The following is a 71,663-nucleotide window of genomic DNA, read 5'->3' on the forward strand; positions in this document are numbered from 1 at the left end:
TGGTTTCTTCTTTGTCCACACACTTCAGGTAAGGCATGGAAAAGCCTCTCTTATATAGTGTGTCATTTAGAATCGTGAATCTGACTGCTCTGCTCCTGACCTTCTTGGCCTCCTCGATATCTTGAGGGAGGTGCCCATCCTGTAGAAAGGATATGATTGGTGTCATCCAGCTACCTGCGCTCTAGATTGCGAAAATGGAGATCTCCTCGATTCTGGGGCGTTTCTAGACTTCCGTCATCAAGCCCATGCTAGCCGCTCCTTCTTCCGACGATGCTAGTTTCGCGACTTCGTCTGCTACCCTGTTCTGGCTTTTGGGGATTTGCATAAATTCTACATTATCGAAGTCCTGAGTCAGATGCTTCGTCAGCCTAAGGTATCTTTGCATTCGTTCCTCCCTTGCTTCATATTCTTCCTTAATTTGCCATATCACGAGCTTTGAATCACTCTGGACTAGCAGGTTCTTAGCTCTGAGTGCCTTACCAAGCCTTAATCTCGTCAGTATTCCTTCGTACTCAACCTTATTATTGGTGGCTGGGAATTTCAGTTGAACTCCATATTTGAGCACTTCTCCGTTAGGGGTGGTTATGACGACCCCTACTCCCCCCCTCCTTTGGGCTGACGAACCATCAATCTGTACTATCCACTGCTCTGTTTCGTTGGTGAGGTTGTCCTCTTCTAGGAGGGTGAACTTGACGATGAAGTCCGCTAAGGCTTGCCCCTTAATGGCTGTCCTGGGGTGATACTTAATATCGAACTGGTTGAGTTCAATCACCCACTGGACCATTCTCCCTACTGCTTTAAGCTTGTTCATGGACTTCCTGATGGGTTGATCCGTCATCACCAGGATGGGGTTTGCCTGAAAGTATGGTCGTAGTTTGTGCGAGAATACTATTAACGCGAATGTAATTTTTTTCAATCCTAGGGTACTTAGCTTCAGCACCTTGGAAAGCTTGACTAACGTAGTAAACTGGGAGCTGTTTCCTTTCCTCTTCTCGAATAAGGGCTGCGCTTATGGCCATGGCTAAGATTGCCAAATACAAATATAAATTTTCCCCCTCCTTGGATGGACTCAAGAGGGGTGGATTACTTAGGTATCGTTTGAGTTCCTGAAAGACTGCTTCACATTCGTCAGTCCAGGCAAAGGCTTGGTTCAATGTCTTGAAGAAGGGTAGACATTTATCCGTTGCTCTAGAAACGAACTTGTTGAAAGCTGCAATTCTTCTTGTGAGCTTTTGGACCTTTTTAACTGTCTTGGGCGATGTCATGTTGAGTATGGCCTGCACCTTCTCCGAGTTTGCTTCTATCCCCCTTTGGGACACCATGAATCCCAAGAATTTCCTCGAAGATACACCAAAGGCGCATTTGCTAGGATTCAACTTCATCTGGTATTGTCTGAGGGTGGCAAACGTCTCCTTCAGGTCATGCAGATAGGCAAGTTCTTCTCTACTCTTGACGAGCATGTCATCCATATACACCTCTATATTCCTGCCAATCTGCTTGCTGAACATCTTGTTCACTAACCTCTGGTAGGTTACTCCTACATTCTTCAGCCTGAAGGGCATCACCTTATAGCAATAGAGCTCCTGACTCGAGATGAAAGCAGTTTTCTCCTGATCTTCTTCGGCCATTTTTATCTAGTTGTACCCTGAGAAAGTATTCATGAACGTCAGTAACTTATACCCGGCTGTAGAATCCACTAGCTGGTCTATTCTCAGCAGAGGGAAACTATTTTTCGGGCAGACTTTGTTTAGGTCTGTGAAGTCCATGCACATTCTCCATTTCCCATTTTTTTTTCTTCACTAGGATGACGTTTGCGAGCCAATCAGGATAGTAGACCTCCCAGATAAAGCCTGTTGATAATAGTTTGTTAACCTCGTCTATAATTGCTTGGTTTTGTTTTGGGGCGAAGACTCGTCGTCTTTACTGGACGGGCTTTCTCTCCGGGTCCACATTCAGCTTATGCTGAATAACTTTTGGAGATATGCATGGCATGTCTTCGTGAGTCCAAGCGAAGACGTCCAGGTTTTCTTTAAGGAATTGGACGAGCCTTGTTTTCATCTCGGGACTTAGTGTCATCCCTATTCTTGTTGTCTTTGTTGCCTCTCCTTCGGCCAGTTCCACTGTCTCCAGGGCTTCCACTTTATCTCCTTTTTTCTCCTCGATCATCCATGTATGGTTCTCCTTTGCAACCAACACAGCCTGGTAGCATTCCCTGGCTAGGACCTAATCTCTTTTTTCCTCGCCGACACCATTCTCAGTTGGGAACTTTACCTTTAAGCAATAAATGGACGTGGCTGACTTCTACCGGTTGAACATGGGTCTCCCAATGATCACATTGTAGGATGAGGGGCAATCTACCACTAAAAAGTCTAATTGACGTGTCAACTGCTTCGGGTAGGTCCCTATTGTTACTGTCAAAGTCACTATACCCTTGGGATATACTCTGTCCCCATTGAAACTGACGAGGGGGGAGTCAAATGGGCGTAGTCTTCCTGGATCTAGTTTCAGCTGCTGGAAAGAGAGAAGGTAGATGATGTCTGCGAAACTACCATTGTCCACAAAGATTCTCTTGGTGTTGAATCCTTTTATCATAAGCATTATGACCAAGGGGTCGTTGTGAGGCTACTTTACTCCCCTAGCATCTTCTTCACCGAAAGACATGTCCTGGTTCATCCGTCTTTGTTTAAATGGGGGTGTCGTGTGAACGCTGTTCACCTGCCTCTGACATGCTTTCTTGAGAGATCTGAATGACCCACCTGTGAATGGCCCACCCATGATTGTCCTTATCTCCCCGATCACGGTTTGTGGTTGTTGAGACGTGTGATCCTTGTCTTTGGGCGAAAACCCGCGCTGGTTTTTATCATCGTCTTTGAACCTACTGGATTCTCCTTTCTTCACATACTTCTGTAGTTTTCCTTTCTGTATCAATTCCTCTATCTGCTCCTTCAAGTCCCAGCAATCTTTTGTGTAGTGGCCGTGATCCTTGTGGAACTGGCAGTACTTCTTCTTGTCTCAGACGTTGGGGGATAAATGTAATGGTCTTGGCCATTTGAGGTAATGCTCATCCTTAATCTGCGCCAAAATTTTGTTAACTGGCATAACTAAAGGAGTGAATTTTACCGTTCGAGGAGTTTTTTCGTCTCTCCGTTTACCCCTGTCGCTGGTCTGGCGATCTGGACACTCCCTTTTTTGTCCTCTACGATTGTCCTCCTTCTTTCCCTTGTTTGTTGGCTTCTCTACGTCTCTTATGGCGGCTAATGCATCTTCAACATTTATGTACTTCTGTGCCTTCAGGAGCATCTCTGCCATCATCTTAGGAGGATTCTTTGCGAGTGACATCACGAACTCTCTGGACTTCAGCCCTGCCTTAAAGGTCGTCAACTGCACTTTGTTGTCTGCTTCGTCTACCTCCAGGGTCTCCCTCGTGAATTGTTTCACGTACGACCTCAGGGTTTTTTTCTCCCCTTGTCTAATAGTAAGCAAGTGGTCCGCTAGCCTTTTGGGGCATTGTCCCCTGACAAAGTGGCGCAAAAAGGCGTTGCTCAACTGCTTAAAGCTATCGATGGACGAAGTTGGCAACTTTGTGAACCATTCCCTTGCAGCTCCTTTGAGAGTGGTAGGAAAGGAACGACACAATATTTCATCAAGAGGCTGTTGAAGGCCTAGTGTCGTCTTGAAGGTGTTGAGGTGGTCCTGGGGGTCCTTAAGTCCGTCAAACGATTCAAGCTAGGGCAATCAAAATTTTAACGGCACTAGGCACTCCAGGACGGCCGTAGTGAAGGGAGAGTTTGTTGCCTTAACCATTCTATCCAGGCTCCGGTTTGTTTTCTCCTTAATGGCATTCCTCAGCTTGTCCATCTCCTTCCTTATCTCTCGAAGAAGATCTGAGTTCTGCTCATCTAGAGTAGTAGGCCCTCAACGGTCACTTCTTCTATGGTTATCTCCCTCATCCTCCTGATTAGCTCTGGATCAATTCTCCTCCTGTTAAAGTCGTATCTTCATTTCCTGATTCTGCCTAGTGAGCTCTTCAACGGTGGTCACTAGAGCCTGGACTTGCTGAGCTAAGGCTGTTGAGTCCTGGTTAGACTCCATCTGAATATATAGAAGTTGATAGGAACTACGTTTTCGAATCTGAGTACGAAAATATCGTCCTCACAGACAGCGCCAAACTGATGAAGTATAAATTCGTCAGTCATAATGAACTCGTCCAGATGGAGTCAGATATTCGTCTGCGTCTCCATAGAAGTAGCAATCCCTTACGATGGTCACCGTTGTGATGCCTGCCACAACGTCTCCGATGCCAAAGTCAATACAAGAAGGTTCTCAAATTATAAAACAATATAATGGGATAACAATAAGTATTTCTGATTGTGTTTTTGTACCTTGAGCTGGTGCTTGTAGGGGCCTTATATATGCTTCTATAGCCTCTAGCCGTTGTGGCAGTTATTGTGGCCTTAATGCCTCTCTTGGTAACGCCTTGTGTTCAATAATGCGGATTTCAATAGTCTTCCAATGGTCCATATAGCTGTCTTTGTAACTGCCCGAGATATTATTGCTTGTGTTGAATGGCTTTGCTATCTTCGTCAATGATGTGGACATTTGATATGTTCGTCTTGAGGGATGGCCTCGTTGGTAATGATGATATCGTCCATGTAAGTTTAGTTCGTCAGTCCTATCAGACATGACATAATTTAATTGGATCAACAAAATACATATGACAAGCTTAAGTATCACGACAGTCACACTAGCACAGTCATGAATGGAAGGGCTCCCAATTAAAAAAATAAGTAACATTAGGGGATCAAGTCAAAAGTTTAGGAGGCTAAATCAAAATCACCAAAATTTTAAGGGTGTAAATTACAATTTAGTAAAAAAAAAAAAAAAAACAATGGCAACATTTTTCTTAGATAATAATAAGTTTTAATGGCCTAATGGGTATTTGGCTAGACCATGAAAAATATAAATGTCACTTATATTCTACAAATTATAGTTTTTTTTTTTTTTTTTTTTTGTGGTTTACAATTAACTCAATTAGTAACTATATATTTTAATAGACTAGTTAGCTCAAATGTCCTATACAATTCACTTTGCATATATGAATATATATCTAAATATATATATATATATATATATTTATATATTTGGATTTGAAATATGTATAGTTTTTTTTTTTTTTTTTGGATAGGTTGACATATGGATAGTTGTATATTTTGATAGACAGCTTAATAATGTAATGGACCAGTCTCTCTCTCCCTCATTAAAGATTTGGAAATGGACTTGTTTCTCTGATAAATCTGCTTACTATTTATTTTTTGCAGAATAAAAAAAGGGAGCATTGAATATATTGAGAAAGGAGAAATTTCTAACTTAGAAATGGCAGACACATGACATGAGGCTGGCATTTGTCAACCAAGACACACACTATTAAGGACTTGTTAACTCGAGCTTTCAAAGTAATTAATTATCTATTAAAATTTGAAAGTGACTGTGCCTAAATGAACCGTGGCTCAGTGATACCCACTGAAATTATTGGTTGAGATATGACCACCAAAAAACCAGTGGGGGGTCAGGATTAGGAAATTTTAGGGCCATTGAAAAAATAAATAGACAACCTTAATGATTGTCCCTTGTAGAGAAGGAGGAAGTCTTCAAGTCCACCAAAAAAAAAAAAATTAAAAAAAAAAAAAAAAAGGAAGAAGAGGAAATATCATGCAAAAGATCAAATGAGAAACTCGTTAATTTTTTATCAACAAATATATATATATATAATTCTCATAATAAAAAAAAAAAAACATATATATATATATATATATATAAAATTATTGTAGGGATGAAAGGCCCAGATAAGGATATTGGGCCATGGGCCGCACTCAAGGACGTCAAAGAGCCCAAAAACAGATAAGTTTTAGTGAAGGTAAGTAAGTTATTGGTCTGAGGAAGAGGTCTGATCATAATAAACAGGTGACATTGTCCAGGGAGCCACCCTTCCTCGACCAACAAAGTGGCAGCCTGAAATCCGACCACCCATTAAGTACTGAGCAATGGGTAACCGTGCTTGGGAGAATAAGTTTCAGTGGGAAGTGAGTCAACAAAGAATTGATAAATATCTGAGAATAAAGCTACTACCACCACATTTAATGCTCTGCACCTAACCAACTGGCCACATTAATGTGGAGGTGATACTTGAACAGTGATTTTTAGCCTCACAGCTACCCATAAAGACTTCAGGAAGTGTTGATGGGACAAGTATCTAGGAGATTAGCAATCTGATCTATATGTGGACGGCTAAGATGAAAGAAGGAAATGGGGTATAAAAGGAGGAGGATTCCATTACAAGAGGGGGCATTAGAAAACCAGAAAAGAAATTACTGTGTAACTAAGAACTTGAATATTTGTATAAGTCTAAGAGAAATATAGAAGAATATACTATCCTCAGACTTGACCGAGGAGTATTTTTCTTTTTAAACTGTTTGTCTTATTCATTCTTACACCAACTAGCCTACTATGATCTATACTTTAACTCATTGAACATTCATTAACAAGCCTACTCTCTACAAATTTATTGTTTTGGGTTTATTGGGCCACCGTCCAAATCTCTTGGATTGTGGATCAAAACGCGTCCTTACAATTATAATTAACAATTTTAGGGAATTTATTTTTAGGAAGAGAAGACAGATTTATTTGTTTCATCTTCTTCTTCTTCTTCTTTTATTTTATTTTATTTTTTTAATAATGTCTGTTTTTGTTTTTAAGTTGATGGAGATGACTTGAACTCTCTTTCTCACAAATTCTTTGTTATTTTGAAGCCGTACCTAAATCGATTATTATATTTGAAAAAAATTAAGGAAGTGATGCTCCAACATGTGATTGGTCCTAATTAATATGTTGAGGGTCTATAGCTAACCCCAAAATTTTGGATTTAAGGATCGTTGTTGTTGTTGGAAGGAAGTAATGCTCTAATCTTTGATCATATTATTCCACTTCTTATCCACGAGACACTTCGAAAATCTCATGAACTGATACTATGGTAAATTGAACTTAGGATCTCCAGGTATACTTCACACATTATATTAATGAGTTCAACACCCAAGTACCCCTATCAAGGGTCCCAAATCGAACTCTCAAGTTCTCGTTTTAGTTGTTTAATTAGAAAATATTAAGATATATAATCTTAACTTAAAAAATTATAAATTGTATTTTACCCATTGTTTATGAATTAAATCCCACACTTACATATGTTTCTAATTAAATTATATACTCCTAAAAATGTTTAAATGTAAATTTAACTGCATTATATCAATGGTAGTTCTAGAAATTTTTTCTAGAATAGTTATTAAGAAACTTAAATTATACCGAATCTATTAAGAGAACTTAAATATATTGACATCATGAGAAAAAAAAACAAAAAAACAAAAATACACGAAAAATTTTACAATTTTCTTCCACTAACAAAATGAAAAAAAGAAAGAAAGGACAAATTAGAGATAAAACGAGAAATGAGAATGAAATGAGATGAGAGTAATAAAGTGAGAGAGAAAGAGTATGAAATGATGATAGAGAAGAGAAACATGGACAGAAAGAGGCTAAGAGCAACGAGTGATGCCTACTGCGACTAATAGTTGAGCTACTGATGATAACAAAGCTCGTGCGATTGCAAAGCCGAGAACAATAGAGCCATTGGCATCACCAAAGAGAACTCAAAATTGCAATATCTTTCTTAAAAGATTTACGAAAAAACTAAGTTAAAGTGAAAAAAAAAAAAGGATTGGTGAGGGGGGGGGGTGCGAACTAGATATGTGTAATCTAATTAATATAAGACAACTCTTGTGAATGTTCCGAAGAAGGGGATGTCGTCTCTGCTTACTAAGCACTGGTTCTATCCTAGCCAAGCAACCAAATTTGGGGCTTAGGTGAAAATAGTGAAAGAAAGAGAGGGGAAAAAGTGGGGTAGAAGAATTGGTTGATTCATTAGGCTCATGACCTAATGACTGCAAGTTTGAATCCTGTCCACACCTAATCACTTGAGATGCTAAGGAAGTAAGTAACTATGCCATAACTCACTTCTTTGAGTAATTTAGAAAAAAATTAAATTAGAAATGATTTGTACGGTGTGAATCAAATGAGTTATAAATTTGAATGATTAGGAAAAAAAAAAAAAATATATATATATATATATATAGATATTTTAAAATTAGTCAATAAAAAAAAAAAAAAATTTTAAAATTAGGAGTAAAGAATAACATGAGTTATGAAAGATGGGCCTGACCCCAAAAGCTAGGGCCAAGGCCCAAAAAGCGCACACTCGTGGGAGAAGATAGTAGAAGGAATAGTAGCGATGGGTTTGGCTGGTTGTCCCTCATTTCCTCAAACGCAGCAGCTAGAGTTGGTGTTTATATCCCATCCGGTCATCCCTTTGCCTGGTTGGATCTCCAAAAGCAGATAGACACATAGAGAGAGAGAGAGACAGCTCCTGCGTCTTTGATCTCTAGTCCTCGCCGATCTCACAAGTGAGTCCCTCTCCACTTCCACTTCAACTCCTCTCTTTCCGTCTTCCACTCTTAAGCTCCATTTCTCGATCTGTTCGCTTCTTTCAATTTTTCACGTTTTTCAAATCTATCATATATCACTTTTCACAGCTTCGTATTGACTTTGTGAAAAATGACTCTGGATTTTGACTTCTTTTTTTTTGTTGTTGAGAAAATGAGTTGTGAGGGTTGTTAGCGCGTTTGATTTGTTTTAACGGATTTGAATGTTTGGGGGACATAGGGTTTTAGACTGTTAGATATTTTGATTTTTGATTTTGTTTGGTTTTTACATTTTTGCATCAGTCTCACTACGCATGATGGTTTTTTTTTTTTTTTTTTTTTTGAGAAATGATTTCTACAATTTATTTTTGTTGGTGGTGCTGGATTCAATTAGGCATGGTAGATTTTTGAAAGGTATCATAATTGTATGTGTCAAAAAGAGATTGAAGTATATGCTCTTTGGGTATTTAGGCGTCCTATATGTGCTCTATATGCCAAGAGGCTTTCTTTGGTAATTCTAATGATTGTATTTCGGATTCGACTTGAAGGAGAGTGGTGTGGTTTGATTTGGAATATTGTTCTACAATTTTAATTCTCATTTCATCTTGCAAGAATAATTTCGTTATCTATCGTGGTCTGGAAATACCTATGATATGATAAGTTTCATTAACTACTGATCGAAATCTGGTTCTTGGAACTTCCCGATACTTGGGAGGTATATAAATAGGTGAAAGTATGAAAATTTGGAGAGAATGACAACTTTGGCCTGAGAAAAAAAAAATAATAATGATTTCTTTGATCAATGCATGGAGTCAGTGCGTTCAATTTAAATATACCCTTGTGGTGAGCTGAATAACTATGAGTGTTACAAAGTTTTTCTTGTTGCTGATAAATGATACACATCTTCTTCCCCTTCTCTTGTTGGAGTTTTCATGGTCTCAAGTTATGATAAACTTTATAACATGTTTTGGTTGTAGCTGTTGTCGTTGTTCTTGGTGTTTGTTGTCATTGTTGTGTGATAAACACAAACTACAAGCTGTTTGTGTGTTTACGTGTTTTGGGGTTTTTAATAGGTTAAAATTTATAATTAATTGGTACACCTAGTCCAAGGGAGTCAATGACCTATTGTACTTATACTTGATATCTCAGTTACTTTGTATTTTTACCACCATTTTCTGTTAACACTTCGAGTAAGATTATTTGTCTTTGTTTGTTTCTCCTTATGAGGAAATGTGGTGAATGATTTGCACTTTTATTGGGTTTGCATGTTTGTTTTCTGCTACTGCCCCTCCCCCCACCACCCTTCTCTCCCAGTTAAACCCAATCAAGGAAAGGGCCCCAAATTTGACCACTTAAATTCTGTCTGTTCTATAATAAATAAATAAATTACGTTTGAATTGATCTTATCCTTTGTTTAATTAATAAATTATTATTTTCTGAGTAATAATTTCAAGTCTTTAATAAAATACTGCTTGTAGAAATATCAATAACCTGTCATTTTCAATTATGGAAAAAAAAAAAGAAAAAAAGAAATTTCATTCTTTCATGGAATTTGACAATGATAGCGGCTTCTTAATATCTAAAGCTTATGTTTATTTTTCATTTCTTTGCGCTTGTAACTCTTTGCTATTTTATTGGGTGAATTAATTGACAGAAGCGTTGACTGAAATGGCTGGAGGAGTGTTCCACCAGTTACTGAGAAGGAAACTTCAGTCTCAATCAAAAGTAAGCTTCCTTCAATCCCTGATCTCCTTCCTCCCATGCTCTCTCCACGCATTATCTGATTTTAGCTTCTAAAGTTGCAGCTCAGATTACCCAAATTAGCGTTGGTGACAAAATCTAAAAATCTAGGTTTTTGTGAATTCTACATTCAGTTTCATTTGCTTCATGTGGGTACTATGTTGTTTATATATTTATAAGGAAACTTCAATATTGTTCCTTATTATAGGGGATTTTCCCTCATACCAGCCTGTATCTGTTCACTTTTGCTTACATGGTAATGTCACTATTTGCTATCCTACTCATGTGGCAAACAAAATTGAGAAGCTACAAAGGGACTTCCTGTGGGGAGACTCTAAGACACATCTATTGGGTTGGGATAAGGTGTGTATGCCTATTGCTAATGGCAGTTTGGGTATTACGAAATTGACTACTTTCAATAAAGCTTTGCTGGGGTGGGTGATAGAGTGAAACTTTGGAAATACAGGTGGTGTGGAGATCTTCCTCTCCAATTGGCTTTTCCAATATTGTACAATTTTGCTGCAAACAGAGAGGCTTCCGTAGAGTCATCTTTGATAGGTCAAGGGGCAGGGGTTAGGAGAACTTGGGATGTTTGTTTCATTCAGGGTCCTAATGATTGGGAGGCAGATGTGGTGGACAAGTTCTTTTGATTCTTGGCATCCAAGGTTCCTTTAGAGACTGATGGTGATCATTTGAAATGGAAGTTGACAAAAAATGGGGACTTTACCATCCGTTCATATTATCATAAGTTACATGGCTCTTCCTCTGTGATTTTTCCTTGGAAAGGTATTTGGAAGGTTAAGGCACCCCGACGTGTCTCTTTCTTTGTTTGGACAATTGTATAGGATCGGATCCTCATGGGAGATAACTTGCGGCTTAGGGGCTTTGACTTCGTTGACTGGTGCATTATGTGTTGTTGCTGTGGTGAGACAGTGGATCATTTGTTGTTACATTGTGGAAAGGCTTATCGGCTGTGGTGCTTTGTCTTTAGGAGTTTTGTGATTTCATGGTTTCCCTCACGTACGGTGTTAGACCTTCTATTTAGTTGGTGGAATTGGCTGGGGAAGAATGCATCCTACATTTGGAACTTAGTTCCGCTATGTTTGATGTGGTGTATTTGGAGGGAACGCAACCGGAGGACGCCTGAGGATTTGGATAGGTCCGAGGACCAAATGCTTGCTCTTTTTTCTGGTTCCCTTTTTGATTGGGCTAGGCTTGGGGACTCACATCTAGTGACTCTCTTCCTCTTTTCCTTAGCTCTCTTTCTTTGTAATTTATGTTTTCTTTGTTTTTTGTTTGCTGATGTTCCTTCTCTCTTGTACTTTTGTTTTGCTGATGCTTATTTGCATCTAGCAGTTTTCTTGAATATACTCTCTCTTACCTATCAAAAAAAAAAAAAACTATTTGTTATCCTATTTAAGCAAAAATACTAGCATTTTTTTTTATTGTTTGATTTTTACTCGTATTAAGGTTTCATTTTTGTCCCAAGGGTAGCACAATCAGTTGGGGACCACTGCTTAAGAAGTGGAGGTCACTAGTTTCAAATTTTCAATCCTCATTCTCCCTCCCCTTGGGCCAAAAAGTTATAAAAAATGGTTTCATTTTTAATTCTTCGATATGTATCTCCTGGTTCTTAGAATGAAATCTTTTTTTTTTTAATAACTTAGGAGAATTTCTTCTTCTTTTGCTCTTTTTGTTACATTGTATGGGTAGAGTGGCATCGTACAAATGCATTTTAAAGATTATGATCAGCTTATAAAATTCAACTCTGCATGCTTGAAAACAAATTTACGAATTATGTGCTAAAACTTCTCTGTATGTTAATTTTCAGGCCCCTCCTTTATTGTCATCTCTCATCTCAAAGAAAGAAGAGGCAGGGTCTACCAGCACAAAGTCCCTAAGAGCCCTTGCACTCCTTGGAGCAGGCATCTCTGGGCTCTTGAGTTTTGGAACGATAGCAGCATCTGCTGATGAGGCTGAACATGGCTTAGACTGCCCTAATTATCCCTGGCCTCACCAGGGCATTCTCAGCTCCTATGATCATGCTTCGTAAGTTCTTATTGAACCCGTGGCTTTGTTTTTTTAGCTCTAGCAATATGCTATTAATTTTGCAATGTGTCTCAATGAATATCTAGATTATTTGGGACCAGAAACCTTTTTCTCTTAGTCATACATAACCAGGGTTCTATATTCTGTGAGCCATTGATGGTGATAATTCCTCTCAACTTTGGCTGGCATTCTTTTCAGCCTTTCCACTGTTGTTAAAAGTGCGCTTCCGAGCACTTAAAGCTCAAAGCCTCAAGGTCTAAGCACTTTGCTTGGCCAAAGTAAAAGCTCATTTAATGAAGCACACCTCTAGCACACTTTTCTAGTGTTTTTGGAAGAAGCATATACCATGCCTAGGCAAGTTTAATTTATTTTAGTTTTTTAGTTTTTTGGATAAGTAGTTTAGTTTAGTTTTTTGTTTTTGTTTTTTTTTTTTTGTTTTTCCTGGTGGGCTAAACAATATATGAATCATTAAATATTATTGCTTGATCTTGAAGCAGATGACAGGGACCCCTAATTTATTATACAAACGCTATTCTTAAGGTTCTGTATGCACAAACAATTTATTAGTTTACATATCAGAAGACAAGAACAAGTGTAATTAGTTACCTAGGAAAATCTTTTAAAACTTGGTCTTTTTGGTGTGGGTAATTACATAATGTTATTAATTTTTCATATTAAATGTACTTTCCTGGCTTTGATGTTTTGTGTTTTGATGCCAATTTTGGTCGAGCAGGATTCGTCGTGGTCATCAAGTTTACCAACAAGTCTGTGCATCTTGCCATTCTATGTCACTTATATCATACCGTGATTTGGTGGGTGTCGCATATACGGAAGAAGAGGTAAAGGCTATGGCAGCCGAGATTGAAGTCGTTGATGGGCCTAATGATGAGGGTGAGATGTTTACACGCCCTGGTAAACTCAGTGATCGTTTTCCTCAGCCATATTCAAATGAACAAGCGGCTAGGTTTGCTAATGGAGGGGCCTATCCTCCAGATCTAAGTCTTATCACCAAAGTAACTCCTGTCTTTTGCTTAATACTTGTTCAAAATCTATGTTATTCATCCCATAAGTCTCTTACCTTTGGTCCTTTCAGGCTCGCCACAATGGTCAGAACTATGTGTTTGCCCTTCTAACTGGTTACCGTGATCCCCCTGCTGGTGTTTCGGTAAATTCTTATTCTCTTCTACACTTTTTTATGGTAGATATGAACAAATGGTGTCTGAAGTAGTCAACAAAATATTAATGTTATATTTGTAATCTTGGTTGAAAAATCCAGTGTGAACTCTTGAATAGCAATATGCAAAAAATGAACCAAAAATTAAAAAGAAAAGAAAAGGCTTCATTGCACTACCTTTGAGGGATCCATTTTTGTGGTCTAGCAGTACCTTTCTTTTGGTGCAAGATGTATCTTGTGCTTCTCTTCTTCATATCAGATTTGAGTGTAACAGTATGGAAAGGAGAATTAGTTTCTTACACTTTCATTGCATCCTCTAGATTCTGGTCACTGTTGGTTGTTTCCTTTGTTTCTCATTGTATATGGTTGTCTGATTTGCATTAATCCTAAAGATGAGACACATCTTATGGGCAGAGTGATGTCTTATATGTCACGTATGTCATCTAGCTACACATTAACATTTATGAAAATTTATGTCCATTGGAATTTTTGCAGTGTAAAACTTTCTAACTGCATAGCTATTTTAACTGGTATTTGTATTTTAGATTCGGGAGGGCTTGCATTATAATCCTTATTTTCCTGGGGGAGCAATTGCTATGCCTAAAATGCTTAATGATGGTGCTGTTGAGTATGAGGATGGTACCTCTGCAACAGAAGCTCAGGTTTGTCTATCTCTTAAAATATCTCCCTTGAGTAACAAGAAGCTCCTTGCTATAAGTGCTCATTATCACATGTTCTCTTGAGAATAAAGCTCACTCTTCTTTCATGCTGGGGTGCAGATGGGGAAAGATGTTGTGTCATTCTTGTCATGGGCTGCAGAACCTGAAATGGAAGAGAGGAAATTGGTATGTGCTGCTAAATCATGTTTTTTCATGATATGAAACACTATATTTTGTTTATGGCTATTTGTACTTATGTTTTATTTTGGATGTTGACATTTTGAATGTTCAAATGCAGATGGGATTTAAATGGATATTCGTACTGTCACTGGCGCTACTACAAGCTGCTTATTACCGTCGCATGAAGTGGTCTGTTCTCAAGTCTCGCAAGCTGGTTCTTGATGTTGTCAATTAGCTTCCATCTGTTTTCCTTTCTACCTTTGCTTTTGGGGGGCAACTTGAATCGAAAATAATTATTAATCAGATCTAGGTTTTCTTGCCATGTTAAATTGGCTCCAATTGGTAAATTGCTAATGGAGTGACCTGAAGATCCTTCCTTTTTTGAGTTTGAGATAAAAATAAGCTACTCCATATACATGATCTGCCATTGTGGTCTACGGACTGTTAATTTTGTTTGAGTTTCTGTATGAGTTCCAAATTATCCAGGGTGGATTGTAGTATTCAAAATTTGTTAAAATTTGTCATTTTATTTGGGGGATTTTTGCAATGCAATCAGTGATATAAGAAAAGTGAGGAGCAATGGACAATATCCCCCATTAAAAAACAAGTGATGTTTCTGCTATTTTTCACATCATGAATCGGTGTTTAGCTAGATTGATGTTTAGTCAGTTGATAAGGTCATCATACGCTATTACAACGTTAAATAATACCTGGCTTCAAATCTTGAAAGATTTGGCTGGTTTTACACGAATTCATACATTTTAGATTTCATGTCTCCGCTGGGTTTATGTATCTGTCCAAGCGGGTTCAGACTTAAGAGTTGGGACATTACCATTATTATCATTACTCTAACTTAACAGGAGCTTTCCGAGAAAAAAAAAGGTGCAGTTCTGTCTCATTTTTATGGTAATGACTAATGAGGGCCCTCGGCACTCAGGAACAAGAATGTTTGGTTTGGATTTCCTTTTGTAAAGTCACAGTGATTGTGATTTGTGACTGATTCATGCGAGGGGAACGAGATTCCACATTAATATTGTTTTTTTGATTGAATGGAGGGAACTGTATTCCACACTGATTTTGGCATCTTTAATAATAGCACCAATCCCTCTTTCTCAGTTGGAACTCACATTGGGATACCACTTTTGGCACTTCATGAGAGGATAGTAGTGGGTGAGCAAATCAAGCTACTGTGAAAAATGAGAATAGTGCCATCCTTAGGATATACGTTCGAAATGCTATGAAATTCGGAATTTGTGTCATCTCTCCTCCAATGCGATTGTTACTAGTCCTTAAATCAGGGCTGGGAAGAAACCCCTGTTTATGGCCTGAGGGTATCGCCTTGGAAACCCGAAAGACCAAGTATGCCCCGTAATATACAGGCCAGTAAGTCCACATATTGGGCTTTCTTCCTTACAAAAATGGTGGAATGGCCGATCTGATGTGCGATGATGTGGATTTTTTTTTAAGAATGCATGGGATGTGGGACCGTCTGAGTAATAATGGGGTTTGTCATTACTCAGAATCTACAATTTAATACTAAGGGCACGTTTGGTAGGCTGTAACTATTCGGTTGTTTGATTATATTTTTATTACAATGAATAGTTATTCCTTATGTTTAACTATTCTTCAAAATGAGGAATAACTATTCTTTATCAAAAGTATTGAATATCTATTCCTTCACCTTACGTAATAACTAATTTCCTAAAAAGCCATTAGTTGCCATATCTTCAAAAGGAAAGAAAATAAATTTTCCTTCTTGTTAATTATTAACTCTATTTTGAACACCCTAAAATAAGTATATTTTAGGAAATTTGACTTAAAAATGATTTAATTACACATTCTTTTTATACTCTACTAAATTGTGGATGCATATTGAGGTTTCTATTCCTAAATGGTCACCAAACTAATGAATAGTAATACTTATTACATTCCAACTTAATGTATTCCTTGTAATACTTATTTCTATTCCTATGTAATAATCATTACAGTGTACCAAATGTGCCATAAATTTTATCATTATTCGAATTTACAACTCCTAAACCCGTAAAAGTGACGAATCAGAAGGATTTCCTATCAGCTATAGGTGGTAATTGGGATAAGCCTTTCTATTAGGTAAACCATCAAATGGGCCGAAAACCTATCAGGTGTGAGAGAGAGAGAGAGAGAGAGAGAGAGAGAGAGAGAGAGAGAGAGAGAGAGAGAGAGAGAAACTTTTCAGCCAGGACCCCAAAAGGACAAAAGAAGCTATCCCATCTCCTGGTGTCCTCGAAATAATAGGAGCCTATCAGATTTAATTATTTTGGCTGGGCGAGCCTATCAGATTGGCAGAATTGAAAGTATGGAGACACACAGCATGAAACGAGTAGATGTGGATGCTCCAGAAAATATGAGCCACTCACAGTGTCTTACAATATTCCATTTAAATAACTGAAAATACCGATAGCTCTCATTCAACAATAAAGCTGGTACATACATCATATCAAACAATATAAACCAGATATCACTCTCAAATAAAATTGAAAAAAGTGAGTTCCGTATGCTTTGGTTCTCTCTATTCAGCTAAGTCTCCCTTCCCTCTCCAATAACCAAATGGCCAATCTCTTTTCTTTCTTTTCTTTTTTAAATTCATTCTTTTGACTTATTAAGATCCGAATCTAAGACTAATTAATCCAACTTTTTACAATTTACCGTCGGTACAAGAGTACAAAGACTTTGTGATTATTAAATTTTTTAACTACTGCAATAATTATTGAATTAAATGATATCATATTTGCGTGTAGAGACCAGATGAGATATACAAGTTTCTATTTGTTACGAAAGTAGTACAATCTGGACTTGACAACACAACATATACAATAATGAAAATCATTGATAAAGAAGTTCGAATAAAGTTGAATTCCTATGGTGATGACCAATAAATTGGCATCGATTTGTTAATCAAAGCATTATTGTTGACACTAGTTCCTATATTCATTGACAAGCTCCCCTAAACTGTGCTACTCCAATAAAATAATCTAGGAAATGTTTAAAAATATGACAAAAGTTAAAAAGTATTTTTAACTTTAAAGATATTGATTTAAAAAGTATTTTTAAAAACTTTTTATGAAAAAAATTTAATTTTTAACAACTTTTTATATTTTTTATAAAAATAATATTAATTTTTTTTAAAATGATTCGTTAACAAGTGCTCTAAGTATCCGTTAATTGGACAAAAAAATAATTAAAAATAATAATAAAGTCATGGAAAAATAACCAAGTACTATTATCTTGCAATAATATAATTTTTTTTTTTTTTGAGACCTGCAATAATATAAATTGAGACTATTATATGAGAATACTTGATCATCTTCCCATATGACATTGACATGGCAAGTCAAATTGCTTAATGGCGGAAAAAGAAATTTGGCAGTACAATAAAAGATGAGATTCAATTATATGTTTCTTTTTCTTGTTAAGCAATTATAAGTTTCTAACCCTTCTGTTTTTTATTCTTTTACTATCTAAAGAAAAGACAGACACCGAACTTGAATCTCGAAAACATACCCACCCAAGAGTAAGGATACCAACAAATCAAAGTGCAATTAGCCTAACCCCAGTATTCTTATAATTAACAAACAAAAAGGTAAACTATGATAGATGGTCTCATTCTTACATGAATTACAAGTTTTTTTTTTTTTAGTTAGATGGTTATAAAAATGAGGAGAAAGAAATTGTTTTTCAATTAAGAGGTAGGAATGAGGAGAAGAATTCCAATTATCATAATAAAATAAAAATGATTATATTATTGAAGTATAAAACTCTTCACAATAGTTTATTTATAGTAATAGAAATTTGTTATGTTTACAATATTTTTACAACAATTATAACTTAATAAGTAACAAAATATTAGTAACTATTACATGTGAATAAAAGTATTGTGAAAATATGGTGGAAGAAATACTTTTTTTTAAATAATTCAATATTATTCCTAGCTTATCAAGAGCTTTGTGTTCTCCTAACATTTGTCGGATTCTGTCAATCTTATAAGAGGAATAAGGTTTAGAATCCTTGTAAAACTGCACTTGCATAACCCAAAAGTCAAAAAGAAAAACCTGAAATAACAATAAATTAAAAACAAAAAAACTTTCGCTCGTACTTGAAGAATCTAAAAACAAATAGTTTTAAGCTACACACAATCATTCAAGAAACAGAGTCCACATTCACACACAAACAAGTGATGAACTCCACCAATAAAAATAGCCCGGTTAAAGCAAGTATCAGGGAAGTGTGTCTCAGAATTTTAATTTTAAATTTTTTTTTTTAAAATCCAATAGTTTGGAACCGAATTTACTGTTGAGAACCAGTAACAATCAACCACGTGTTAGCATTCTGAAACCTTTTCCAAAAGTGTTTCCACTTAAACTGGAAAAGAAGTTATGCCTTAACCTAGGTAAGCCCACGTGTCCCCCTTTCTTTCCCAAAAGTGCTTTGGACACTCACTCAGCTCTGATTGGATCTAAGTTTCTCACACCAATCACAGTCCCCTATTGCTCTTCCCAGATACGCCACTTTTGTTTTCATCTGGGTCCCACCGCTAAAATAGAATTAACCAATCAGGTGTTCTTTACTGTTTCAGTTGTTGCCCTAGACACGTGGTGTTTCCTAACCCACACTCTCCGTACTGCCGCTATCATTATCAGTTCAGCTCCGAAACACACAGAGAGAGACACACAGAGAGACACACAGATACACACCACAGAGAGAGAGAGAGAGTGATGGACGGTGGAGAAGAGTGGCACGTGGCAAGCCTAGGGCTAGGGAGTACTGGGAAGCGAGATAAGATGATGATGGGGAGCCGAGAAATGCTAAGATTCCGGCCGATCGCACCGAAACCGGTGATAGACGGTTCAGGTTCGAGTTATATGGTGACAGAGAGGAAGGACTCTGTTGTTTCGAAAGGAAGGACGAAGAGAAAGTATGTTAGGGTTCGGAAGAATAGTATGAATGGATATAAGAAAATGGTTTCTGAGGAAGAAAGCAAAGATGGGGTTTTGAAGACGCTGCAATTGTTGCCTGAGAAAGCTGAAATGAAAGATCCGGTTGATCCTACGGCTGAGAAAGTTGGGGTTGGGGTTGATAATGATCGGGTGGTGGTTGATAACGTGGAGGGTGGTGGTGGTGGTGGTGGTGGTGGGGAGTCAGATCTGACGGTGGAGATGGGTCAGACGAGGGTGGTGGAGTCGTGGGTGACGGTGGAGAGCGTGGCAGACACGTGCATGGATGTACGTGGGTTAGGGAGTACGGACGTAGAGAGAGTGAAGAATCTGGAGAGGGACGCGTGTCCGGGGTTTATATCAGACGGTTTGAACAGGGTGCAGTGGGTCAACGAAGCGTACAAGAGGATGGTGACGAAGGAATTGGAGTACTGTGACGGTCAGTCACCGGAGTACTGTGATTGTCTGGTGAGGTTGGTGGTGAATAATAAAGTGAAGTTGCTGTTGCTGCCCTATAATAATAACGAAGAAGCGTTTACAGGGTTGGTGAGACTAGTGCACACGTGGCGGAACCAGAAGAAGTGTTCAAAGGTGGTGCCTTGTGATGTGTGGAGAATGGACCGTGGTGGGTTCTCATGGAGGTTAGATGTCAAGGCTGCGCTCGGTTTGGGTCTTTGAAAATGCGAAGAAAGCTATACTATTATCAAATAAAAAAAGAAGTGTGATCTCTCTCTCGGTCTAAAGGTACTATTTTCTCTTGGTAGTTTTCTAAAGGAATTGAATATAAAACAAAAGTGTTAATAAAAACTAGGAGAGTGTATCCAGATCAGTTTAAAAAGGAATGGCTTTAGACTTTAGTGTTGCTTTTATTGTGGCTGGGGAAGAATAATTTGTTAAACTAAAAAAAGAAAATTTTACATAAAATCATCAACAATAATGTGTGGTAGGTTATATACATACCTCATTAGGTGATGTTGAGGTTGAAATAATTGATTAGGTGGTCTCTGCTTTAAAGGCCACGTAAGGGTTTTAGGAAAACTCCAATGGGTCACCTTTTCATTATAAATCAAATTGGTTGCAAGAAAATTATTCTTCTATTGAGTGAAAAAACAGCAATGTCTTTTTTTTCTTTTTTTCTTTTTAGAATGAAAAAAACAGCAATGTCAATGCATGTGAGTTTTGAAATGCACAAAAGATTCTCAAATAGACACCAACCATTTATAAACCTTTTTGAAGGTTAGCTACCAGCATGAAAAGGCGTGACATATAAACTGTGCTAGAATATAGGACAGACATTTTCAAGAGTAGTATAGAAAATAATTGTGCAAGAAATTATTATAGGACACACATTCAGAAGAGTAATGAAGAAAATGAACTATTCCCAAACGTGAAAAACTTTAAATGATACAACAATATGGGCTCCTTTTAACTGTTCATCACACACTTTATGAAACATCATTTCAGATGAAATAGCATTATAAATGGTTGGTACAACCAAAAACATGTTTTCAGTTTTTAAATAACTAGTAAGTTACTCGTATGATGTATAGATAATTTTGTGATATTTTATGTAAGACAGTTTTGGATAATATTGTACATATATTATAAAGAAAAAGTAAACTAAATTAGAGTAAAGAAACATATTCATTTTCATATATTAAAAATTAATTTAGTAGCTTCACTGTATATTTGTAGCCTTCTTAAGGTAATATTAATTTTTTTAAGAATCATGAGACAAAAAATAAATGCAAAAGAGTAATGGGATCATGAAAATCAACTAATGTGTGTTGTATTCACATATTTCATACTATGAAATAAACGTCTGCCCAACTCTCTGACCGTCTTTCACTCATCGATAGTGTGACACTAAGATATGGTGTGCACAAGTGTGTATTCATGTGTCTTATAGACGATTTAAAATTAAATCATGGTAGAATATGACTTTATATTGCAGACCAAATATTATCTTTATTTATATACCCAAAACAAAAACTATCCAACCAAAGTACTTAAACTTAAATCATATTTAAGCCCCTAGTTTAAAAAAAAAAAATTACTCGTAGGGGTTTCAGCGTCTTTTACTTTGGTAATATATAGTGAAATAGTGCATTTTATTTAACAATCCACAACACTTTTGTGTCATTCTCTCTCTCTCTAGGGCCTTATCTGGTTAGATATTACTATTGATCCTTACTTATTTTATTTATTTATTTTTTTAAAAGGGAAATGCTAACGAGTGCCCTTAGGGTATTGATTAATAATCTATTTAAATAAAGTTTTTATGGGAAATGAAAAAAAAGTAATTAATATTTTGACAGTTTTTTTCATTTCCTATAAAAGTGGTATCAAAACTTTCCTAAAATGGAGTATTAATGAGTGCCCTAAAAGCACTCGTTAACATGACCCTTTTTTAAATACTAAAACAGTGGGCATGTTAAAAGACATGAAGAATAGAGAAAGATGTGGTGTAAGATTATACAATTAATGAGATATTAATGAGATAATAGTAAAATAAGTTAATGTGAACTTTTGTGTAATAGTAAAAAAAAGTTAATGAAAGAGGTAAAAAATGCTAAATACAAAATTAGAGTACCACTTGACAGAACTTTATGCACTCCTACATGAGATCTATGCTTATATATATATTGATATTACACATATTTCTATACACTTTTTTACCCACACGTATTTTCAGATATATTTTCAAACACATATTTTCAATTTTTAAGTGCATATACCAAACAACACAGCAGAATATCTTAAAATGTGTTTCGTTTACTTGTAGAAATCTTTTTAAACAAATGACCGGTGATGTAACGTACTTTTTAACTTTAAAACTTTAAAGTAAAAGATAAAATTTAGAAAACTATTACTATAAAACAAATAACTGAAAAGTATTGATTACTACGTTCTTGAATATGCATTGGAAAGAAGACTAGATTACTTTTGTTGACCAGGCCAATAGGGAAAAATTGTAATCTTTGAAGTGTCGGGAGAGACTGGAACTAAAACCCTAATAGACTTTATTGACGGAAAAAGGAGAAGAAATCAACCATACTTCTGCATTGGATTCCAAAGAATTTAGATCTAAATCATGGTTGTTAAAATTGCAATTTAGATAGTAAGATCGCACGATTTTACAATTTCACTTCACCAAAACATTTAGGATCATATTAGAATCGTAAAAATGATAAGATCGTATAAGATCTTATGAGATCTTACTGATCCTACGAAAAACATAAATTTTTAGTTTTTTTTTTTATGGGATAATTTTTTTGTTTTGATGAAAATTTAATGGTTTTTATTTTTGCATGTTGTGATGGTATGACTTTTTATTTTATTTTTATAAAATTATGTTAACCTAAATAAATGTTTTTTAGTTTCTAGTTCACTTGTAATCAAAATAAGGGAATGCTTCATCATTTCTAAATGAAGTATTTGATGTTGGTTGAGGTCATTTTTGCCCTTTAAGTTATAATATTGTTAAATTTGTTTGATCAAATATTAATTTGTGTTCTAATATTACTAAAATATTTTTTTATATATAATTTTATCACTTGTATTTATATATTGATTGATTGATTTTTTTGAGTATGCTCTTTAATTGTTGCTGAGTGGTATAACTTGAATAGTTGAGTGTAAAATTGTATTTTGATGTCTTTTGCAGCTCTAGTATACAAATATATAATATCTACATAAATGATGAAATTGATGATAATGATTAGGAGGAATTTAAGACAGTAGTTATAAAAACTTTAGAATGGGAATAATTAAATGTTCACTTTATCTTAATATTTATCTTGCTTTTGGATATCATATTGTAATTAGCTAGTTTCCATTTGCTAACTTATTTTGGATTTCAAACTTGGAACTTAGAACTTAGAAAATATTTTTCATATATTTTGATAAATATTTTGGTATTTGGTTGCTAATTAAACATTTATTGAACTTTTTAAATACATTGGGTCAAAACTTAAATATATTTGTTTTGTTTGTATAGACTTAGCGATATATGACATGCAAATTACATTATATAATGCAAATTTTAGTTTTTTTATGGATGAATTTATAATTTACGTTATTATTTAACATATAAAGTCATTATCAATGTATTTTTGACTAGTTAAAAAAAATGAAGATTCCCATTTCTTTTCTAAAATTTAAATTCAATTATCTATCATTAGTTAATACAGAAATGCTAATACCACGCATACTCTCACACAATTATTCTATGTGATAAATTATGATTAGTTGTTTGTAACTGTTAGATTCACTAATATTGTAATAATGTGATATATAAGTATTATTAAATAAAAATGTGGTGTAAAACTTTTTTTTTTTAGGGGGGGGGGGGGGGCGGGTGGGGTGGCGCGTGGTGTAAAACTTAAAGATAAATAATTAATAAAAAAAACTTATGTCAGTAACATCACAATATATATATATATATATATATTTATATATATTTTTTAAAGAATCAGTAATCAACACAAATAAGAATCAATAAAATATTGCTAATTCAACCGACTATGAAAAATATAGTGACAATGAGAGAGAGAGAGAGAGAGAGAGACAGTTGTTGCGTTGTAGCATTGTCCATCATAACAAAGCTAACACGTGGCAGTAGGTAAGGGAGCCAATCCAATTTACTGGTAAGTAAGAAACCAATCCAATCCACTGACACTGAGCTCCAATGAATCCTTTTTATGAAACCCCCCAATCCACATCATAAAATCTCTTCTCAGATCCGCACCACTCATCTGACCAACCACGCGTCCTCATTGTACAGTCACCAATCAACGCTAACCAATAAACCTTATAGCCCACACTCACCGCCACCGCGTCTCCATTGGTTCCCAAACAACCTACATCTCGAGAAATTATATGGTTATTACGTTCCATTGTCTAAATCTTAAGTCAATTTTTGTTTTAATTTTTTTTTTCTATTATCATAAACTACAAGTTACGTTATCTGCTATGAAAACTATATAATATTTTTTTTATAATCCATCATTTCATTAAAAAACTCTCATTTATTTAAAATTTATGAGTAAACTTATGATAAAGATTAAAGAAAAATATTTAAATTAACTTGATAATTTTAAACAAGTGTGAGTCTTTAAGTAGAATGAAAAACAAGTGATGTGATCCCATAAGGACCGTATAATGAGTAATGCTTTCTGTCACAATTGATCATGTGACATGTGACGAGTTGTAAGTAATAGATAATTACACTTTTACTGCTCACAATTTGTTACATGACACGTTGTGACAAAAATTGTACAATATTTTATGTCCCATTACTCTAGCATAATTTGTCATATAAAAATGTGTATCTCACACACGTCAAAAGCGAGTGCAAAAAAAAGGTCACGGTTCCTAAAAATTTTCAAAAACCTGAATTTGAGTTGTTCGTAGCTAATAAAAGGAAACCACGTGTACACTTTCTCGAACCAACCGAAAAGGCCTTTCCACTTCAGAATAGGCCCTAGGCAGACCACGTGTACCCCTCCTTTCGGCAGTGCTGGACACTCTCTCTTCTCTCATTGGTTTACCCCATGTGGGACCAGACCGCAGCGCTCAATTACGCTGGATAGGGTACTTTTCATCTGGACCCACCTCGTAAAATTTAACCAATCACTTCCTCTCACTGTTTATCGTTAGCCCTAGACACGTGTTGTTTCACGCTAGGTCACTGTACACACGCTATGATTATCGCCTGAGCTCTCAAAACAAAAAGAGAGATAGAGAGAGACACACACAGAGTTAGATAGAGAAAGAGAGAGACAGGGCTGGTGGTGTTGGTGTTGTTGTTGATTGTGGGGTGCGTAGGATAAGGAGGTATAATGAATCGGGTAATGCTTAGATTCCGGCCGATTGCGCCGAAACCGGCCGCCGGAGGGTCCGGTTCGGATGGGTCATCGATGGATAACAAGAACGCTTTTTTTGCAAAAGGAAGAACGAAGAGAAAGTACGTTAGGGTTCGGAAGAATAATAATAGTAGTAGTAGTAACAGTAGTGGATACAAGAGAGAGAGAAAGATAGGTGAGGAAGAAAAGAAAGAAGGGTCGTTGGAGTTGGAAAACAGAGTGGTGACTCTGCAACTTTTGCCTGAGAAAAGTGAACGGAATGAATCGCTGGAGAGTGGATCTTGGTGTAACTTTGATGATGAGGAAAATGGAGACCCACCAGAACTGCCGATGTGGTTGAATAAGTTTGATGATAATAAGGGTGTGACTGTGTCTGTGAGTAGTGGTGATGAGAAGGATCACACGGCGGCGGTGGAGTCGTGGGTGACGGTGGAGAGTGTGACGGACACGTGCATGGGTGTGGGTCAGCTAGGGAGCACAGACGAGGAGAGGATGAGAAATCTGGAGGAGGACACGTGTCCGGGCTTCGTGTCGGACGGTTTGGATAGGGTGATGTGGGTGAATAGGGCATTTAAGAGGATGTTGGTGAGAAAGGAGCAAAATGACAGGCAGTCAGCTGAGAATAATAGTAATAATAAGATGATAATGGTTTGGTTGGTTGGGAAAGAGAAGTTGAAGTTGAAGTTGCCGTACTTGGACGAAGCAGAAGCATTTACGTGCCAAGTTAAGCTGCAACACACGTGTGGGACGGAGAAGAAGGATAATAAGTGCTCTCAGATAGTGCCTTGTGATGTGTGGAGAATGGACGGTGGAGGATTTGCATGGAGGCTCGACGTTGAAGCTGCCCTCAGTTTGGGCCGTTGATTATAGAAAAAACAAAAATCTCAGGTATTGCTTGCTTTGTATTAATGTTTAGGCATTTTCCTACGTATTGATATGGTTCTTTGTGACATTATTATTTATATATATATATACCTACGAGGAAATGAGCACAAAATGGATAAGCGTTGAAACAAATATTATTGTCCTTATCCCATAGTGTTCGTGTATAAGTCGGATCCTAGTTATCCAAACACTTGAAATCAATGCCTTTAAGTATATATATATGGAGTGACTAAGCAATATTAGTTTATAGGAGAGTGATTGCATTTACATTGCATCACAAATGATGGTGGGAGCCGTGTGGTTTTGCTCTTACCTAGATAGAATTTAAAGTATTTGCCTTTATCTTCTTTAGCTGTTATTTTATTGGCAGAAGGTGGATAAAGCAATAACTAAACAAAAAACAACGAAACACAACAGTGACTAGAATAACTACAAGTCTACAACTACTACTAAAGAGCTTTCAAAGCCTTCAACTAAGTCCCATTATCGCTGTTTGAACTACGTGTACAAATTCAACTAGGTATACGTAAATTATCACAAAAAAATTATGTATATGTACGTAGACCGTATGTTTAGAGAAAATGATACAAAATGCGTTGCATTTTGTGCATGATCACCAAGTATATAGCTTTTGAACTCTAGATAATTTGTGCTTAGTATCAAGCTAGCAACTTAATTGATTCTCCTGAAAGAATTGTGCACCTTTTCTAAGCAACTGCATGTAGGAAGAGTAATTAACTTCTTGTAATTTTCCTACTTCATACTTCTTAGCTAGTTGAGAACTTTAGAAAAAGGGCTATAATATAGAAGCTCATTTATAGCGAGGAGTGAAATCTTGGAACCATATGTAAGATTTTTAAGTTAAGGAGGACTAAACCAAAATGTATTTGTGGAGTAAATTTTACTATTATTGGGCAATAATAATGTGACAATCCAGTGAAGATTTAGGGGTAAAGAAAAAATTTGAGATATCCTAAGTAAAGTCATGACAAAGAATTGAACTGAGATAGCTGAAGTATAATAGTTTCATCAGAATAATCAACTTTTAAGAAACAGCAAGTGCCTAACTATTACATGATCGTGGATGTAGATTTAACAAGCGAGAAGGCAAGAACTGCTATATATAAAATAATAAAAGTCTGGCTTTATATCGTGTTTATGCCATTTGACTTTTAATGTGAATATATTATAAGTTGTACAACCTGCTTTTACCATGCATTTCACTTTAAGTAAATTAAAATTATAAATATAATATATTCTGAGTGAAACTTTAATACTATAATTTCAAAAAGTTTAAATATTATTCCTATTAAACTCTAATACTTTTAAGTTTCACATAAGGACTTTACCTTAGGTTTTAGTGGCACCTAACTATTGTAGGATTGTAAATAAACCAAAATGTTCATAAATAACTCTAGGCTTGTTTAAGGAACAAGCTTATTTATATTAGTTTGTTTAGCAAAAAAATCATACTCAAGTCCACTTTTAAGGCTTGATTCATAATTATTTTTTAGAAGAATTAAATTAGCCAAGTTTAAGAGAGTGTTTCTGTATATATATTAGCTAGATTGTCTATTTTTGCAACCAAAAATAAAAAGGACATATATATAAGTCTTTCAACGACAAAGATTTCCCTTGGATTATTTTATTTTACTTTTTTTTTTTTTTGAGTACCCTTGAGTCCATTTGAATATATGTAGAGAACAAGCTTAAGGGGTTAGTAATGCATTTGGATTAATAGATAGTGCAAATGAAAATTCAAGTATTCACGGACAAAGGTACAAAACATTATGCCAAAAAACTACAACTAAAGGCGAGTTTAAGAAACTAGATCATTTTGAAATTGATGATGATGGAGAGAGACAAAATTTTTGTCAAGTTTTACTTGGTACTTTATATGATGGAAGAATAAGTTAAACAAGCAATATTCACTAAACAAACCTAAGTTTACTTGAAGAATAAATAAACCAAACTTCAAAAAGTAATTGAGATTGATAATGAGTTTGAATTAATTCGACTCAATTACAGTCCTAGCTATGGATCAGGTTAGGGTTCGAAATGTGCTTATCAAAAAATAAAAATAAGTAAAAATAAAATCAAGTTGAAGCTGAAGTTGATTTTAAGCTTGAGAGACAAGACATACATGGTTGCCTGGTCATATAAAGAATTGTGATCTTAGTGTCTATTGCAAAAAACAATCAACAAAAAGCTAAATAAATTGTGCTAAAGGAACAGTTAATTGACTGTATAAAAGATCTAATAGACTGATTTTATTCTTCTCAATTAAATATAAATCCTTCCTCGGCATAGCCGACCATTAACAACCATTCATTGTTGCTTGCCTATATATGGACAAGACCATTAATGTTATATTGAATTATAAAATATCGTATTCTTAAAACATGGAATCTAAAAACAGCTAAGCCTTATATGTTCCGACTATTTGGGATTGGCTCCTCACTCTCTCTCCTTTATCTAGTGTCATGTCAAAGAGTGGAATGTCCAGAGTGAACAACAAAGAAAGAGAGAAAAAAAAATTAATAATGTAAAAGAATATGTATGCAGAAAAAGTATAAACATATAACTCATCGAATGGATAGAAATGGAGACTAATTTTGTAAGCATATTCAGACATGATATTATATATTATAGAGTATGGACTATATATGGACCACTAACACAATGGAATGTTAATGTAGACAATCAGGTATTCTTGCAGGAGGATATAAACATTAAAGAAGCAAATGCTTAGTATCATAGTCACCGTTAATGTCCCCCTGCTGACTCACTTTATTCTGCAGATTACAATTTTAGTTGGATTCTATTGAAATGATCTCCCCCATTGGATGAACAATAAACACTGGACGTAAAACCACACCTTACCACTGCGAATGCCTACTGTTATTTAGTGCCATTACTTTAAGCTTTAACAAGCTTCCTTTTTTTTTTTTTTTCCCCCCATCCCTTAATTGTGCTCATCTTCTCACTCTCTCTTCTCTCTGTGTTGGGTAGTAGTACTTTTAATAATATCCTTATAAGTTTTCCAATCGTATATATTTGTCTCTAACTATTTCGATTTATGTAACAAGGTGATCTTGACTACGAAGGTCAAAGAGTTGAACACGTACTGTGACTCTGTGAGTCTAGAAAGTGTACATATTGTAAGTATTGCCTCAAGACTTGTTTCCAATGGCAAACGTGAACCCGGATTTGATTTGGAGTAAGCGCAAGCCTCAATAAAAATAAAGTTTACCAATTAAAGCGACTTTTAGTTGCTAAGTCTGTGTGAGAGAAGGCATATGTCCAACAAGATGAAGGATGGGGAGTGGTTAAACTTCTGAGCAGTTCAAGATGTTGCGGATTAGAGACTGGATATCCAGTGACAAAAATATTGACAATATGTAGCATAACAGGTATCGTATGTTATCTAAAGCACGGTTTAGAAGGAATGGTTCTGAATCGTACTTATATCAAATGAAAATCCTTCCTCATTTTGCTTTATATTCCATCAATTACAACTTATTATATGATCTTTTTTTTATTTCCTTTAAAATAACCAAAGTTTAAAATAAGAAAAAAAAAATTTGTGACACATGATATTCTGAAGTTTATGGAATACCAAATGGAACACTTAAGTGAGAAAAAAAAAGTTATTCGATCTTATCCTTCTTGAAATCACAAAATAATAATTTTTTCTTTTAAGAAAAAGAAGGTTTCTTACAAAATCATGCCATGCCAGTCTAGACGAAAAAAAAAAGAAAAGAAATTTATTTATTTTTATTTTTATTTTTTTCAAAGTGTTGGTAACTCAAATTGTTATTATATATTTGAAATTGAAAAATATCATTTTTATTTGAAATCTTCATTTATAGTAAAAAGATGTAGGATATATTTGCAGAATATAATTCTTTTTTTAAACTCTCTTTCTCTGGGAACTATTAGCCTTGATTGTACAACTGCGAATTAGAACCTGTACCAAAAAGCCGAAGGATAACAATTAGTATTTTTTTTTTTCTTTTCGGGTCAAAAAAGCTGTAAGTAGGTTACATCGAACAATTTCTTAAAAAAGAAGAAGGTAACATTGATGATTGAACACCCCCCCCCCCCCCCCCCCCCCCCCAAAAAAAAAAAAAAAAAAAAAAAAACTCTCTAAAAAAAGACGGTTCTTTTTATCTTGTACTTTTTCATTAATCAATAGGATATTTGTAAGTGTTTTATATTGTCTCATACTCTCTTTCATGAATAAAATATTGATGAGACTCATACGATGATAAGGTTTGTTATAAAAATAAAATATACGATATTTACAACCTAAATTCACCCATAGAAATTGATAAAGGGGAGAGATATTTCCTTTATGTATTAAACAATTATTCTCTATAACACCACTCTAAATGTTTGTCTAACAATAATGTAGTGTCCTATATTTATAGAGGCATAGTTAATCCAAGGTCCATTAATAAAAAAAAAAAGTTAATCCAAGGTCTCAATCCTTTTAATAGTAGCAACTTTTTCCAAAGGTTGTAACCTATTCACGAAGAGTCACAACTTATGTCCCCTCAACACACAATTTGAGGACAACCACTCCTTAGATGAAAATTATTTCCAACTAATCAATTTTTAATTGTCATTTTGAAGGCAATAATTATTTTCAATTAACCATATTGTTGACTATTCTCGTTAATGTACAGGGATTGAGGTACTTTTCAGGAATAGTTGATTGCATTCAAAAAACTCATTTTCCAATATAATCTCGGTTATGCTAATTGTTAAAGAAAGATTACGCATCTTCGTATATAAAAGAGTGTTTCAGTCGCATGCAATTCTAAGTGTACCTTTTCATTAATCAAGCCTATAAAAAGTACGATATTGTAAGTGATGATACAAAAAATCATCAATGGAATCACTCATTCAATCTAGAGTTTTTGATGATCTTGTAGGACCTGTAAGATAAAGAGAGTTGATCAAAGAGATCACTGGGCTGTGCCCAGTGGGAGAGCCTCCGATACTTTAGTTAGTATCAGCACATATCTTTTATATATAGATAGTAGTTTTGTAGTAGTAGTTTTTGATGTACTTTAGCAAGTGAGGTAGAATGTCCCTTTTATAGGTAGTCTAGGTAGCCGTTTTGCACATAAATGTATTCCTTTACATAATTACAGGTGGTTATTTCATTGTGTGTAACGGTTCCTTTCTTAATGGGAGTTTAAGGCCGATAAGTAATGATCATCATTAATGTGTGGAATGTGCTTGAGCGGTTGCATCTTTTTCCATGATGGTCTACTAATGACATAAAGTCGTCCATTGAGGTGGACAACCTTGATGAATTTTCCAAAGCTTTTGATGATCTTATAGGACCTGTAAGATAAAGAGAGTTGATCAAAGAGACCACTGAGTTGTGCCCACTAGGAGAATCTTTGATGCTTTAGTTAGTATTAGCATATATCTTTTATATATAGATAGTAGTTTTGTAGTAGTAGTTTTTGACGTAGCTTAGCACGTGAGGTAGAATGTCCCTTTTATAGGTAGTCTAGATAGTTGTTTTGTTCATAAATGTATTCCTTTACATAATTATAGGTGGTTATTTCATTGTGTGTAACGGTTCCTGTCTTGATGGGAGTTTAAGGCCGATAAGTAATGATCATCATTAATGTGCTGAATGTACTTGAGCGGTTGCATCTTTTTCCATGATGGTCTACTAATGACACAAAGTCGTCCATTAAGGTGGATGACCCTAATGAATTTTCTAGACCCATTAGTAAGTATTCTACATTTTCTCATATTGCCTCTCACAGATAGAATGTTGATGAAACTTACAAGAACAAAAAACACTAGCAGAGATTGATGACAAGGGATAGAGATTTTTTGTGCACTGTTCTTTACGTTACCGTTCTAATAAATGATTGTTGACAATTGATGGAGAATAAAAACGCACGATCATCTAAAACAAATAGAGAGATGCGTCCATATAAGCTATCGTCCACAATATCAAAGATTCAACACTCAGTAATTTTTGCCACTTTCTCTAGGTTTATTACACAAATCCATTATTACAAAATGTGAGAGTAAGTACCTCGCAATTCGCTCCCACTCACCCCACTAAACCCATACGTCTCCATGAGAGTAGTGGCACAAAACAAGCAGATCCACTCAAGACCCTCTATATAAAGGCAAGACTTCCCCAAATCAAAGGTACATGAAACACTTTTCTAACTCTTATACTTTTGAGAGTTTATGGAGATCCTAAAAAAAATTCTGACTTAGGCATAGGAGTGTCCTTGGCCGGCACTACACCGATGCATATATTCTGATAACGTGGTCTTCAATTTGTCACCAAGTCCAGAACATACAGCATACTAATTTCATACATCATCAACAATGTGTAGGGTCATATTTATGGATACAAAGCCACACCTTCATTAAAGGTCACTACCCTCCTAACAATTGGATCCTTTGCCAAAAGGTGTGGCTCTTCACCAAGAGTCATACCCTTACACGAAAAGTCGCAATTTTTCATTATTGATTGGATCGGGTCCACTATGGGCATACTTTGTGTTCAATCTAGCCTAATATTTCAAATATTTTCACTTATTGGGATGTATAACTATGTATCTAAATTTTATTTTTGGTTTCTAAAAAAAGAAGAAAGAAGATAGAATTAGGTCAAGAAACGTATTAATTAAGTTTGATCCAATAAATTGGTGTTGTGTGGAAATTTCTAATTACCCCTTAGTATAACTGACATGACATTCCACACTAATAAAAGTAGGTGTAATACAATTTTTTTTTTCATGTATTTATTAGCATCGAGTATACGTTCTACTTTAAGAATACTTAATAATTACTCACGTTATAGAATCTCCAAGTTATTTTGTATGATGTCTACACATTTCATTACATTTACCCTTCAATTTTGTGCAGAAGATCATAGTGAATTTAGATTTAGAGATCATACTATTTTTAATGGTTCAAAGTGGTATGAGAAACCATATATAGTCGAGTGGATACCTGAAACGAATACCAGAGACAAAAAGGCAATGGCTATATGGTCCCCAACCCCCTCTCTCTATTGAAGTATCTCTTGGAAATTTAGCCACTGTTGTTTAACTAAGTAATGACCCGTTCGAGGATTCCATACGGCTTTTAGCATCTTGTACGACCATTAGAGGCAAACGGAGAGAGAGAGAGAGATTAGCAATAGCATTGAGGAATGCAAATTCATAGATGAGGCTAGCCAGCACAGCATAGTCAACCCATGGCCCAGTTGGGCTGAAGCAGCAACTTTCCAAAGTCCAAACTTTATAGGCAGTCATCTGCGTGAATCCTCATCTCCTCCTTCCACCACTTAGCTAATGTTTTATATGTTCGCCTTTCGAGGATTTGAACAGCTTTAATGGTGTCACCTTAAGTGTTTCACATGCATGCGTGTAATGTAATGTATATCACCCTTACATTAAATATTATATATATATATATATATATTTGGACCACGTTGCATCCTCTGCAAATTTATCTTTAGCCAATCGAGCAACTACAACCTATGATGGAATTATTTGCCTAGTGATTTGCATTGAAAATTAAGGCCCTTTATGCCGAGATGATATAAAGAACCTTATGTCCATAAGTCCCCCAGTAGCGGAGCCAGGAATTTATCTTTGAGAGGGCCATCTATAAAAAATTTTGTGTGTATGAAATCTAAAATAGTAATGTACAATACTTCATCACTCAATATGTGCTATAAACAACAATTAAATACATGTTAATTTTTTTTGAAGTGCTAAATACATGTTAATATAATAGTATATACTTTATATTTTAATCAAACTAATCAAGTACATTTATAAATTATAATGCCATACGGAATATAATATATTGATTATTATAATAACAAATAATGTATTATAAGGAATATAAAAAAGAAAGCAGATGAAAAGTAAAATAAAGAAATAAAAAGAAAGCAAATGAAAAGTAAAGTAACACGTACAGGAGCACTATACATGGGTGAGGAGCCTACGGAAGTTTCAAACTTGTCTTTCACTCTTTCTTGTCTAGTTTAGTCACACTGAACTTTTACTTTTATGTTGTAAACACAAAACTGTAGTAGTATTAATATCACTTTTTTCATTTACCAATTACTACTTATCACATCAGCCATTTGTAATATTTTTTGTAAAATAGTTTGTATCTTTAGCATTATTTTTCTATTTAAATGAGAGTTATATTTATTTTTAGACTTTCTTAAATATATATGTATATTATTGGGTATGGCCAAAATGATAAGATTCTTTTAAAAATTTTCAAATTATTTAGGATAATTCAAAAAAAATTCATTCATTTTTTTCAAAAATTTGGGGGGGCCAAGGCCCCCTTCAGTCCTTGTGATGGTCCGCCACTGAAGTCCCCTGCACTTATGCTTAGTCAAACCTTGAACTCGTTCCCTTTTTTAAAAAGTGTCCTTAGGTCACAATAAAGAACTCGAAAATAGTTTGTACGATAAAGAACTCGAAAATAGTTTGTACGATAAAGAACTCGAAAATAGTTTGTACGATAAAGAACTCGATTCTTTAGCTTTTTTTTTTTTTAATTACTTAGGTGCCCAAAACACTTTTAAGTACCAGACTATTAGCTCGTGATAATTAAATTCTTATGTTGCCAAATCAATAATTGGTGATCGGTTGTTATGCTTAAGTTGTGTGCTTTATGCCTCTCAATTTTTTTCTAAATTATAATCTATCTATTAAGTGTTTGTTTGGGAAGTGCGTTTTGAGCATTTTCCAATGATACGTTTTTGGATGGTGGGTTCCATGCACTGTTTACGGGACCAACAAGTACTTTTTTCAACAAAATTTTCATTAAAACTGGGTCCCATGACACTATTCACACATTTAAAAATTATTTTACTACAATGTTTTCAATTTTTAGCAATAAACGATATTTTAACAGACTCTTAAGTTTTTCATAATTGGAAGCTTCTAGTTTATGACTTTTGTCATGTGACTTAACGGTTGGGTGAACGCATCCATTAAATGTGAATTAATGGGCCTTATTGTATTAGGAAGTAACAACAGAAAATGAACAAATACTTCTTTAACTGAAAATTGTGATTAAAAGAAATAAAACATCAATTACAATAACTAATGCATTGAGGCATTTGTTAACCAAGAATGTGGCTTCCCTATAATGGTTTTGAGCAATAGAGACGACAAGATACTGACATGCATCTTGAAATGGATACATGTCAGCTATGTGTTCAATCCTGCGCTCTTTTACATAGAGAAAAGTCTCACCCGTTAATCAAACCCCTAGTTTTATTTTTTGGAGAAAAAATCAAACCCTTGGTTAATTGGACAGAATCTAATATTACAATGTTTAAAAATTTTACAAATTGACACCATCAGATTTTTTTTAGGTCGACCTTATGTTAGATATTTTAATTAGGATTTTTCAGTGGACCTTATCTACATATTATTTGTTTAAATTGGAATCATTTATTGACACTGTTGGCAAACTCTCCTACCTCATTCTGTGAGTACTTGCTAACATGGTGTAATCATCCTGGTAGATTGTGAGGATTAGGAGGTAGGCATTTCTTCGGTAGTTTTTAAATGGCTATATACAAACAGTCACTCGAATCAATTGGCATAACTTAAAAAGATCAAAGAGTACTGTAAAACTGTCTCCAAGTCCAGCTACGTATGAGTGTGTCCCCCCAAATCAAGAACGAAATGTCTTAGTTTGTATTAATGGTCCAATGGTAGACTCTGACGAAATGAACAAAAAAACCAAACCCATAAGTAAGATTTGAAAGTAATTTTAATGCAGAAAAGACAAATCGATAGTCATTGCCAGTTTGCCACCCCTTTTCAGATGGTTAAGGAACTGATGGGAAAGACTTTTTTGGCTCATAAAAGTTGCACATAAAAGACGTATCCAGTTGCTCTGTACATAACTATCTATGAGTATTGTTGATTGCCAGAGGGTTCACAGTTCACATTGAGCGAGAAATGCATGCATATCCACCAACACAAACGAACTTCATTGCTATTCTTATCTCAATTCATTTAACTAATACAAAAAGGCAGTACATCTTAATCAATTTCTCCCTCCTCTACCTCATTTACAGGATTACTAGGTGGGTCCACTTCCTCCTCTTCATCCTCTATCATGAACAAACCAAGTTTTTCCAGGGCGTTTGAGCCCCCAAACTTGAAACCACCCAGGCCATCCTGTGAGTGATCTGGGCTTGTCTCATCTGCAGAACTTGGTAGTTGCTCAGCAGGGGCAGTACAAAGCATGTCCAAGTCTTTAAGAAACCGAGAATTATCATTGATTTCAACAGTCTTTTCCATCTGCAAGAGTACCGGGGTATATTACAATAAAAAACCAAGGAGAAATAGTGCCACATACACATGCAAGATATAATGTTCTTGTTTACCTGCAACAATGCCTGCCGTGCAGCTTCTCTCTCAAGCTCCCTCTTCCGTCTGGCCTCAGCGGCAGCTTCTGCTTCCGCTTGCCTTCGAGCGTCTTCAGCAGCCTTGGCTTCTGCTTGTAATTGTGCTCTTTCTGGATCCATGATTTAAAAATATGTTTTACTAACAGAGGAATTCTATACCACAGTTTAATCTTCCCCAGAAACAAAAGCAGATAAACATAAGCATGGAACATATTCAAAGCATAAAGTCACAACCTTTCCGTTCCAGTTCCAGTTCCTCTTTTTCCCGTCGTAATTTCTCCTCAGGATCCCACTTCCCACCCTGATTTGATCAAGATCAAATTGTATCCGATCATATCCAGACAGGGTAATACTCACAAAATGGAGAGATGCAAATATTGTAAATTTTCAAGCAGCCCAAATCCATAACCAACCTGTGTAAGTGTCTTTTCTCGAGCTTTCATGATTGTATCAGCAAATCGGTTCTTTAAAAGAGCAGCACGATAAAGCTTCTGAGGGGGGACCTGCCGCGTCTTAGTTGGAGCACTTTCCCCTACAATGTTTAAGGGATGATCAGTTAGAAGCTACTCTAGGATTAATAGGACAGTTTCCTAGCCGACTCTTAGGCTTACCATCTTGACAGTAATCTGAGTCCACAGAACTTGGCTTTTGCTGGGAACTCTGTTCCACTTGATCCAACCCACTAACAGATTCTGTACAAAACCATGCATTAGCAGACTACAGCAGTGATGTATTACCATAAAAAAGCAGTAATGTAAATTTTATAGCCATAGTCCAGCTTGAAGAGCACCTAAATTATCCTATGCCAACTTTGAGGGCGCATAAGATAGTTTCAGTAATAATTGAAAGTGGCCAGCAATTAAATAAACGGTCAGTCGTAAAGCTGCAAAGGATCACAGTGGACTTGGATGCTGAGGTTAATTCTTAAAGAAGTAATACAGCACATAACATATATGTTTCAGGAAATGCAAAGGAAGCAACTGTAGCCAGTTTCTTCTCCCCCGGCCATTCCTCAGACACTGCATTTGCTAACCTTCTGCCGAACTTGTTCTGAATATAACACTAAAAAGTGCATCACGATTCATAGGCTTTTAGAGAAATTTAAAGAGTTCAAATGCTGATAGTGGCTTTTAATGGACAAATAATTTCTAATGCTTTTAATAGGAACAGAAGTCTTTCAATACCCATTTCTTCTCTTGCAATGCTAGCAGTCCTCCCGACACATGGATAGAACATCATAGAGGCATGGAATGCATATATGTGTGAGTGCCTGTTGTGGGGGGGTGGGGGGGGTGTGTGTGTGTGTTTTGGGGAGAGGGGTGTGATGGGGAATGTAAGTGGCAGCCCACTTTAAAGACCCATAAGAGGTGAGGGAAAACTGGTTCTAGTGCTCTAGCATTGATTTGGGAAGTTTCAGATGATAATGAGCTCTCTTTAGCAGTCCTCCGAACACATGGATTGAACATCGTAGGGGCATGGAATGCATATTAGTGTGAGCGTGTGTTGGGGGGTGTGTGTGAGGGGGAACGTGAGTGGCAGCCCACTTTAAAGACCTATAAGAGGCAAGGGAAAACTGGTTCTAGTGCTCAAGCATTAATTTGGGAAGATTCGGATGATAACGAGCTCTCTTGGGACCTTGCTTAGTCATTCTAAAGTTCAATTAAGTTTTATTTTATTGTTTATTTTTGGTTGGATCAGTTTTAATTAAGTTCTACTAGAATAAGGGCAATTGTCCTTGGCTGTACCAAAAGCCCACGAGTCTTATTTTATGTTTTGAGCCATTTTCCTATTTGGTTTAAATGTTATTAAGTCCTTTTTGGTTTGTTATTAGTATTCCTAATCATTCCAGGAATAGGTTATTTAGAGTCCAAGTCCTTCCAAGAAAGGATTTAACAATAGCCTATATAAAGACTTTATTGTAGTCAGTAATATTCATAGTGAGATTGATTCTAATTAAATTCCAGCAGCTTATTTTACCCTCTAAGGGTGTCATTGCTTAGGAAGACCTAGGTGTGATTGCCTATTGTTTTATTTATCTTCTCTTTGTTCTATCTTGTTTCAGCCCTAAACAGCCATCAAGATTAATTCTTTTGTAACCTAAACCCTTAAAAATCAATTCTAATCAAATATATATATATATACATATATATAAATTAAAAAACAAAAGCCTTCAAAAACTCATCAAGAAATCAAATATAATGCTGAATTCTTAAAGATCCTACATCACTGTTACAACTTTACAAATTCATCTATTCAAGCATTATTTTATGGGGCTTACATGTGAAGTAATATTGAAATAAAAGTGGTGTGACCTTAGAGTTCTAGTTTTATCTTTCCTAAGGTTAAAACACTTTTAATTTGGGTTTCTATTTGATAAGTTATGATCTATTTTGTATTTAGAGGCAAAATTGTCAGCAACTTGAATTAAGTGTATAATTTATTTGTCTAGAATTTTCTAAGAGATCTCTTAACTATCTTAGGTTATATTTTCTTTGAGTCCAAGTTTGTATTTTATTATCTTAGGTTTTATTTTCTTTAGAGTCCAAGTTTGTATTTTATTATCTTAGGTTTTATTTTCTTTGAGTCCAAGTTTGTATTTTATTAAGTTTTAATCAACTACTAAAACTAGGAATTTTTCCATTATTAGTACAAGAAACACCCCTTAAATATATTTGTGATCAATGTGCTCAAAGAAGGGATTGAGTTGATCAATAAAATATTGAGTGTCTGAGTATCAAGGAGCATTGGCCTTATTATTCTTTTATTCCTTTCTCTTCTCTTCTCTTCTTTTCTTTCCTGTGGTACTGTTCACAGGTACCATTCACATCACCCTTGGACACCATAAAACTCTATTTTTTCCTCCTTCCTTGCAAGTTGCAACCCCAAATGTGCTCATTCTTTTACCTATCAAAACCACATACTTTCTTCTACCAAATAGCCATCAAATAACTCATCAAACCACATTTTAATTCCTAACACAACCCCATAACCCTTTCTTCAGCCATTCAAAACCATAGATCCACAAAATACTCCTACCCCTAAACCCTCCACAAAAACACAGATAAATTCCCAAATTTGTCCTAAGTCAAGTTCTAAAGTCCCAAAAGAACATGCAAATAAATTCCCCAATTTGGCCTACATCATGTTCTAAACTGTCCCCCCCCCCCCCCCCCCAAAAAAAGGCTATTGTCCTACAAAAGATTAAAAAAAAAGAAAAAAAAAAGTTGGTAAATACACAAAATAATCTTCTTTTTGGCGATAAGTCAAATTATAATCTTCTTGAAATGCACGCAAGATCAAGAATCAGATGTGAGTTTTTTTTTTGGGTGGGGGGTAATCCCAAGCACATATAGCCTAAGAGCATTTTCTTTTTTTTAAGGCTAAATTGCAAATTACACCCTCACTTTGACTAGAATTCAATTCAAGCCTCTAACTTCACTTTTGTTCATTTGAGTCCTTTAACTTTCAACTAATTCAATTTAGGCCTTCCATTACTCTCTGTTAAAAAGCATTGTTAGAGACCTTTAAAATTACTTTTTTATTATTATTATTATTTTAGAATAAAAAAAAATGGAAAGAAACGAAACAAAAAGGAAAAACAAAAGAATAATAATAATAGAGTGATTAGGATTGGCAAACCTGAGAGAGTTTGAGATTTGATAGAGTTGGTAGAAAGAGTAGAACGTGAAGGAGGTGAAAGATTAAGAGACTCATTACGAATAAAAAGACTGTAATACTTAACTACATGATAGTGATAAGAATGTCAAAAATTTCCTCCTCTGCAAGACTGATAGGTCTTCTCAGGCTCCAATATAATCATCGTCATCTGCCAAATCACTTCTCTTGTAGTTCTAGCTGTTATAGTCCAAATGTTTGCTGCCCTGATATTCATAATTTCTCATCTTCTTCTCTTTTTCCATCCTCCACAACCAAAACACCTTGATCTCCCAATTATTCCATTCAAAACCAAAATCCACTTGCTCAAATGCCCAACCAAACACAATTAAACCTTCTACTTCTCACACATTCAGATTCAAACCTAATACCCACTTCAATTTCACAACTGGGTTTAGGTTGTTCCTTGTGAAGACCTCACAGCCCACACCCAATGCAAACTTTGCTAAGAGGGTGTTTGATAAGCAAAATGACACCCCTTTCTAGTAATAATTGTTTATTTCCATTTCATATTCTTAAATTTAAAAAAAAAAAAAAAAGGTACTTTTAAGGGCCTCTAGCGGTGTTTTTTTAACAGAGACTAATGGAATGCTTGAATTGAATAACACTCTATTTGTTTCGATAAAAAACCTTGTGTAAAGATAGTTTTCCGTGTTTTTCAGTGTTTGGTAACATCAAAAAAAATGAGTCAAAGGAAAACTATCTTTGCTCAACAGAAAAACTATGGCTTACTTTTAGAGATTGTTTTCCATGGGATTTTTTTGGAAAACAACTTTATCTCACACCAAGTTAAATTAGAGGCTTGAATTGAATTTTGGGTAAAGTTAGAGAGTGTAATTTGCAATTTAGCCTTTTTTAAATACCAATATTTTTATTTTGTCTAAAAAATATGTACCATTTTGCAAACTTTCATCTACTATGGGTGGGAGCTGTAACAGTATTCCTAGGATTCACTTTAACATAGATGGTCTGCTCTTCTTCTTCTTCTTCTTTTAATTACCGTAGGGAACATTTTTACATTTTTAAAGAAGAGCTCTTTTTTTTCATGCAATAGGTACCAATTTTTATCTCCTTTACACAAAACTTACACATACAAAATGAAAATGGATTTTTGGAAACAAGAAAATATACTCACGATTTACTTCAAGAGGGTCACCAACACTAGTCTTTTCATCTAATTGAGCACCAGAGCCCAAGATTTCTGGTACCTGAAGAACACAGAGTACATAGAATGCAGGTTGAACATCAATCCATCCACAAATGAGCCCAAAGCAGCAAGTAGAGCATTGTAGTTAGTTAACAGGGGGTCAAAATCCCATATGAATGGTATCCCAATTCAAATAACTATAGGGATCACCCAAAAAAAAAATTAACAGATTGAACCATCAAATACCTTTGATTTATTTGCCAGGCTTGAAGCTTTATCACCATCAGATTCACTTTCAGAAGAACTGCCAGAGCCTGAATCTGCAGACAACACAAGATACAGCCATAAATAAATACAGCAATAACCACCATGAAAAAAAAAAAAAAATGAAAAACAAGGGATTTCATAAATTGTATTTCTTGTATAAAATAATTAAAAACTACTTAGAGCCCAACAAAACAGCAAAAATCCCCAAGTAGGCAAATAATTTGTTTTAGTAAAGACTAAATGCCTTCAGATCTAATAACATTTCCATGTTTATGTCATTCCAATGAGAAATCAACATGTTTTCTTTTGAATGAAAAGCCTATTTGGCATCAAGATAAAGACTGCTTAATTGTGACAAAGACTTCTAGATATGTTCTGTGTCTCCCATAACCATAACAAATTTAATGTGTCCTCTTCAATCAACATAGGGGCTCAAATATCATTTCAGATGTATGAGACCAGAAGTGGATTATGATTTGTTGCTCCTACAATTGCATTTCCTAATGATTTCTCTCTCAGAAGGATGAATTTTGAGAAAGACCTATCCAAGATAGATGACAGAAAGACAAACTCAACTTACCACCAGAGCTGCCTGCACTGATACATTTACTGCTTCTATGGGCTGTATCCTTTTCTAACTCCACAGGAGGGTAACTTGAGATGGGAGGCTCATTTCCACCAATGTCAACATCTTCATCACCTGGGTCATTCCCTAATGCACAATACAGGAAGAGAAACAAGTCATATAAAGTACTGATGAGCAATTCAGAAGTTCAAAAAAAAAAAATTATATATATAGATTTTTTTTGGGGGGGGGAGGGGGGGAAGAGGGGAGTAGTTGGGTTCGAACCTCAGTGCCCAAGCACCATAAGAGGTGCTGGAACCACTGAGGTATCCCTCAAACCCCATCATATTTTATATATGCAACCAAATGAGGGAAATGAAGGAGAATGTGACCTTTGCAGGGTTGCATTGATGAATTGCTTGGCCCTGATTCATTCAACAGCTGCTTAAAAGAATATATAAAAATGCGTTTGTCAAACATACAGCAGAGAAGGCATAGAAGAACATCAAATACTTTGGAATGGAAGGAAGGCTAGTATTATACCTCTATTTCACAAGGTTCAGCTATTGGATGGTTCTTTAGTTTCTCTTGCAAATAGTCATCTAAAAGCTTCCGCAGGGTGAACAAGGTATCATCACTAAGATCATCAATATCAATCTCAATTTCATCCTCTCCACATTCCCTTCCATTGGAACTATGCTCCCTCAAGAAATCAATGATATGTACAGGTATTTCTCCAAGCAAAGACTCCAATTCCCTACCTAAACTGCGCCTCTCCTCAGCTGTCATTACATGCTTAACAGGCTTTTGCACAACTTCAACGGGCATTGAAGTGATTTTCCTCTTTTTTGAGGGAGGGGTCACTTTTTTAGCAGTTTCCTTGTCTTCACAAGGGCCAGATTTTGCTGCTAATAGTTGGGCATCAGTCTTGGGTAGCTTTTTCTCAATGGGTTTCCATCTCACTTCAAAATATTTATTAAGAGTATCAGCCATGAGGTGGACATCATTTCCAGGTGGATTGTAGGTCATCGCATTGGTGAAGGTAAGCCTAACATCAGCATGAAAATCCAATGGGCTGGAGTAAGCTCCTGAAGCTAACTTATTCTTTATTGTCCCAAAATCCATAGGATGCTTAATAACAGTGTAATAATCCGGAATATTCAACTTCACTGCATCAACAGGGGTGTTGAAAACCCATGAATGCTGATGGGACATCAATCGTTTCAACAGAGCCTCACACTGTTTCATCAAAATTGCACTTGCAGTTGCAGTGCTTGGCGTGGTCTCAAACCTTCCAGAAGTACCACGATTCAATCCTTGTTGTTTCTGACTCGCCGTATTCAATTTCTTTCCAGGCCCAGAAGTCAATGTTGATGATTTTTTCAAACTTTCTGCCCGTGGCCCAACTTGGCCATTACTACAGCTAAGAATATCACTAGAAGATGACACAGTGACAGCATTAGTCCTTTGTGATTCAACTTTCTTCTGAAGTATCCGAATCTGTTGAAGTTCCATTTTTAACCTATGTATTATTTCCTTTCTTTCAGATGGCAACATATTTGACAGGGGAAGGACTTGTGTAGGGACACCAAAGGCATCACAATTATTGGAATTTAAACTAATACATTTCCTCATTGGGGCACTTGAATCCTCTGAAGCGGTTATTTCTGTGTCAATTCGCCCTGAGCTACCAGAACCCTCTAATTCACCCGCCCTCCCAAACGCATTAGCATAGTACCCACCAGGGTATCTATTATTCTTCTCCACCATAATATCCAATAATATTTGCTCTTTCGATCCAATCTGCCTACAACAGTGACTGCCAACGTACAGTTCAATCAATTACTTCTGCATATACTAATCATGGAAGTAAAATTACCACCTCAAGTTGTCCAGTTAACCTTATACTGTACTTCCATCTTCCACAAGCAGACAATAACACATCGTTTTGTTGCTGATAAGAGTAGGTAAGAAAAAATATATATATATTAAATTCTTCAAAACTTGAAACCCCGCCAAAAGGGATCCAAAAATTTTTATTTTAAAAAAATTCCACTCAACTTCAGCTCATATTATTCAAAATTTTCATTTTTTTTTTTTTATAAATATTTTACAAGCATTTCTATAAATTTCTACATTTTCTCAGCAACCAAACAGAGGATAAACAATAAAGTAATGAATTTCTTTGATTTTCACATATCACAATCGTTGCAAATCACAGAGATTAATGAGAACCAAAAACAAGATAATTTAATTAACAAGAGGGCAAACACGGTAAAAATTTACTCTCTTTTTTAAGTTCCAAAACTCAAAATTTCAACTCCAAAGCTTCCTACAACAACAAAACCGAACAAAAACCCTAACCTCAAGCACCAAGCAACTTCTCAAAACAAACAAAAAACAGTAGGAATCAAAAAAACAAAATCCAAAACCCTAATCAAAACAAATTACCGAATAGTTGTTGCTGTTTTATTCGCCGCAACTCCTTGCAACCTCAATTACCAAAACATTTCGCCCAAACGAGCTCCGAACAAAACCACGGCGATGAATTCGGGACCAGAACTAGCCGTAGATCAAAGAATTTAAGCACAAGTAAGCCAAACAAAGCAAGAAGCAAAAACCCTAGAAAATGATAAAGCTTGCTGAGAATTTAGAGAGAGTTATGCGAAAGCCCTAGAAATTTGATTGGATTTGAAGTAGAGGCTCAAGTAAAGAATTTTGATTCAGAGTTTGGGAAAAAAATAAAAATGGGTTTTTTATTTGAACAAAGCTTCGAGACTGTGTGTGTGTGTGCGGGTGTGTGTTTATTTTGAGAAAGGGAAGTACGAGACTTCGGTCTCTAGTCTTTCTGCTGAAGCCCACGAACATTCTTCTTACGAAACCCTTAAGGCAATATCCACCGTTGGATTGTGGACCCCAATGTAAATCCTACGGATTATGTGTAATTCGAAATCTAAACCGTTTGATTATTGCTCAAAAAAAATAAAAAATAAACGTTTGATTTAGTACGAGAGTCGTGTATCATTTTTTTCAAATGCTAGTGAATGAATTTTAGTGATAGACCCTATATTGTTCTAGAAAAACAAAATTAGGACCTAAATTTATAATTTAAAAATATATATATATATATCTTAATTATATATATAAGGTTTTAAGGGGAAAAAAAACTTAAAGACAACCTGATAAAAATATATCTCTAACTTCACTTAAAATGCTTACAAAATATGACATTTTCCTACTAATCTATGTCTTCCAAACAAATTTATCCAAATTTTTTTTAAAGGAAAATTATGACACTAAACATAAAAAGGTAAAAAAAAAATCTCATTGTACCCATAAAGCACATGTGATAAGGCTAGTTTATGTGCGTGTATATATATATATATATATATATATGCGCCTTGAAATACGATGCAAATTATTGATTCTTTGATTACTTCATCTTAGAAAATAAAAAATTTGGTTAATTTAGAAAAAGATCACACTTTATATTTGAAACTATTAATTACATTATAATATCCACGAGCATTATTGCAATGAATATTAATAAATTAAATTTTAGACGAGAAAATGTCACTTTCAAAATCTGATGTTAGTATCAAACTCACCCCTTTCCAACAAAGCATTTGAAGTAGTGATTTATTTAGTTATAAGTTCATCTCATCTAGCACCATCTATAATCAAAAGGTTTTGAAATAATTCTCCTTCTCTCTCCAACGGAATTCTTACCCTCCTTTTTAATTAATTTTTTGTGTAGATATAAGTGAAATATATTATATAGGTTTTAAAATATTTCAATAAAAATAGGGATGAGTATATCTTGACGCACACTTCTCAAAGAAAAGTCCACAATCCTCCGTAGTTGGATTTGTAATAATGGAACTTGCTCAAAATACAAAAAAACATTGATGGCAAAAATATATTATTAGAAATATAAGATTTGACCCTTACAAATAAATAAATAAAAGGAAAATTACAAATTTTCACTCTAAACTATCACCCTAATTACATTTCAACTTCTAAACTATTGAAATACACGATCGACCTTCCCTCACCCCCCCCCCCCCATTTTAAATAAAAACCTCTTTTTGTTGTTAATTTTAACGAAATCTTGTATTGAAATATCAATTTACCCTCAGCCATCTATTTTGTAGAAAAGTAAATTAGTCCTTTAATGATAATTTTTGTCAGACTTAACACCAAAACAAATGGTAGGGATGGCATTAAAACAAAGTTATAAGTTTGGAAAATCAATTATGTATTTCGATAATTCAGTGAGCTAAGTTTGATCAGGATAATAGTTTATGATGGAAAAATGTAATTTGTACTAAATAAAAATGGTAAAAATGGTGTCATTTACAAGTACTTGCAAAATTTGGGAGAAGTGGAGAGTGAAAAACTATAGATTTTTGCTATATTGATAGTGATACAATATTATTCCGCCTAATTAATAAACCTTTGGATATAAAATATATGATAGGACAATTTGTTCAAAAAAAGAAAAAGAAAAGGCTGGGTTACTCTAAATTTCTTTGACTTGGTTGACATAATCTCTACTTTCAACAAAACTTGTAGTCCCATTCTCCAATCTTGCAACAAATCCCTTGAAATCTATCCATATATGATGTAACTATTGATTATATTGTGGTATGTAATTGTGACAAGACTCATGACTAATACCAAATATGATGTGTCACAGACCTCGTGGCTTTCATTGCCAGCCTTACAATAGATGTAGTTGATGCTGTCGCTTAAGGCTCCAAGTAAAAAAAATGCCCTCAAATTTTAACTAATAGGGTTATTTTTTTTAATTAATTAAGCCAAAATATTAGCTAACAAATAAAATAAATTTTTTAATCAAATGAAAGATAAGAAAAAAAGAGAGAAAAATGCTAGGTCCACAATATTTTTCACAACATTTTTACAAAAATTCCTAATTAACAAATTGTTACAGGCCGTTATTGATGGCAAAAAAATAATTCTAGTTGTAGGTTCATATTAGAATAAGTAACAATTTAACACCTACAATTTGTTGTGAAAAATATTGTGAATGTAGCATTTCTCAAAAAATAAAAAAGAGAGCAATACAAAGTAAAATAAAAAAGTTCACAACATTTTTCACAATAGTTGAGTTGACAAATGTTTATTAGTTCTCACCAAGATCCACCACTAACATCATTCTTTTACTTTCCGCTATTAATCTACCACATCAATAGGTGTGAAAAGTTTTGTTAAATTTTTTGTGTATATGGATTTTCTAAAAAATAAAAAAATTATGTAGTTCATGTTAATTAGTAATAATTGTGTATATAAAACAAGATAATAGAGTTTAAGTAATATTTAATTTTTCTTTAAGTTATATATATATATATAAGGCCTCAATGTTAGTTTCGCTTTAGGTCCCCAAATACATCAAGCAGCCCCTGATGGCTTTTAAACTGAAGTCATTCGCAAGTTGTTCAAAGTTCAAACTCGTTGAGGCAGCTCTACAAGTCATCAAGCTGAAATGGAGTTTACAAAGATCACATGATTGTCTACGTGCTTGATATTAAAACCCACGTGTTAATTAGAAATTGATGAACCAGAAAATGTATCATCCAAACAACAATAACTGAGTAGAACCTTCAACAGGTTCTGTAACTACTGATCATTAAAGATGATGAGCCCAATCATCTAATACGTTACAAAAGCAATAAAGTCTAGTTAATGACGATCGTTACTCATTGATCTTAAACTCCTATTAAAACAGAGACTGTTACACACATGAAAATAATTACTTACAATTATGTACATGAAGACATTTATGTGCACAATAGCTATTCAAATCACCTATAAAAGGGACAATCCATCTTACTTGCCAAGATACGTCAAAAACTACTACAAAAACACTATCTATATACAAAATATAGGGGATAATTCTAAATTGTGTTAAGAAAATACCCCACTAGTGTTTCTCCACCAAATTCTCTCTTTTATTTTGCAAGCATCCAAAGAAGATGTTGGCTCCGTTGGACGAATAACATACTGACGATTTCAAGCATCATCAGTTTGGCACCGTCTGTGGGGAGGACAAATCTAAAACTAGTGCTCTAACTTGCTGCAAAAAATTTTCGTCCTTTCAATGGATCTCGATTCTTCAAACCAAATGGAAGAGCAAATCTGAACCCTTGTTACAAGTGTAGAAGAGCTGACCAGGCAAAATAAGGAGCTGAGGCAGAGAAGCAACAATGCCCCACCCAAAATAGAGAATAGGGAACAACAAAGCAATAAAGACAAGAACAACCAAAGGAAAGATCATTCTAATGGAATTGAGTGTCCAAGCAGGATGGAAGAAGAATTCAAAAACATGAAGAAACGGATGGACGAGTTGAATAATGCAATAAAAGGAAAAGGTTAGAGGAATCTAGATGGGATGATCAAACAAACTGTGTCACCCTTTAAAGCTAATGTGCTAGACTTGTCACTGCTGTAGAAGTTTAGGCTCCCACAACTCGACTCATTTGATGGTTTAAAGGACCCGCTTGACCATATTGAATCCTTCAAAAGTCTAATGAACCTGCAGAAAACTCTGAATGAAATAATGTGCAGAGCTTTTCCAACTGCTCTAAAGGGAGTGGCCAAGGTATGGTTTAGTAAGATTCCCCCTTCGACAATAGGAAGTTTTGATAAACTAGGTGAGGGTTTCGTCCGTCACTTCATTGGCGGGCAAAGGTATAGACAGCCCACTTTGCATTTGTTAAATGTGAGACAAGAAGCAGGAGAATCCTTAAGAATGTATGTGAAAAGATTTAACAAAGAAGTCCTGCAAGTGGACGAGCAAAGGATTAGGTGTTGCTCACGGCCTTCCAAGCGGGACTAAGATCAGAGGATTTCCTGTTTTCAATAACAAAGAACCCGCCAGCAACCATGGCCGACCTATTGTTCAAAGCACAAAAATACATGAATGTAGAGGATGTCTTAGCCTCTAAAGAGATCACGAAAAGCCACACACGAGAAGGAAGTTATCGCTAACAAACACGGATGAGATAGATTTGCCTTGTCCATGAAATGTTGAACACCTAAGAAAATACAACTAGTAAGTGTTTTACTATTTTTCCTACTTTTCTGTTTTTTATCATCCTTTTTTGTATTTCATTACAGAATAAAGGTCTCCCTTGGGTAAAATACCATGAATACAAGATCTTGAGATTTCTCTTCCAAAAAATGAAGTGATCCTAGGATTTCTCTCTCAAAAGATGTATTGATCGTCCAGTGACACACAACGATCATGCCATCTAAAGACGATTGCCTAGAGACATGCAGCAATTGCAAAACAAATGCATTGATTGTCCAGCGACATGCAACGATCATGCCATCAAAAGACTAATTGCCCTGCGAAATGCAGCAATCACAAATCAAAAGACGAACTACCCTGCGAAACACAGCAATTGCAAAATCAAAAGACAAATTTCCTTGTGAAACATAGCAATCGCAAATAAAAAGACGAATTGCTATGCGAAATGCAGTAATCGCAAATCAAAAGACGAATTGCCCTGCAGAAATGAAACAATCGCAAATTAAAAGATGAATTGCCCTGTGAAATGCAGCAATTGCAAAATCAAAAGATAAATTACCTTGCAAAACATAGCAATCGCAAATCAAAAGACAAATTGCCCCATGACACACAGCAGTCGCAAAAAAAAAAAAAAAAAAGCGTTGATCATCCAATGACATGCAATGATCATGCCATCAAAAGACAATTGCCCAACGAAATGCATCAATCGCAAAAAAAAAAAAAAAAAAAAAAGAAAAAAAAAAAAGATGCATTGATCCTCCAGTGACATGCAACGATCATGCCATCTAAAGACGATTACCTAGCGACATGCAACAATCACCAAACAAAACAGATGCATTAATCGTCTAGCGACATGCAACGATCATGCCATCTAAAGACAATTTCCTAGCAACAATCGTAAACAAAATTGCGTAGAAAGGAACGGAATCTGAAGCGACATGGACGAATACAGTGTATTCCTAGAAAATTGTCCTCCTCTAAACGAACAATTTCGGAATAAGGGGGCAACTGATGAACCAGAAAATGTATCTTCCAAACAACAATAAATGAGCAAAACCTTCAATAGGTTCTGTAACCGCTGATCATTAAAGATGATGAGCCCAATCATCTGATACGTTACAAAAGCAATAAAGCCTAGTTAATGATGACCGTTACTCATTGACCTTAAACTCCCATTAAGACAGAGACCGTTACACACAGAGAAATAATTACCTACAATTATGTACATGAAGATATTTATGTGCACAACAGCTATCCAAATCATTTATAAAAGGGACAATCCGTCTCACTTGCTAAGGTATGTCAAAAACTACTACAAAAACACTATCTATATACAAAATATAGGAGCTGATTATGACTTTATCATCAGAGGGCTTTAAGAAAACACCCCATTGGTGTTTCTCCACCAAATTCTCTTTTTTATTTTGAAGGCATCCAAAGAAGACGTTGGCTCCGTTGGACGAATAACATACCGACGATTTCAGACATCATCAGTAATTATTAAAATCAATTAACCCTTATTCTTCTTCTCCAAAAAAAAGAAAAGGAAAAAGAAAAAAAAAAAACCCCTTATTCCATAAGCTCAAGTTCATTTCAAGAATACTCTTCAACCAATGAGAATTAAACTTTAATATTTCTTGAACAAATTTCCTAAATTTCATTTGAGAAATGATAATTTTGTCCATGAGAGAGTCCTATTTAATGTGAATTTTTTGCTAGATTAAATTTATAATGATAATTTTTCTCATTTGGGTATTTTGTTTCTTCTGAAAATTTGATTTTTATTATGGTTGAAGTGTTTACACTGTCATAACCATCCAACATCTCAATATCGTTTAACTGTTGTTGACTAAGAAGTAAAAAAATAATCGAGAAAGCTTGATTTCAATATCAATAATTGTCATGTTTTAACAACAAAGAGACTATGATGTGTTCGGTATAGATGTTCGGAAAAGTTATGATTTTAATAATTACATAATGAAAATGGGTGCGAGAAAAAGTTGAGAGAATTATATAATATCTATAAAATAATGTTGTTTCACTAAGCTTAGTATCTTGTGACACTATAGTATTTTAATATAGAGTTTTGTTCAAAAAAAAAAAAAAAAGTTTTTAGGATAACTTTACAAGTATAACTGTAATTAAATGAACATTGATAATTATTATTTTGAAATATATTTTAAATTATTTATGGCATGAGAAAATCTAAATCTAATTCACTCATTTCAAGATGGATATGCATATTTTTTACAAAATTTATGATGGAATAATTAACTTTTTTTTAATATGTAATAAATTTTATTAGAAAAAAAAAATTGATCAAATATATATAGGAAATATGCTAGCCGAACATCTAAAATTACTAAAATCAATAAACTAAATTAAGTTTGAGAAAGAAAACGTCCCTAAAACTAACCTCCACTTGAGTAGCATTTTCATAAAATACTCTTTCAGCTCTAAAACAAACCTCTCATGAAAGCCCCTTGCATTTATTTCTCTCCAGGTACACCGTATTAAACAATGAGGAATGTCCTTCCAAATTTCACTACCTTTATGTCACCCAAATCGTAGCCAACAAGCTAGAAGGTCAATAACCCTGTTAGACATCCCCCTCCTAAATCTCAAAAAGAGAGAAGACCATATCCCACATTTCTCTAGCAATAGGGCAATGCAACAACAAGGGATCTATTGTCTTTTCATCCCTTTTACACATGTAACACCAGCTTACCAATATAATGTTACACTTTCTCTGGTTTTTCATTGTTAGGATGTTCCTCAAAGAAGCAACCCAAAAGAAGAAATCCACTTTAGTGGAGATTTTAGGCATCCAAATGCTTTTCCAAGGAAAGCTTTCAACTTGAAAGGTAGCTAAAACTTTGTAATAACATCTAACCTCAAAATGCTTTTGAATATATGGCCTCGCCTTATCCGCTCCAACACCTTGTATCTTGGTTGAATATAAGAGATTTAGGAAAATCGAAAGAGATTCCAATTCCCAATCATGTATTGCTCAAATAATTTATAAAAAAAAAATGTATTACTCGAATAACGTTTAACTCCTAATAAACTAAACCATTTTTGAATTGCATATGATCCACTATGAAAGCTTCCTTTATCCTGGGCAATACGATACAATTTAAGAAGTGACTCCTCAAGAGGAGCATCACAACACCAAACATCCAAGCCAAAACTTAACTCCAGTACTATTACTCACTTCAAATTTATTAAATTGAGAAAATTTTGCCCACCTCCGTTGGCAGATTTTATGCATTGACAGATTTTATGCGTCAACAAACTCCAAAAAGGCATCATTAAATACTATAATCTTCCTAACATCCAATCCACCACTATGACAAAGGCAAACACTTTTTTCCCAACTCAACTCCTCCCCTAACCCCATCAATAGAAAATCACGTTGTAATTTCTCAATATGAATAGCTACATTTGCAGCGGTAGGTAATAATGACATGAAATACTTTGACAAATTACAAATAGTACATTTAAGAAGAGTAATTTTACATTCCTTCAATAAGTACATTTGTTTCCACTCCAATAATCACTTCTCAATTTTTTCAAAACAATATTCCAAATATACATTACTATGAACTTTGCAACCAAAGGTAAACCCGATTAACTTAAGAGCCCAGAAACTTAAGTTTTGATATAGAGGTCAAAAGCAGGGGGCGCCACCTTATGGCCAGGGTGGTCCCAGAATCACCATGACTACATAATAATTTAAAATTTTATATTTATCTAACCTTTAAAAAAAATTTGGAAACACCTTGAATATTTTTTAGGCCAATAAAATTAAATTTTGGTCCATAATTTGACTAACTTAACAATATATTAGGGTCTTTCAAGCAAAAAGAATCACATGATTTTATATTCTTTTAAGCTTATACTATGGCTTTACTTTTAGTTTTTGTTTTACTTGACACACTGTCATTGTACTACTTTTCCTAAAAAACATTATAATATATATTATACAACTAATTGGTCAAAGTCACGAAAATTTAGTTTTTTTCATTGTACAATTACTTTTCTTTTTTCTTTTTCCGATAATTTTGATTAGAAAAAAAATAGTAGTTTTAGTTAATTAAGTTAATACATTTAAAAAAGTTACTTAATTTTTATATAACATCAATTAATTCATTATATATATAAAATAAATTTTTATTTTTATGATTATAATTAAACATGTGATTGTCTATTCTAAGGAAATTTGATTAAATTTACACGAAAAGTGTCACTAAATATTATGTTTTTACATTTTGTTATCATATTATTAGTAATAAACTTATTATATTTTTATTTATATAATTTAAAATTTTATTAATTATATTATTTATGATGTCACCGGTTTGACCATCGATCGGATCTCGGTCTGACCAAAAAACTAATAACCAGTTCATTTTCCGGTTTTTTCACTGTACTGGTTTATAAAACCATGGAAAAAACCAAAAAAAAAAAAAATGAACGAAAATCTGGAAAAAAATAAAAATAAAACCACTAACAAGGCTCAAACCAAATGCTAATAGAAAAACTCAGTACAAGATCAATCTCATCTCAAACTAAGACTATCACTACTCCAACACCAACACAATTACCTTTTTAATTCAACAAATATTAAAAAAGATATCCTCATTGCCTTAATGCCTCTTGAATTCACAAGTCATTAAATAATTTAAACTAAAACTAAATCAAACCTAAAGGCTAAAAGGAAAAAAGAAACTCACTTACTCTCCCCAGCCATCGTTGTCTATTCCTGTTCAGCAACACTAACAACAATCACAACTGAACTCTACAAGTTTTATATTATAAAATTTTATGTATTTGCGTATTTTTTTATTATTGTTATTGTCAATATATAATTTTTTTTAATAGATTATGTAATTTATGCTTATTGAGAAACACCTTGGAAAAAATTTCTAGAGCTGCTACTAGTCAAAAGTATTGTAATTTAAGGAGGTGTTTGGTTGTGTTATTTAAACAACAGTTTTCGATATTTAAACAATATAACACTTTTTTACCTACACATATTTTTATAACACTTATACAGCGTCACTAGAACAACATTACCAAACGGACTAAATTATAACTTTTTTTTTTTTTTTTTTTTTGAAAATGACTAAATTATAACTTTTATATATATATATATATATATATATAAATAAAGAGTTTTTTTTTTTTTTTTTTTTTTTTTTCTCTGAGAAAGAGAAAGTGGTTAGCCCAAATGTTACCTATAGGCTATACGGACTTCTGGGTCTCTTTTGGATGTCTGACACAAGCCCAGGGTAATAAATTTGACCTTGTGATTCACAAGTTGTGAACATTTCCTTTTTGGATCGCAATTCACTTTCACTTTTTATCTGTTTTCACAGACAAATGTTTACCTCCTATCTTTTTCAAAATCCAATCAATCTTGGATTTCTTTTTCTTATCGTTTTCCAAAAATTCATGCCAAACCTAACTAACCCAACCGTCCCTTTCTCCTCTCTCCCTCTTTAAAAAAAAAAAAAAAAAAAAAAAAACCCTAAAAACACACACTCTCTCTCTCACTCCTTTTCATTTCCCCTGTAATTTCAAATTCCAAATGGAAAACCTCTTCCTATTCTTCCCAATGTTCTTCACGATCTATCTCATCGGCTATTTCATCGTTTTCCGGAACTGGAGCCCCAAGATCCGACCCGAAGCCGCCAGCTGCTTTATCTCCTTTGCTCACGGCACACCGGCGGTTTTCTTAGCCACCTCCGCCATACTCGCCGACTCGAACCGCGGCTTCGCCGCGCCGAACACCGAGCCCGAGAACTCAGTCCTCGACTTCAGCATTTCCTACTTCACCATGGACCTCTTCCACTACCTCGCCTTCTGCCCCGGCGACCTCCTCTTCATCGGCCACCACCTCGCCACGCTCTTCGTCTTCGTCACGTGCCGGTACCTCGTGTCCCACGGCGCGTGCGCCATCCTCGCGCTGCTCGTCCTCGCGGAGCTGACCAGCGCGTGCCAGAACGCGTGGACGCTGGCCAGGGCGAGGAGGGACGACGTCGTTCTCGCCGCGAAACTGTACGGTCTCTTGTCCCCTCCCTTTTATGCATTGTATTCGATAGTGCGGGGTGTGTTGGGGCCGTGTTTGGTGTACAAAATGTGTGCGTTCTACATGAGTGGTGAGGCCAGCGGTGTGATCCCAATGTGGGTTTGGGTGTCTTGGATTGTTGTTGTTGTTATGGCTATTTCTGTTAGTATTTTGTGGATTTTCAATCTTTGGGTTGAGTTTTTTAGAGAAAGAACGGGAAAATTGGAAAAGAAAGTAACATAGAAAGAATGAATAAAAATTTGGAAATTATTAGTTTTTGTTTTTGTTTTTGCTTTTCAAGCAATGTATCAATGTATTTTTATGACTAGATTCTAGAAATATTCAATAATCTAGTTTTGTATCTTTGATGTGGTATTTTGGATGAAATGAAAGTGTTCACAAGTTTTATCTTTTGGATTGAATTCTTTGACTTTTTAGGAGTTAAGAAGAATGAATAATTGTGTTAATTGCGAGTTCGAGTTAGTTCAACTAGTAAAGTCTCTTGTGGTTGAATAAGAGACTTGGGTTCAACCCTCCGCCTATATCAAAAACTGATTGATTTTTTAGTCTGATGATAAGGAGTACCGTCATCAGAATTAGACACCATAAGTTGATACTTTATTAAAAAAAAAAATTGCTTCAATTGGTTTAAGTAGTTTGGAAAGTGTCAATTTGGAGTGTATGCATAATGTATAAAATATAGTATTAACTTAGCTATTTCCTTTGTTAGCTTGCCTAAATTGTAGGAGATAAACCTACCAACAATAATATCTGGACTTATAATTAACATATAAAGGTATTAACTTTCTTGGGACATCAAAATCTAAGTATTGTTAACCGCAAATCTGAAACAGAAGTAAGGTTTTTGTACCCTCCATGGGGGATCTGGAAATAACAAATAAAAGATAGTAAATAGTGACACTATTGTCTTCCAATACTTATATTTCCCTGCAACAATATTCACAACTGATTATCAGTCCCCTCTATACTAGTCCAAAAATTCTCCCCCACAAATCTCATCCTATTTGTAACAGCAAAATGTGCAAAAACCAATGAATCAAACAAACTCTAACATCAAATACAATAAAAATTCCAATCCAAATGAACCTAGAACATGTGAGGATAGCCTACACACGCGCACTCACATTTTTACTAATTTGGTAGAACTTAGATACAGTACCCAAGGAACTGTATCTAACTCTTTTGGATCCCATCACCATTGTAATCAGGATATCACTTGAATAACTTCCAAACAAATAAGCTAATTAGAATTGTGAATCTTTTTTGTTTTGGTAAGATACTTGCATATACTTAAAAGAAGTTAAATTTTAATTATAGACCAAGGGCTAGCAGAACTAGGATCCTCTTTATTTCAATTGAAATGGAGGTAGTCCAAAATTTTGGCGTATGTAGGGGCATGTTACTTAATCGCCACCCAATCCCTTTATTGGGCAAGCTACTGCCTTGGTGCTGGTGATTACAGAAACATTGTCTGCTCTCTCACTAGGTAAGGGCAAGGGAAGTATTCTGTTGTATTTATACTAATATTACAAATAATGCATAGATCTGTATCATCGATGCTAAGAACAAACATATAGAGAATGGTTATTACATGACGCACATGAATATAATATGACAAACTTTATTTGATTTAATGGTGGCAGACTTCTATTGGTGTATGACATAATTTATATGATTTAACAGCAGCAGACTTCTCTTGGTGTGTTGAGCTTGGTTTAAGAGTAGAACTTGTAGGTCTTGGCGTTAAGTATGATGGTTCTTAGCCCTCCAATTGGTCCTAGAATCATCAGCAGGAGGCCCAGTATAATGCAGATCTAAAATTAAGTAAGCTGAATAAGTACTTGTTCTGAACTTTAAAGCAAATCAAAATACAACAAAGACAAGGAGGAGCTATCTGAATTGAACATACCCAGTTGGTACACCAAGATAAGCTAAACATCTTTGGTTTGTAGATGGCAAGCCACATGATACAAGGGATCTGAAGAATGATACAGTAAAGAGTAAGCATTGGTATGAATCCTTTATTGAAAGGCATTCCATTGAATAAGAGTCTCATATTCATAATTTTTCATTTTTGTTTTTAGATGGACGAATGAGGCTTACAAAGTATGTTGTAGGTGCAAATGCAAATCCTCCAAAGAATGCCAGAAGACCATCAAAAAAAGGGAAGGTAATGGCCACAAACATTGTGAATGCTGAATGACAGAAAACCTTATGAGAATAAAACCTAATCTGAGGATGTTTTTTCATGTTTAGGAACTCAATATCTGATGAGGAGGGGTTTTTACTTACCAACATATACAGTTCGTGCAGTAAACCGAAGTATTCTTGTGGGTCTAAAATGCATTTTCTTTACCAACACTGATTCTATCATGTCAAATACTGGCATTGCAAATATCTACATTAACACAATAAAAGCAAAATCTTGATGAGCAACCAATTTAGTGGCTAGTCAATAGAAAAGAGCTAGTAGAAAGCACACCTGATAGCTGCCAATAACATGGATGACAACAAACGCGTTAGCTGCTATGATAAGCCCTTCAGGTTTCTCTAATGAGGTGAGGATGTTACCCTCAACAGTATTGCCAAACACGTAATATCCAATGAGAGCAACTGGGAAGTAGCACAAGGCCACAATAATATAGCCAAGAACCGCTCCCTTCCACATAGGCCCCTTAGATGGTTTCTCAGGTGTAGAAGGAATTGTTGCTTGGATCTCTAAAACAACATTGTGTCCTGCATATGCAAAAGCTATGGTGCCCAAGGCACTGAAGAAGTCTAAGACTTTTCCTGATGTGGTTGAGTCTGGGTAGCTATAATCGACACCCTGCTGAACTCCCTTGTGGACAGAAGCTGTCCAGGCAATAGTAGAGTAACTGCACGACAACCACAATATCAAACATGGTTGTTTTTTTAACAGTACATGTAAGTTTGAAATGTAACGGCCCTCCTGTAGAACTTCTCTTCTGCCAAAATGCATGTTTGTTTTCTTTGTTATTGTTATAATTTTGTTTACTCTTAGCATTTTGTTATCTCTTTATAACTCATTAATACTTTTTCATTGCTAATTTAGCAGTCATTACTCATTAGCGTGCCAATTAACATATAACTCATTACATTTTCTTAGTTCTTTTTAATGACTATGTTCAAACTTTTCTTCCTCTGACCAACTTATATACTCTCTGATTTCTCCAGAGACTAGCTTTTGTTTTAAATTATGAGCACTGAAGATTACCTCAAAGACATGGCTGCTGCAGCCAAAGAGATTCCGGTGACAGAGTTGAAGTTTGGGAGGTGGGAGATTACAAAATGAACTGAAGCAAATATCATGATAAAGTAGGTGGTTTTGATTGATTTGCAGTTTTTTTTGCAAGCTAAATCATGAATATTCTTCAGTGATGTTCCTCCTGTGACCATATACAAAATGTCCACACCTACTTCGCAAATGAGCTGTTGAGGTACCACAATCCACAGACCGAGCTTTTCACCAAAGGCTTGTTGACCTAACTCATGGTACCTATCAAACCGTTTTCCAGGAACCATTTCATGCATCTCAATCATTTGCCACAGAGTGTATAAAGTGATTACCCATGAGAGTATCATAATGGCTACTCCAGGACCCCTGAAATTGAAGATGAAAAGGTAGTGGAATGATCAAGAGCTTGCTTTCAGAGCAAAGAAACTAGTACTCTAATGGTCTTTTTTTTTTTTTTTTGAGAAACTAGTACTCTAATAGTCTGAATTGCAAGTATCCTCAGCAGAAATGCTACCTTTGTTAATTAATTTCAAACACTGTCAAAAATGGTTGCGTAATTAAACAAGATTTTCTCTTGCAAGTAGTTCATGAAATGCTATGCATATATAGAAATTGTACTGTAATAGAATTTCCGCCTGATTGCTGTGATATTCTTCAGTATATTTATAAAAATGCTAAAAGAAAAATAAAGATCTCATACATTTTTGAATAAAAACTCAACTATTAGGATTAAATCTAAGAAATGCGGACTCGGATACAACACAACATGGGACACAACAACAAAATAATTCTTGAAGAATTAGAACGCAAAGTTAGGGAACTAAAATAAACAAAAGTAAAGTTAGGGGACTGAAATGAAATCTGAAAAAACTTAGAGGGTCTGTTTTGCATTTTACTCATATATATTTATTTATTTAATTTTTGGGCATATTACATATTTTATTTTAACCTTTTCAAATAAATAACAAATATCATAATCTTAAAAGGCATACCTAAATTCAAAGGATTTAATGAAGTGAATTTTTTTTTTTACTTGTTTGAGGACATGTAGAAGTGTTCTCGACATGTGCATGTTTGACAAGGATTTTGAAGCATTTGTGCTTCAGATTGAACCGACAAGAAAAAAAGTGTCCACAATTAATCTCGAAAGTAGAATTTAATTCAGTATATCACACACAATATAGTACTCTTATGAGATTAAAATAATCACTTGGTACATTAAAGAGCTTTTCAGTTTAAGCTCTATGTCACAAAAACTCTATTACAAACATTTGAGTAAGTTAAGACTATACTTGGTCAAACAGTAACATAATCAGAATATACAAAGTAGTGAGGCAGTTTTAAAATATGATACTCATGAACTATATTGGGTTTGTTTCAGACATATATACCATCCTAGTCTCGCCATGGCATATGGTAGACCCAAGACACCGGCTCCAACCATTGCAGTGACGTTGTGGAAAGCTGAGTACCACCATTTTGCATTCCTGGAAGATGTAATTGGAAGCCATTCGTCGATTTCCTTCTGTCTCTGCAAATTTTCATCTACCTGCATGTGATTTATGATCACAACTCTCAAGCAAAGCTCAAAAAAAAAATAAAAAAATAATAAAATCCACCCCCACCCTTTAAGAGGAAAGAAAAGAAAATTTTCCATCATGATACATACATCATTCTTTTTGCATACTAAAGTATGGATGGTTGAGTTTCATGGAAAATCCTCCCAATTTTAAGCACTGAGAAACAGGATCGCAAGCTCTCCAATACATTCTAGTTATTTCCATATCATGTGATTTGCTAGTTATAACTATTAAGTCCTACTGGGTGTGGACAAAACCCCATTATTGCTAGCTCTAAACTTGAGAGAGAGAGAGAGGCTTACGTTGCTGGTTTTATTAGAATATCCATTTGTAGTTGCTTCATCGCCCATTGTAGCACTGAGAACACCGCGCGGTTTTGTAGGAGAGGATGAAATGAGAGAGATACTGAGATACAACCAGAACGGAAGAACAGTATAAATAATAAGCAATTTGAACTACGTAAAGTGTCGATCAATGTCAAGAGAAGTATGCAAGGAACCTGCAGGCTAGACTGAGGGAGAGATATTCTCGAAGGTGACAGTGACATTTTTGTTTGACACAATTTTTTAAAAACTAGTTCAGCATTTTTTTTTAAAATTTTTTTTTTTAAGACTATGTCGTATTAAAAGAATTAAACTTAATATGTTTAATTAATATTTTGTAAATCATCACAAAAAAAGTATTATGCAGTGGTAAAATTTACAGTATTTATATATAGTATCACTTAATTTCTTAAGTGACGTACCTTAAGTTCTCAATTAAATTTAAGGTCAAAGTTTAGTTGTAAACTTGGTTGTAAGTTGTAACAAATACTTCCACTAAAAAAAAAAATAACATGACTACATATTTTAAAAATCCAACCATTAGATTGCATGTTCTTTATGATCTTAATACCCAAGTCAAATTTTGTGCTAATCGGATGTCATTTACAATTCAATCCGTAAATGCATTTTTTATGCATAATTTTAGACCACAAAAACTTTAAATTTAAGCATCTGATTGATAACATATCTGTTGATTTTTTTTATTTTCTGTAATTTTGCAAGTATGAAGAATATAAAAAGAAAATGTATTTCAATAGATATATTATCAATCAAATGTTTAAATTAAAATTTTTTGTTGTCTAAAATTATGCATAAAAATACGTTTAGTGATTGAATAGTAAAAAGAAAATGTAATTCAATAGTAAATGAAAATTTGCAAGTATGAAGAATATAAAACGAAAATGTAATTCAATAGTAAATGAAATTTTGCAAGTATGAAAAATATAAAAAAAAAAATGCAATTCAATAGTGGACTTGTAAAAAATGAAATGTTAACCAATGCCCTAAAAACAGTGATTTAAGAATTATTTTTAAAAACATTTTATAGAAAAATGATAAAACAATTAATTTTTTGACAATTTTTTATATTCCAATAAAAGTGATGTCAAAATTTTCTTAATATGGTTTATTAACAATAGTCATAAGGGCATAGTTAACATAACCTTAGTTAAATTCACATCTAATAAAAATATATTAAATAGAGTTGTAATCATTGACTAAAACCAAGTTTGTAGTCAAATTTTGGGTATATTTAAATAGAACTTATTTTTTGAAACTGAAAATTGAAAAATGAAAGCACTATAGCAAAGTAATTTTTAAATGTGTAAATAATATCGTGGGATCTATTTTTAATGAAAAAGTTGCTGAAAAGTACAATTTGTGAGACCCATAAATAGTGCATCAGATGTACTGTTCATTGCTGACTTAGTCAAAAGTGCTGTTGAAGCAAAAAAAAAAAAAAGAAAAAAAAAACTTGAAAATGCGTGAAAACATAAAACGCTGTCGTGGACGCAGATCCAAACCGCTCCTTTGTTCTAAATTAAGTCATGTGGGATATATTCGAATTTAATTGCACTTGACACTTGAGAAAGATAATTAAATAATACCTTTTTGTACTTTAAAAAAAAAAAAAATTTAAGGTCAAACAGCTATGGATTTCATTTCTAAAAAAAAAAAAAAAAAAAAACACGGAAACATTACGTTATGTCATGACTCATGACATCGCTGGAAATATCTTTAGCGACTAATCAGGTCAATAGATGAAGAGCCTCCCCTAAAATATCATCTCTTCAGTTGCATGCCTATTTTGAATGGTTGGCCAATAAGACACACGTATCCTATCAAAAAAATAAAAATAAATAAGACACGCGTTAAAAAGTCAACAAATTTTGAAGTGATCAACTCTCAATAATAGCATGATTTGTGTGAATTAGTTAATTAAAATTTGTAAAGTTTTTTAATTGTTAACATCGGTAAGATTCAAACTTAGATTTGTTATTCAACGTTGAAATGTTGAATAACGAATCTAAGCTCGAATCTTCTCTTAAAAAAAAAAAAAAAATTAATGAATCCAACTTAGATTCGTTACTCAACGTTGAATAACAAATCTAAGTTCGAATCTTATCTTAAAAAGAAAAAAAAAAAATGATTCTTTAGAGTATTAGCATCAGAGGAGTTGAAACTTAGAGCATTCCCATTAAGAATTCTAAAGTTTTTAGCATTTAACATTTCAAAAACCAACTTTATTTATTATACCATCTTACTTTAAGATATATCAAACATCAAACTTCTATATTTTTTATCATTTCATTTAAATAATATAAACTACTCATTAAAATAATAATAAAACAACTACACAAAAATCTATAGCAACCAGCCAACCTCCTCCTCCACCATCCCTACCACTGCTCCACTTGCCATAACCACCATTGTAGCAACCACAACCCACCACAACCACCATCACCACAAGTCACAACACCACCGTGGCAACCACAAAACAATTCTGAAGGTGAAAAGCACTATAGATAGAACAAAAGCACTATATATTTTCCTTTCCTCCATCTTTTCGGCAAGTAAAAAGAGATTTAGGGAAACTCTGAATGTGAAAAAGAAGAAAAATTGAACGAACCCCAGTATAATTGAACCCAAAAATCAATACATTAATATCTTAATTTCCAATTTTGATTTTTCTTTCCTTCCATTTTCTAGGAAACCAAACAAATAGTAGTATTAACAAAAAAACAGAGTATGAAAGAAGAAACAATAGAACGAACTGACGCCATTGGATCCAACAAGGAGGAAGCGATCACCGGAGTGAAGAGAGAGAGAGGAATCTTCGATTAAAGGAGTGGATCCCCGCAGAGGATGACCCATGAACAATCAGACCCACGCTCCGACCCACGAACAATCAGACTCACGCTTCGATCCACGCTCATGACTCCTTCGATCCATGCTTCAAACTAAAAACCCACACTCCGACCCATGACTCCTTCGATCCACGCAGATTCACGAAGAGAGAACACAGAATAGAGAACAGAGGGAGAGAAGAGAGAACAAAGGCAGACCATCAGACCACAACGGACCATCAGACCCATGACTGTCGGACCACCATTGCCGAACCAGAACCATTGTTGGACCAGAACTATCGCCGGATCACATCCATTGGGAGAGAGAAGAGAGAAGGGAGAGAGGAAAGAGAAGAGAGAACTGAAAACGGAGAGAGAGTTGTGAAAATAAAAAACTATATATATATATATATATATTTTTTTTTTTTTTTTTTTACAATTCAGCTACAGTGAGCTTGTATTAATACAAGCTCACTGTAGCAGTATGTTAAAAATTTTGCAATTTGAAAGCTTTGATGGAGTTACTTTTTTGGTGTTTTGATGGTAAAACTTAGCATATACCTCTTTTAGCATCCTTAAAGGGAATGCTCTTAGTAGCTATTTTTAGCAATTAATATATTAAAATAGAGCATTACTCAAGTATGAGTATGTAAATTTTTTTCACATTTGTGAACAACAAGATTGTATATATACAACCCCATTGCTCATGGGTTGTAAAAATGAAAACTAATATTTTAATGGAGTGAGAGAGGAAGAGAGAGAATTGATTTTTTATATATTATTTTAATAAGCTGTATGTAAAAATAGAAACTGAGATGTTAGGTGAGTTGTAAAATGATATGGTAAAATAGATAAAGTAGGTTTTGAAAATGTAATAAACACTTAGGGTATGTTTGGTAACTGCTTTTTTTCCCTTATTTTTTGTTTCTAAAAACAATTTTCTATTTTTGAGAATAAAAAACTTATTTGTAAACCCAAAATGAACAGAAAACAAAAATTGTTCTCAAAACTCAATTTGTAAAGAAAATTGAAAATATGCAAAAGATTGTTTTCAGTTTCTAATGTTCAAAAGTCAATAAAAACACGCATTTAATTTAATGAATCAGTCTCATTTAATAAGTTTGCATTAGAGTTCAAATCCTAGTAGCAACATATTTTAATATTTTCTATTATTTTTCTTTAAAAAACTATCTTTTTAATTTCAACTAACCAAATATGTTTTTGATTAAAAAAATACAAAAATTTGTTTTTTCTTTATATTCCCAAAAACAAATTTTTAAAAATAGAAAACAAAAACTGTTACCAAGCATAACCTAATGCTCTTGTGATTGGGTTTTCAATTGTTAAAAAATAAAAAATAAACTATCAATTGTTTCCTAACGCTTGTATTTATTTTTATTTATTTATATCTATTATATATATAAATATATATGTGGGGCCGGAGAATTTGTGGTCCCGGCCCACTTTACATTAGGACCCAAGATCCAAGCCGAGGAGACCTATTGCCGAGGACGCATAATGAAAGCCCCAAAAAGGCTCAGGGATGTGGCCGAGAACGATCTCATGCTCAGCATCCCATAGGACACTTAAATAAAAAGGACGAGCTCAGCGCAGGAGCAGGTCAAGAGAAAAAGCTGTCAATACAGCAATAAAGAACCTTGCATCTGACAGGTCCATGCCTTCGACCATACTATCCAGCTTTTACAACTACTCCCAACCACTCTAGGTATGGGTGAATATGACAAGTCTCAACTCCAGAAAATGGAGCTGACACGTGGACACTAGAAGAGAGGTAAACGCTAGTATAAAAGGGAAGGAGAACCAAAAGGGAAGGGGGGGACAGGAAGCTCCTCGGACAAGGTCTAAAAAACGGGAACCATTCATTGTTGCCACCAGAAGAAGATCTTGTTAAACTCGTTAGGATTCACCTTCATGTAAATTTCCATAGACACCATGGCTGACCATGGCTAAACCGCTGTCCGGTGACCAAGGCCCAGCTTCACAAGCCCACTCTCTACAAATTGTATTGTTTGGGCCCTTAACGTACGAACCCAACACTATTTTGTGGGTCGTTACAAATTGTGTCCCTACAATATATATTTTATAAAAAAAAAAAAAGTATAATTGTCAATGCATACAATGTCTTGTCATTTCGAGAAATGCTATGTCTTTATTATTTTCATAATACTTTTACAACATATCATAAGTGACTGGTTGTTATTGAAGGGTAAAAAAGTAATTTCAATAGTAAGTTTAAATTAAAACTAATAACAACTTACTACTTATAATTAGCTGTGAAAATATTACGGACATCGCATTTCTCAAAAATTTCCTCTCCTTGCATTTTAATTTTATCTAAACAAGAAAAATAGATAACCATTCTCCTTCCTTCTCCTTTAGTTTTCCCTCATGCCCTTTGGCCTTTACTTTCCTCTCCTCCAAACACCACGTAAATATAAAGAGAATATGGGTAGTTTAATGATGACTTTGTCAAAACGTGAATACTTGAAGAGATAGAGAGGAACTGCATGCATAAGTGGAAAAATTTTTATATGATTGAGACGTATAAGATACTTTCCTGCGTAAGTGATTTTATGGTGACCTTCGCAATATCTATTTTTTAAGGGAGAGGGGGAGAGTAAAAAAAAGGTATAAGAGAATGATTTATTTTTAGTCAAACATGGATCACTTTTTTTTAAAATGAAATTTAATGGGTATAAAGTATATTTTATTTTAGATTGTTATATGAATATAGTATTATACTATAAAAAAAAAAAAAATTTACGTGTATGTTTCTTTCAGTTTAAGGAACCGTTTATTTTTAGTCAAACATGTATCACTTTCCCAAAACAGAAGGAAGAAAAGTCAATGAGAATAAAATATATTCTACTTTATTTTATTTTTGAGAATGAAATGTATTCTACTTTAGATTGTTATAAGAATATATTATCATAGTATCACACTATAAGACTAAAAAATTATGGGGTTTTCTTTCATTTTTAGGGCCTTAAGAACCATTTAGGGAGTTACTTAAATGGCCAAAAATAAAAAGAGCCAGCTTTTATTTTTGTTTGCAATATTATGAAATCAAATGGCTCCAAAGGGTTGTATACATATATATATATATATATATATATTTTTATTTTTTTTATTTTTTTATTTTTATTTTTTGTTGAGAGGAAAGCCCTTAATATCTGAGTTGTGAATTTCTATATTCGTTTCGATGAACATTTTAGCTTTTTCAATTGGAACATAATTTCAATACTAGTGCATTTCGACAGACAAATTTGGAGTTACCACTATTTTTATATATTTTAAACTAAATTATAATTACACTCTGATTTATTTTCAATTTAATATTATAAGTTTCATATATATAATTTCTGTTATTTAACTTTGATTTGTTTTCAATTATCATTTCATCTAATTTCATCCATTCTCGCCATTAGTTTTAGTATTTTCACTTTCCAAGGCAACATCATTTTGGTAGAGCTTTTTTTTTTTTTGAGAAGGATTTTGGTAGAGCTAAACCTTGTAGATTTGATGGAATTGGATGGAAGGACTGTGTTGGAAACAAGTGAAAATTAAATGACCGCAAAAAAAGGGATTAAATTGAAAATACATTAAAGTTAGAGAAAGTAATTTATAATAAAGCCTCTATATATATATATATATATATATATATATAGATAACACAAATTAGAAATATCTGACTATCCATCAAGTTTACTGTTTATACCAATTCAAAATTAAATAATTTAACACTAGACCCATCACACGCGCTTCACGCGTGCGATGAGGCTTTTTTATTTATTTATTTTGAGTTTAATGTAATTTTTCAATTTGAATTTATCTATTGTAGAAAAGATTTTTAAGAAACTAAAATTTAGGATTTGATATGAAGTAAACTGCTTAGTTTAGTGTACGCTAGTTTTTAGGAAAAAAAAGTATTAAACGTGTGTGAGATCAAAATGAAAAATGATATATCCACAATATTTTTACAACAAATCCTAAGTGGCAGGTTGTTCTTGGTTGTTATTGTTGGAGTAAAAAAGTAATCTTAGTGTTAGGTTCAAATTTGAACCAATAACAACTAGTCACTTGTGATTTGTCATGAAAATGTTGTAAAAATGTTGTGGAGGTAACATCTCTAAAATAAAGAGTGTGCTAATTTTTAGGAAAAAAAAATCTTTGCTAGTTTTTTTTGTTTTTGAATTTTGTTGAATTACAATTTTAACCTTGTTTTTATTTTTTAAGAATCAGGATTATCTAATTAAATTAAGGGTATTTTTGACATTTTATTGAAGTCATAACTAATTTTCTAAATCCTTTTAATATATAGAGATAACATTATTATCTCTTAATTTTTTTTGATCTCAATCATTATCTCATCATAAGGAGGCTTATAAGTCATAACTTATATATATAAAAAAAAAGAGGCATATTTTTATTTATTTATTTATTATTATTATTTTTTTTGATAAGGGGAGGCTTATAAAATATCTATGTATGAATTAAAAGCCGTTGTTGGCAGATCCAAATTATGGCATGGTTAGCTCCACATAATTCGCACCGAAAATACATCTAAAAATATTATAACTTTGAAGTCTCAATCTATTTCTATTTGACAAGCAACCAATGGATGGTTTTAAGTTTTTTTTACGGTCAACGCTTTCCCAAATATCAACTGAGAAAAGGAGGAAAATGAGGGAGACACGGAAGAAGGAAAGGGGAACTGAAAGTGCAAGTGAGAGAGGTTTGTACGTTTATCTCACTCTATGAAAGAGAGAGAGCCACCATTACAATATAATTCTCCCAAAATCTAAATACCCAACCAAAATAGGTTGAAATGGTTGAAACACACTAAAATTTAACACGTGATGGAAAATGGGTTTTCGTGTACCACTGTTATAAGTTATAAGGCCAAAATACACTTTTGGTTCATATATTTTAGACCGATTTTCATTTTGGTTCCTATTTTAATTTTGTTATTATTTTAGTCCCTAAAAACGGAAAATCAATTTCATTTTGGTCTCTACTGTCAACCAGTGGCGACTTCAAAAATTTTTTCCAAGGTGTTCGTTCCTCAACAAGCACAAATTACACAATCTAATAAAAAGAAAATTTTATATATTGACAACAATAACAATCAAGGCAAATAGATAAAATTTACAATTGTCTTCTACGAGTTTTCATATTTTGAAATCGTTGCATGATAGTCTCATTATCAATGCTACAAGCTACATCTTTTTCAATATACACAACCAAGCTACATTTGAAATCGTTGTTTAGTTGTTTCATTAATTTGTTTGTCTTTTATAAATTATAATTTGTTATATTGTTATTTCATTAATTATAAAATTATTAATTGTTATTTAGTCTAACATAATTTGATTTATTTGTCTTTTATAATGTATTGGTTAATTGTACTGCTTTAATTATTGTTGTTTAGCGTAAAAATAAACTATATTGCTTTAATTTGTTTGTCATTAATTATACTGTATTAATTTGTTATATTGTTTAGCCTCATGTGCGCATATTACACATTTACACTAAGAGAGCCAGCCATGTGCAGTGCACATTACACATCCCATGTGCAGCACAATAATTAAAACAGTGTAACCCGGCCCCATGTGCCCATCTACCCCCACCCCACTCAACAGATAAGCACAGGCCTTATGCCTGATGCCTCCAATCACAATAGCCAGCTGCCAATCAAAAAATTTCACAATCACAAATCACAATACACATTACACTAAAAGACAATCAGTATCTCACCAACACCAACACCAACACACACTGACCAACACCAACGGATACGAATAAGATAAAGCCAAATTTAAAAAGTCAAAAAACAGGCAAATAGCCAAATATTAATAAAGCTAAAGAGTAAAGGCCAGCCTATCACAGACTAGTTCAAAAGAGAGAGAGTTAAAGAATAAAGAGAGACACACTCAGTGGCATTTTTCATTTCATAGTTATCATTTCAGATTCAGATAGAGAGAGAGAGAGAGAGAGAGAGAGAGAGAGAGAGAGAGAGAGAGAGAGAGAGAGAGAGAGAGAAATACCTTGAGGGAGGGAGCATGAGCATGAGCACCGAGCATCGGAGCAGCTCTGCGATCTGCGATGAGGGGCGATTTGCAATGAGGGAGGGAGCACCGAGCACCGAGCGATCTGCGATGAGGGGCGATCTGCGATGAGCGACAATGACGACGACAAAGACGAGCGAGCTACGAGCGACGTGACCGTGGGTTTGGTTTGCTTTGTATTGGGTTTAGGGTTTGGTTTGCTCTATGAGCAACGTGACCGTGGGTTTGATTTCTGATTTAGTGATTTGCTCTATATTGGGGTTTGGTTTTTTTTTTTTTTTTTTTTTGAGAATATGTGGGTTTGCTACCTCGGTAATCTGTTGAACTTGCTGTGGGCTTGGCTCTGTCTTTGTTACAAACTTTTTTTTTTTTCCAGATTTTAGTTCAAAATTTTTTTTGGGTTTTTTTTTTTGCTTGAAAGTAGAACAAATAATTTTTTTTTTTTTTTTTAATTTGAGGGTGTTCCTAATTTTGTGATTGAGGGTGTTCTTGATACAAATTAAATATAAAATTTTTAATTATTATATATAATTTTTTTTTTTCAGATTAAGGTGTTCCTGGGAGAACACCCTGAGCTGTACGTGGTGTCGCCATTGCTGTCAACCCACTAACAGAAAAATCCTATATGGCTAACAGAATTCCCTGCTTGCTGACACAGCGTTGATGTCTCCATTCAAATATTATTTAAAAAAAAAAATTAAAATGCCACATCAGATTTAAATTAATAAAAAATTAATTAAAAAAAGCCAGATCAAAAAATTCAAAAAAAAAAAAAACATTATTCTAATTATTATTTTTTTTGTAAGAACATTTCTTCTTTCCAGAACATGATCTTCATATTCTTCCCCGCAAACGAACTAGTAAACCCAAAAATTTAAAATTTTCTTTAAGAAACAAAGACACAAGAAAACCCAAAAAATTCAACTAAAAAACAAAACCATAAATCTCAAACCCAGTAAAATCATCAAATCCTAAAACCCCAAAGTACCAAATCAATCCAAAAATACAACACAACCAATCCAAACAAAAAAATATCAAACCCAGAAATACCCATCTCAAGCAAGTTGAACCGAGAAAACCCACCTCAAGCAAGTCTGAAACCCACACCAACAACAAACCCAACCAACCAATCAACCCTGCAATCCGAAACCCACATGAACAAATCAGACCACCAATCATCACCACCTTTTCCAATGATTAGTCACCAAACCAACGATCCACCCCATCGATTAGTCACTAAACCCATCAAAGCAGTCACCAAACCCACTGATCAATCAACAAACCCACGCCAACAAAGTCACCAAACCCATTAACACCATTGCTGATCAAACAAGAGAGAGGAAGATCGTTGACCAAACCCACAACCACCCAGGGTCGTGATTGAGCATATCGTAGATCTTGATGTTCATTGCCCAATTTGGACCGATTAGCATATCGCTCGTCGCTCTATCTACCATCAAATTCACCATCTCCGCCCAAATTCTCCGATCCACTAATTTCAACGCCGCCAAAGATTGCTCAACAATTCCACCGATTATCACAATATATTCCGGGCGACTCTATCTCTCTCTCCCCTTCTTTTTCTCTCTAACTATTATGTTTGAAAACTCTCTCTCTCTCTCTCTTTGATATCGCTACTTTTCTATTAAGGAAAACTTGTTGTGGTTGGGTTTATTTAATTTAATTTAATTCTTTTCTTTTCTTAAGGTTTTTTTAAAAATTTATTTCATTATTTGTTTTTTAATTTTCTGATGTGGCTTTTTTAATTATTAAAATGCTGACATGGATGTTGACATGGTATTTTTAATATTATTTTATTCAACATCTAACATGCCATGCACTCAGTTTGCCATGTAGGATTTTTTTATTAGTGGGTTGATGGCAAGGACCAAAATGGAATTGATTTTCCATTTTTAGGGACTATAATAGTAGCAAAATCAAAATAGGAACCAAAATAGGAATCGGCCTAAAATGTAGGGACCAAAAGTGTATTTTCACCAAGTTAGCACGAAGAGAAATGATATGTTCACAATATTTTCACAACATTTTTACAACAAATCCTAAGTGGTAGGTTGTTTCTAGTTGTTATTGTTGGAGCAAAAAAGTATTCTTAGTGTTAGATTCAAATTTGAATCAATAACAACTAACCATTTATGATTTGTTGTAAAAATATTGTGAATATGTTGTGGACAAAACCTCTCCCAGCATGAAATATTTCTTTCATTTTGATCAAAGTAGAACATAATTGACAATACTATT

At 34.4% G+C, this 71,663-nt stretch overlaps 6 protein-coding genes across 9 annotated transcripts; 3 read left to right on the forward strand and 3 right to left on the reverse strand.

The window, feature by feature from the left end:
• Positions 1-2,622: 2,622 nt before the first annotated feature.
• Positions 2,623-3,858, reverse strand: LOC126702314 (uncharacterized). The gene is made up of 3 exons (XM_050400984.1): positions 3,796-3,858; positions 3,153-3,726; positions 2,623-3,011 (listed from the first exon to the last, which is right to left on the reverse strand). Exons 1-3 carry the CDS (start codon positions 3,856-3,858, stop codon positions 2,623-2,625), a joined length of 1,026 nt encoding a protein of 341 aa, XP_050256941.1.
• Positions 3,859-8,338: 4,480 nt separating this feature from the next.
• On the forward strand, positions 8,339-14,979 carry LOC126714682 (cytochrome c1-2, heme protein, mitochondrial). Its single transcript, XM_050414942.1, has 8 exons — positions 8,339-8,507; positions 10,180-10,250; positions 12,097-12,314; positions 13,048-13,327; positions 13,408-13,479; positions 14,034-14,150; positions 14,268-14,333; positions 14,446-14,979. The coding sequence occupies exons 2-8, from the start codon at positions 10,194-10,196 to the stop codon at positions 14,560-14,562; spliced, it is 927 nt and encodes a 308-aa protein (XP_050270899.1). The 5' UTR covers positions 8,339-8,507; positions 10,180-10,193; the 3' UTR covers positions 14,563-14,979.
• Positions 14,980-18,636: 3,657 nt separating this feature from the next.
• LOC126714683 (uncharacterized) lies at positions 18,637-29,553 on the forward strand. 2 transcript variants are annotated; one of them, XM_050414943.1, is made up of 2 exons: positions 18,637-20,044; positions 29,142-29,553. In XM_050414943.1, the coding sequence occupies exon 1, from the start codon at positions 19,082-19,084 to the stop codon at positions 19,976-19,978; it is 897 nt and encodes a 298-aa protein (XP_050270900.1). In that variant the 5' UTR covers positions 18,637-19,081; the 3' UTR covers positions 19,979-20,044; positions 29,142-29,553. The 2 variants fall into 2 exon arrangements, with proteins under 2 accessions (XP_050270900.1, XP_050270901.1); XM_050414944.1 differs by lacking the exon at positions 18,637-20,044 and adding an exon at positions 24,512-26,055.
• A 6,514-nt stretch (positions 29,554-36,067) lies between these two features.
• On the reverse strand, positions 36,068-45,009 carry LOC126714684 (transcription factor GTE8-like). Of its 2 annotated transcripts, none has more exons than XM_050414946.1 (11): positions 44,614-45,009; positions 42,706-43,981; positions 42,555-42,603; positions 42,178-42,309; positions 41,577-41,650; positions 41,319-41,391; positions 37,120-37,200; positions 36,922-37,040; positions 36,743-36,809; positions 36,488-36,618; positions 36,068-36,401 (listed from the first exon to the last, which is right to left on the reverse strand). In XM_050414946.1, the coding sequence occupies exons 2-11, from the start codon at positions 43,930-43,932 to the stop codon at positions 36,141-36,143; spliced, it is 2,214 nt and encodes a 737-aa protein (XP_050270903.1). In that variant the 5' UTR covers positions 43,933-43,981; positions 44,614-45,009; the 3' UTR covers positions 36,068-36,140. The 2 variants fall into 2 exon arrangements, with proteins under 2 accessions (XP_050270903.1, XP_050270902.1); XM_050414945.1 differs by having other exon boundaries at positions 42,706-44,116.
• A 9,589-nt stretch (positions 45,010-54,598) lies between these two features.
• On the forward strand, positions 54,599-59,159 carry LOC126714686 (TLC domain-containing protein At5g14285). Of its 2 annotated transcripts, XM_050414949.1 has the most exons (2): positions 54,599-55,279; positions 58,506-59,159. In XM_050414949.1, exons 1-2 carry the CDS (start codon positions 54,810-54,812, stop codon positions 58,510-58,512), a joined length of 477 nt encoding a protein of 158 aa, XP_050270906.1. In that variant the 5' UTR covers positions 54,599-54,809; the 3' UTR covers positions 58,513-59,159. The 2 variants fall into 2 exon arrangements, with proteins under 2 accessions (XP_050270906.1, XP_050270905.1); XM_050414948.1 differs by lacking the exon at positions 58,506-59,159 and having other exon boundaries at positions 54,601-55,711.
• LOC126714685 (lysine histidine transporter 1-like) lies at positions 56,798-60,598 on the reverse strand. Its single transcript, XM_050414947.1, has 8 exons — positions 60,449-60,598; positions 59,958-60,115; positions 58,546-58,932; positions 57,793-58,186; positions 57,603-57,708; positions 57,414-57,505; positions 57,220-57,288; positions 56,798-57,124 (listed from the first exon to the last, which is right to left on the reverse strand). The coding sequence occupies exons 1-8, from the start codon at positions 60,494-60,496 to the stop codon at positions 57,026-57,028; spliced, it is 1,353 nt and encodes a 450-aa protein (XP_050270904.1). The 5' UTR covers positions 60,497-60,598; the 3' UTR covers positions 56,798-57,025.
• Between the last annotated feature and the right edge of the window lie 11,065 nt (positions 60,599-71,663).

The sequence above is a fragment of the Quercus robur genome, chromosome 2, assembly GCF_932294415.1.
Source record: "Quercus robur chromosome 2, dhQueRobu3.1, whole genome shotgun sequence".
Taxonomy (NCBI): domain Eukaryota; kingdom Viridiplantae; phylum Streptophyta; class Magnoliopsida; order Fagales; family Fagaceae; genus Quercus; species Quercus robur.

Bases quoted from the DNA above. Each gene is read 5' to 3' on its own strand.
- LOC126702314 (XM_050400984.1), bottom strand. From the start codon at position 3,858: ATGGACAAGCTGAGGAATGCCATTAAGGAGAAAACAAACCGGAGCCTG. The intron at 3,727-3,795 runs GCAACAAACTCT...TGATTGCCCTAG, and splicing joins GCCTGGATAGAATGGTTAAG to CTTGAATCGTTTGACGGACT. The intron at 3,012-3,152 runs GTAAACGGAGAG...CCAACGTCTGAG, and splicing joins TCGCCAGACCAGCGACAGGG to ACAAGAAGAAGTACTGCCAG.
- LOC126714682 (XM_050414942.1), top strand. From the start codon at position 10,194: ATGGCTGGAGGAGTGTTCCACCAGTTACTGAGAAGGAAACTTCAGTCT. The intron at 12,315-13,047 runs GTAAGTTCTTAT...TTGGTCGAGCAG, and splicing joins AGCTCCTATGATCATGCTTC to GATTCGTCGTGGTCATCAAG. The intron at 13,328-13,407 runs GTAACTCCTGTC...TGGTCCTTTCAG, and splicing joins ATCTAAGTCTTATCACCAAA to GCTCGCCACAATGGTCAGAA.
- LOC126714683 (XM_050414943.1), top strand. From the start codon at position 19,082: ATGGACGGTGGAGAAGAGTGGCACGTGGCAAGCCTAGGGCTAGGGAGT.
- LOC126714684 (XM_050414946.1), bottom strand. From the start codon at position 43,932: ATGGTGGAGAAGAATAATAGATACCCTGGTGGGTACTATGCTAATGCG. The intron at 41,392-41,576 runs GTATTTGATGGT...TGTGTTCTTCAG, and splicing joins GCCTGGCAAATAAATCAAAG to GTACCAGAAATCTTGGGCTC. The intron at 36,402-36,487 runs GTAAACAAGAAC...GTACTCTTGCAG, and splicing joins CACGGCAGGCATTGTTGCAG to ATGGAAAAGACTGTTGAAAT.
- LOC126714686 (XM_050414948.1), top strand. From the start codon at position 54,810: ATGGAAAACCTCTTCCTATTCTTCCCAATGTTCTTCACGATCTATCTC.
- LOC126714685 (XM_050414947.1), bottom strand. From the start codon at position 60,496: ATGGGCGATGAAGCAACTACAAATGGATATTCTAATAAAACCAGCAAC. The intron at 57,506-57,602 runs GTAAGTAAAAAC...TCTGTCATTCAG, and splicing joins TGCACGAACTGTATATGTTG to CATTCACAATGTTTGTGGCC. The intron at 57,125-57,219 runs GTATGTTCAATT...ACTTAATTTTAG, and splicing joins TATCTTGGTGTACCAACTGG to ATCTGCATTATACTGGGCCT.